We start from the raw sequence: 68,782 nt of genomic DNA, 5'->3' as shown, positions 1-68,782 counted from the left end.
GATGGGGTGGGAAGGGGGTCTGGTTTGCCTGTGAAGCCCCCCCCCTTTTAGTGAAGGTGCTGGTAACCCCCTCCCCAGCCCCATTTCTGCAGCAGGGGTCGAGTCGTGCGAGGGAAATGGAGGCGAGAAGGGGAATAAATCCCGGGTGATGTGGGGCTGGGGGGCCAGGGGGAGCGGAGCTGTTCCCCAGGCATGGGTGTGCGCCCCAAAAACGGGGCCGGAGGCACTGGGCGCCCAGTGCAGAGCCACCCTGAGGGTCACCGGAGGGGATGGGACAGGGACTGCTGTCGCTTTGCAGGACAAAGCAAAGGCCTTTGGTGGGGAGCGGAGGGCGTGGAGGGGGGGCTGGAGCTGGATGAGGTCCTTGGTCAGTGTGGAAGCCCACCTGCGGCGTGCGATTCCTCGTGCGATGTGTGCGTTGGCATGCACAATGTCGCCTTGAGCCGTCACCTTGCTGTGTGCAATCCCTTGTGCAACACGCATGTTGGCGCGTGTGATCCCACGTGCGGTGTGTGCTCCCATGTGCAGTGAGCATGTCGGTGCGTGCAGTCCCATGTGCTGCGTGCGTGCAGTTCCTCGTGCAACATGCATGTGCTGCATGCAGTCCCATGTGCTGCGTGCGTGCAGTTCCTCATGCAACATGCATGTGCTGCATGCAGTCCCATGTGCTGCGTGCGTGCAGTTCCTCGGGCAACATGCATGTTGGTGCATGCAATCCCATGTGCTGCGTGCGTGCAGTTCCTTGTGCAACATGCATGTTGGTGCATGCAATCCCAAGTGCTGCGTGCATGCTTGGTGCATGTAATCCCATGTGCTGCGTGCGTGCAGTTCCTTGTGCAACATGAATGTTGGTGCGTGCAGTCCCTTGTGCTGCGTGCATGCATGCAGTTCCTTGTGCAACATGCATGTTGGTGCGTGCAGTCCCTTGTGCTGCGTGCATGCATGCAGTTCCTTGTGCAACATGCATGTTGGTGTGTGCAATCCCACGCGCAGTGTGCACCTTGGTACATGCGATCCCATGTGCAGCGTGCACTTGGCTATGTTGAATCCCCTGCGCAGCATGGACCTCGGTGCGTGCAATTCCTTGTGCAACATGCATGTTGGTGTGTGCAATCCCATGTGCTGCATGCATGCATGCAGTTCCTTGTGCAACATGCATGTTGGTGCATGCAATCCCATGTGCTGCATGCAGTTCCTTGTGCAACATGCATGTTGGTGTGTGCAATCCCATGTGCTGCGTGCATGCAGTTCCTTGTGCAACATGCATGTTGGTGTGTGCAATCCCATGTGCTGCGTGCATGCAGTTCCTTGTGCAACATGCATGTTGGTGTGTGCAATCCCATGTGCTGCGTGCATGCAGTTTCTTGTGCAACATGCATGTCGGCGCGTGCAATCCCAGGTGCTGCGTGCATGCTCGGTGCATGTAATCCCATGTGCTGCGTGCATGCAGTTCTTTGTGCAACATGCATGTTAGCGTGTGCAACCCCAGGTGCTGTGTGCATGCTTGGTGTGCGTAATCGCATGTGCTGCGTGCATGCAGTTCCTTGCGCAACATGCATGTTGGTGTGTGCAATCCCACGTGCAGTGTGCACCTTGGTACATGCGATCCCACGTGCAGCGTGCACTTGGCTATGTTCAATCCCCTGCGCAGCGTGCACCTCGGTGCGTGCAATTCCTCGTGCAACACGCATGTTGGTGCGTGCAATCCCCTGCGCACATCGGTACGTGCGACTCCATGTGTGTTGGGATCACGCACACCGAGGTGCACGCAATCCCCCGTGCATCTCGTCACGCGTGCATCTTGGCGTGCGCAGTCCTGCATGCAGCGGGCGTGCAGGGCCCTGCGTGCAGCTCTGCGCAGTGCAGTGTGCATCCCAACACTGCCACCCAGCAGCCCGGCCGTGCTTTGCAGTGGGTTGCACGGGTGTTGCAGTTTCTGGAAATCCTTGGCAGGGTGGACAATATGGAGACGAACAAAGCGGCCAAGGGGAGTGAGCGTGGTGGCTTTGCTGCCTGCTCGGGTCCCCACAGAAGAGTCCGTGATCCCCTCCGGGCACGCTGCGTCTCTCCAGGAGCAGATCCCTTGCTCTTGCGCATCGCTTCCAAACGCAAACCAGGATTCTGCAGCAATCCAGCGGCTGGTGCTCCAGGATTTGAGCCCAGGGTGGGAGTGAGCATCGCAGCAAGGGGAACGGGGTGCCCCAGTACTGGCCGACGTGTGCCAGTGAAGCTGGAGGCTCGGTGCCACCGAGGGCAGACTCAACCTCATTGCTCGGGCTGGTTCATCTCGTGCTGTGATTTCACGAAGCGATGGCGTAACCGCTATTCCATCACAGCCCCATCCAGATTGCGATACCCAGCGCGGGGACAAGAGAGGCTGTGGCTCCCCAGACCCTCTGCCCCGCATGATACTCTCAGAATCATCCCTGCTGGTGGGACTGGGGACGGACCTGGCCTCAGCACAGACCCAATCACCAAAGCACGCGGGAAAACTGCACTAGAAAAACACAAACTACCCCAAAGCAGCCCTGGTCATCCCTCGGAGCTCCCTTCATCCCTGGGATGCCATGTACCCCATGGCCCCGCATGCGCCTTCGATGCTGCGGGATGTGACAGAACTTTTCCCCAGTCATTTATCGCTGGGGTGAATCATTTACTGGGGCGGGCAGGCTGCCTACAAAAGCCTTGGAACAGCCGGTGCCAGCTGAGCACGGCCAGGACGGGGGGGGGTCTCGCTCCCCGAGTAAAGCTGTGAGCTCAGGGGTCATCGTCGGTTCCTCTGCCCCATGCGGGGAACCGGTTGCAAAAGGGGAATTTAGGGGACAGGGTGGACAGTCAGCGTGCGGACGAGATCGCTGCCCGCTGGGGCTGCCCATCCAGGGTGGGTTTGTTTAGCCAGGATTTGGGAAAGCTTGGAGCGAGAACCCAGCTGAAATCCCACTGCGGGGGCGATTGCGGGGTTGGCAGTTGTCCTTTTGCTGCTTTGGCTTCCCCGTGAGTGTTTTGGGGTGTTTGCCCCGTTGTGCAGGTTGGGGATGCCACCACCCTGATCCCCTCCCAACCCTGTGGTCGGGAGAAGTCTCTCCGAACCACCGGGCACTGCCATGTCCCTGTGGCGAGGTGACAAGGGAGGTGACGGGGTCACCCTGTGTCCCTGGGGCGATGGAAGAAAACACCTCGTCCTTCCTCACACCCCAGGGCATTGAGTCCCGGGTGAATGCATCATGCGGGGAATCCCTGGCAGGGATGAGCCGAGCCGTGGCGGTGCTGAGCCCCGGTTGTTTCTCAAGGGTTTGTTAAACCACCGCGGGGAGGAGCGGGCGATCAGGCTCCTTCCTGCACGGGGAAATGGAGGCAGAGCTGGGGCTGGAGGAGCTGGCGGGGGGGGGGATCCAGGGATGCCCCATGTCCCGCTCTGGGTATGGCCGGAGAAGGATGGGCCAGCTCGGGGGTCGCCCTTGGAGCCAGCCCGGCACTGGGATGGGACCAGGATCCAGTCGCTGTGCTCGGGATGGGCTGGAGGTCCTTTCTATTCATGATGGGCTCTGTGACGCTTGTCCCATGGGCAGCAAACAAACCCCACCGAACTCCAGGTGCTTCAAGGTGCTCCCAGGTGCATTTACACTGCCGTGCCTCTAGACCAAATTTTTTGGAAAAAGTGAGATTTCGGTGCCTGACCGACTGTGGCACCACTATACCTGACGCCAAGCTTTCCGCTCGCCCCAGGGCGTGCAATTCCCCCTTGGATCTTGTGCGGGACCACGGCAGCATCTCCCCAAACCCACCAAATCCAGCAGCAGCCTTCGGCCAAGCCCGATGCATCGCAGCCGGCACAGGGTGCTTTCGGCACGGCGTTTGCCGAGGCAAAACCGTTCCTCCCTGTCCCCCCCGCCCCGTGCGGAGAGGAAATTGCTGCTGACGGAGCTGTGAGCGCTGCCGGACTGGGGATGACTAAGTTTGGCAGTGCTACCTGCCGGCTGTTTTTCCTTTTATGGAGGATTTGAGCGAGCCACTGGAGCAATTTCCCCAAGAGAACCCAAAAGGGATCCACCCTGACCTTGGGGATGGGCACCGCCGGGTTGGGGACAGGGGTGGCTGGGGACTAGGGTGGGTGGCGAGACACTGGGACAGCGTGCGGCCGGTGGAGGTGGGGATGGACACCCTCCCCCCCCCCCGCCCCCCCCAGTCTCCCCATCCGGACTGGGCACCCGAATGTTTTCGCTTTCTATTTTAAGGAGCTGGACGCTGGCCCCGAGCGGAGGCCTGGCCCATGGTGCCAGCTGGGGTGCGTGGGTGCTGGCACCCTCCGTGCCACCCACCTTTAAGGTTACGTCTCCATCCCACGTCCGTCGCGGCGTGGCTTTCCCGCAGGCTGGGGGTCCTGGGGGCAGAGGGGGGTGAAGGGGACGGGGGCTGTGGGGACACACGTCTCTGCAGGGGGACGCATCGCTGCAAGGGGATGCTGCTGCAGGGGTGGGGGGGCATCATCTGCGCAGGGTCACGTTGCTGCAGTACGATGGCATTGCAGGGGATGCATCACTGCAAAGGGAAACCCGGGGTGGGGGGGCACTGCTCAGCACCCCGGGGCTGCTCCATGGGGCTGAGGTGAAAATGGGGCAAGCCCAGCTTTGGAAAGTCCCCAGCTGGTGAGAAATGCAGAGAAAGAGAAACAAAAATAGCACCTTTCTTTCCAGCAACCGGGGTGACTTATGGGGCCGGGCTCCCCCAGCACCCAGGGTGGCCATCCCCGTAGCCCCCAGCCCACGCCGGGGGGCCAGGACTGGGCTCTTCGTGTTGTGTCCTGCATTCTTGGCATTATTCTCCTTTTTTTTCCTCCTTCTCCACCCCGGGGACGGGCTCTCAAACCTCTCCATTTATGGACAGGAGGTTAGGTCAAGTGGGAGGGTAAGGGGACGCCGGGGTCCCTGGGGAGGGACGAGGGTCCCATGTGGGGGACAGGGGCCGTGACCACCCCTGGGGTGTGTGGGAAGTTGGGGGACACCCAGGCGTTGCCTCTGGGACCCCCATGGTGATGCCCTGTGCCACTGGGACCCCCACCCAGGGTGGTGGTTGGGGTCACCCTCAGCCCCCCCTAGGGTGCTGGAGCACCCTGAGCTGCTGCAAAGAGTTGGGGAGAAAACAGCCCCTGCGGGTGGGGAGGGGTTTTTCCTCTTGTTTTATCATTTTATTTTGAAGCCAAATGCTGCCGGCTTAGGGGTGAGGCTGCAGCAGCCAGTCCCCCCCCCGGGGGGGGAGGGGGAGGCTGGATGTGTCCCCAGCCCCAGGCCACCGAGGAGTCACTGAGGCAGGGTTAGATGACTCCAAAGCAGCTCCGGATGATGAAATGTCCTGATTCATTCGAATCATTAATATTAAAAAAAAAAAAAAAAAAATAAAGAAGTGACTCAGGCAGTGGTACCCTGCCATTTGGTGGTGACGGAGCGGCTGCTTGGGGTTAGGCTTTTGGGGTGGATTTTCCCCCGGCCCATAATAACACCTCAGGGCGTTGCTGAAGGCAATGAGCTGGGGTAGAGGCAAATACCCAAGGAAATGTGCTGCTGGGGACAGTCTTCTTGCTCTGCCGTGCAAGGCAGGGCTGGGGAGCAAGGATGCTTTAAAGGGCAGCACATTCAAGCCCTCCCCCCCCAGCCCTGGGATGTCCCAGGTTGTTTCCCAGCCGGAGAAAGACTCAGCACCTCCTTGGGAAGGGTGAGATGGATGAGGCTTGGCTGTTCTTTGGTGTATTAACCAGCCATGCGGCCCCCTCGGGGCAAAACCTCATCCCTATGGGATGGGGGGCAGAGGGAGGGACCCCAGAGACTCATCCCTGTACCCCGCGGGGGCCCATCGTCCCCTCCCCGGCTCCCGGCTGACTCAGCTGGACGGGATTCCCACAGTTTCCGTCAGGTGCTGCCTGGAGTAAATGGGGAAGAGGTTTCACAAGCCCCAGTAATTAATGCTAATTACAGAGCAGCAACATGGGAATCATTTCTTCCCCAGGTGCCCTTCCAAAAATGGCTTGCTGCAGGTGTGGCACCATCCTTCACTTGTCATTAGGTACTGCTCCGCCTCACAAAAGGTGAAACCTTCGAAGGCTGGGACTGTGGGAACGGTGTGACGAGGGATGGTCCCCACAGCCCTGTGGGCACCCGGCCCGGCTGCTGGGAGCTGGGTTTGGCTGGAGGGCAGGGCTCCCTCAACCCTGGGTCAAGACAACCCATGGGGAAAAAATACCGTCCGACCTCCTTGAGCAGCATGACTGCTCCTGGCAGCTGCCGGCAGAAGAATAAGTTTATGGAGAAGGGGCTCGGAGTCCTTTTTTTTTATGGCTTGGTTCTGCTGTCTGCATTGGAGGGACGATGAGGTCCTCCCAGGACCAAGAGCTCACGCTGAGAGGGGCTGAGCTCCTCTGAGGCTTGAAAAAGATAGGGTGAAGGGGGTTAAAAAGCTTTTTCATCTTTGTTTTTCTTCTCCTCGCTGAGCTGGTCATGCTCAGACCCGCTGCGTGTGAAATATTAGAAATAAGACAGGGTGGAGGTGGGCTGGGACACCTGAGCTCCAGACCCAGCTGCGATGGGCTGGAAAAAGCCTTACTCGCCTTAGAAATGTGCTGAGCATCCCCAGCGCTTGGGCTGCAGGGAACGTCCCCTTCCCCTTATCTGCCTGGAGAAAAAGAAGTTAGAGGGGATACAACTGGGCAAGGTGGGAAGAAAGGGACCGACCACCTTTTCTTCCGTGGCTGCAGTTACCAATGGCAGAAATCCTGGGCTGAACCGTCAGCGGCAGAGATGTGGGCTGGAGGTGAGGAAACCCTTCCCGTGCAGACTGTGGGGTGCCCGTCCTCGGAGCCTGATTTTATGTGATTTTTCTGCAAGATTGAGCAATGGGAAGCGGCTCGGAGGTGACCCAGTGATGCAGGACAACAGCCAACTGCTGGTGGTGGCATCACTTTTAATGGTGAAAATCAACCACCCTGCACAGCGAAGTGCTGGATGGCTGCAGGGATCGGTCACTCTGCTGGTCCCCCGGAGCCCCGTTTTGTTGTTTAAAATTGGGCTTAGAATTACGGGGTTTAGGTCTCTACCCAACAGGGATGCTTGCGTCCTATTTAACTTAAGCCTCCGGACTTCTGTAGCAGAAGGAGATGAAGGGGCTGGTGCCTCCCTATTTGATGAAGAAGAAGAGCGTATCCCATGCTGGAAACATCTCTTATTATTTAGGAGTGGAAAGAATTTCAAAAGACATGGTTGAAGTTCACAGAAGAGGAAATCAGACGGGATTAAATCCACCCAGAGCCAGTTTCCAGGTCGTTTCCATACTTCTTCTCCAGGAGGAAACGCTCCCGGTCCAGGGCCTGTGGGGGCTGCGGCTCCCCGTCCCCAAGCCGGCCGGGGTGGGGACCCTGCAACAGAATGGGGCTGGCGGGCGAAACTCCATCCACACTGGGCTGGCGAGCTCAGAAACTGGTCCTGGCACAGGAGAAACCCATCTCCTCCGCAGGCTCGGTGAGAGCTCTAGGGAGGTGACTGTCTGTGTGGTTTTTAAATAATCGTGACTTTGCTGAGATTATTTCTTTTTGATGTGTGTAGACTTCTCCCTCTGACTTTCCCTTTGCAGATTTTTCCCTTTGCAGATTTTTCCCTCGCAGCAAGGGGAGTTGCTGCGCGTATCCCAACAGACGGGTCTTCTCCCGTCGCTCGGTCCTTGCTCCTGTCTGGAGATGGGGAGGAAAAGGGCAACACCAAAACCAGCGCTCCTGCGTGCAAGCCAATTCCCCCAAGGACGGTTGCTTTAATGAGATGTCACAGCTAACGAGTCTGCTGGCAGAGCGCTCATGGAGAAACGTGCTGGGAAGTGGTAACGCAGCAAGTCTTGGCGTTGGGATCGCGCGGCTTTCCGGGCTGTCTGTCCCATCCCAGAGATGTGAATCCATGGGAGCAGCTGGGCAAAGGACCTTGCTCTCCACCCCAGCATCAGCTGGGAGCAGCTTGCTGACAGCCCACTGCCCGCTTGCTATCAGGATGTGATTACACCAAGTGTAGGAAAGATGCTTATCCAAAAAAAAAAGAAAAAACCGGGATGGCCAATAAACTGGCCAAAGCAAATACTGGGAGCTCCCGACACGCCGGTCACCAGCGCAGGGTTCATTAGGTAGGACTGGGGATTTAGGGGAGGAAATTCATGAGGCTGGTGGGCTTGTCCTGCACTGCGAGACCCCCCTTGCCCACAACCCGATGGAGAACATCAGCCTTGCAGAGGGGCTCAGGCTGCCGGCAGATCGATGGCTCTCCTTTAAGGGCAGCTGGATTTGAGGGGGCACCTCAAAATCCCCCGGGGACGAGTGAGCATCCAAGGTCCTTTCCATCCCAGTACACGGAGACTTTGGGAGCTCAGAAAAAATTTCACTGCTGAGCGTGGAGAGTTATCTATCTTGGAAGCAAGGACAGGCTTCCAGCACTTCAGCAACTCGTGCCCTGGCATCCGCTGGAAGTTAATATGCAAAATATTAACTTATATTATTATTAAACTTTATTTATTATTAACTTATTATTACAAAAAACCAACGGAACGTGTCGGGGCTGGGGGGGTTGTCTGTCATTGCTCCTCGAGCTGATGCACAAGGGAGGGGAAATACAGGGACCTTTTTCCCTTCCCGTGCCTGCCCCAGGTATGGGGTGCAGGATGATCCAGGGCACCCATCCTGCTGGAGGGCACCCCCACCGCTCGGACGGGGCGGAGGAGGGAGGGGATCATTTCTAAGGTGTATTCCTGGTGAATTTAGGGTTTATGAAGCGATGCGGGGAGGGGGGAGCAGTGGGCCTCAGCTCTTCTCTGGTTTTCGGTTTCCACTGCCTCTTTCTCCGCTGGTTACCTAGAGGCAGGGCCAAGTTTTGCAATTTAAGGTTTAAGTCCCCGGGCCGGCGGTTGTGCTGGGAGCTGCTGGGTAGGTCGGTCACTTGGTCACTCTGCGTTCATTAAAACCTGTGCCCAGAGAGGGGTGGGTGCTCACGGGCGAGGAGGGGGGACCCTCGCCATCCCGACCTCCCTCCTTCCCACGTCTTCTCCTTTCACCGACCTCTGCGTCAGAGGGAAAAGCTGAGGGGTCTGGGTTTGGCTGTGGAATGATGCGCCCCCGTGTTGGATGGGCAGGAGAAAAACTTTCCTGGTTCCAGAGCTTGCAAAGTCTGGGCAGGGGGCTCTGGTCCCATGGGGTTGGTGAGCAGCCCCCGCTGCCCATCGAGCCAGCCCCGAGCGAGGGACCCCAAGCAGGGTGATGCCAGGGCAAAGCAGGGACACTCCTGTCCTGCCAGGCTGTTACCAGGATTGAGCCCTGGATGTGCCGGAGCCGGAGCTGCCCTGTGCTCGAGGCTTCCTCATTCCCAGCACCGCAGCTGGAGCGTTCCTCTTGCTTGTCCCTCCCTCCGAGCTCTTGCAAAACAAGAACGAGGGCTCCCGGAGAGTGAAAGGTGCCATGCAGCTATCTCACAGCCCCGCGTAGTGGTATTGGGACCAAGGGGGCTCCTGCAAAGCCCCCGTAGGAAAATCACTCCCTCGTTTTCTGCTCGCTGGCTTGCCTCTTCCTTGGGCCGAGAAGCTGTAGAGACAGCAGCCACCCTTCATGTCTCAGCCCGTTTTCCGTCTGAGCCCCACCGTGGCCCCGGTGGTCCCCGTATCTGCTTGGCTTCCTCTGCTGCCCACGGAGCTCCAGCGATGGAGGAGATCTGGAAGCTACTTCTGCAACCCCGCACGGCTCCGGCTCTGGTGCGGAGAAGGGAAGAGAGCAGGAATAGGGATATCTTAACCCCATTTTTTGTTAGGGGCCAGAAGAAGGAGGGATGTATTCATACACACCTGCACAAGGCAGCACGGGCTCCCCTGGGGGATGCCCGGGCCAGGGCAGGAGGGGGTTCCCCAGGGCAGTGCCATTGCTCTGGTGAGTGCCACCTGCGAGCCCTCGAGGTTTTAATGGGACTTAAGTGCATTTTTCAAATTTTCCCAGAGCCGAAAACACCTCTACCACCCCAGAGGGGCTCAATGCCCGCCCGGGACCCACATGGGACAGCAGAGAGGGCACCCAAGGGTGGCCCAAGGGCACCCTGGTGCCAGGAGAGAGCAGAGGTCTGCCATCCTCTTCCTCGGGAGCAGGACTGACCCGACAACTCACAAAACGACCCAATTCCCATCACACTTCCTCCTTCCAGATCTCCATCCCACGGACCAGCCCGCGATGGGATGAACATCGGGGTGTCCTTGCTGGTCCCAGGTCAGAGCTGGTGAGGAGGGGGCAAGGTACCTTAATGCGTCAGGGGGAGGGACGGCCAGCACATGACACCCACGGGCTTTCGTTTGCCTTTCTCTTGAGATCTTATCTCCTGCCAGCAGGAATGTGTGAAACGAGCCAAACAAAGCACACACGGAAATACTGTCTCGAGTGAGGGATGGAAACTTCGGGGACAATGGGCTGAGAGGGTAATAAAATGCAGTGGGGATCGGTGCCTCTGCACACAGGCTTTGTGGCGGTGGTTTCCTTTCATCCCCAGTTTGTGTGCGGAGTGGTCGCTGGATGATATCGGAGGGATGATATCGTCGTGAGGTCGCCGGCTTGCCCCCGGTTTGCTGCAGATTTCGCTGAAAGCTGGACCGGAGGGGCTGGTTGGGAGCGGCATCACCCCGCTCTTACTCCTGCCATGGGGACCAGAAACAAGCCGGCTCTGCCTGGTACCAGGCGAAAATCTCCCGGTCCTCCTCCCCTGCACCCGCTCCCCCGCAGGGAGCCAAGGTGGGGGGAGATGGGTGGCAGCTGGGTTTCGTTTCTGGGGTCTCTTGTGGGAGGCTGAATCACCCCTGAGGGTTTCTTTTAACCTGGAGGAGCACGGAGAGTGGATGAGGCATTGACAAGAGCAGGTCCCACTCCTCCATCGCCGACTCCCCGCCTGGGGCGAGCCGATTGCGTCAGGGCTCAGCACCGGCTGTGCAAACAGAGCCGGGGGCCAGCCCGGGCAGGGATGGAGCTGGGATGGGGCCCAGAGTGGCTCCAGCGGATGCCTCCACATCCCTCTTTCTAGGAACGGGCAAACCCCGCCTCACCCGTCCGTTCCCCGAGCATCCCTGCGCCCGCCGGCGGAGGAGCTGGGTGCGGGTCTGGGGCTGCCGGAGGGGTGGGGGTCCCCGTCTGCGGGCGCTCAGGGCTGCCCCAGCCACAGCAACGCAGCACGGCTGTCTCAGACCCCTCTCTTCCATTTAACTGCTAAGCCAACGTGATCCCCGTAGCTGGAGATAAAGGGCGATTACACCCCCAGCCCCAAAGCAGAATTGCCTGCAGAGTCAGAAGCGCTTTATATTACCTGGCACGGGTGGGAGAGCCCTCCGGAGCGGGGGCAACGGGCATCCCCACGCTCTGCTCCTCCGTTTCCCACACCGAAAACAAAGGCAGCGCTCTTCCCTCCCTCTCCGAGATGGGACAGGTGACCTCTGCCAAAGGCTTGAAGCCCCCAGATGGAAAGTGCCATTAGCCCAGCAGAGATCAAAGCGAATTTCCCGGCGTGCTTGGGTTGGCCAGGATCTTTTTCATTTCCTAGGTACGGTACGAGCGGAAAACTCCATCCAGCTGCCTCCCTGCTTTTATCAGGAACCGAGAAAAATCAATTCTCAAAGTAATTAAGAAGCAGTTGAAAATACACCGTACAGCTCGGCATAGCACCATGTAACACGTGTGGGAGCCTTTTGCCAGGGCCGGTAACCAAAACGCAGGGAGCATCCTTTGCAGCGAAGTCCCTCCTGGGGCTGCATCGCGGCAGAGGGGTCATTCAGTGGTGTTTGGGAGGTGATGCAGCTGGGGCCAGAGAGTTTACACTTGCAGAGAAAGCCCAGGGACAATCAGCTTTTTCGCTTCCCCTTCTGTTTTTAGCTGGAGGAAATATCCCCCGAAGTTGACGCCGGGCCTGGCTGGAGGGACAGGGCTGCTCCGCTGTTTTCAATCCCTGCGGAGAAATTCTTCGCCCAGGGAAAGAGCCCAGTGTAGGGCTTAGTTTATACCCGTCCCATCGCCGTGAGAGAAGCGGACCCCAAAAGATGCACAGGGTGGCAGGGACGGCTGAAACTGGGAGCCTGTCCGGCATTGCCCCGGGGGGGCTCTGGCTGTGCTGGCATAATCGTGTTGTGCTGCGGAATGACCTTGGGCTAATAACAATTCAACGCTTGGGCCTCACCAGCTCTTGCTGTCAAGGTCAACCAAGACAACACCAGCAGCACGTTTAAGCGGTGGAGGAAGGGAGGGCTTTGCTCTGCTCTGGCCGAGCCAGCTCAGCCCAGGGAGGGTGGGAGGGCAGCAGGGCTGCTGGGGACCAGTATGGAGCTGGGTAGGGGATGTCCAGCCCAGGCACCGGCTGATGGGTGCTTACCTGCAAGGCTGGAACGAAACCCTGGTCTCCTGCCGCCGGCGTGGACTGGGGGACTCTGGGGCCAGCATCACGATCTGGAAATGTTGGTGCGGGGCTCAGCTCAGGGGTACGTAACGAAGGGGCTAGGAAAGGCACGGAGCGATGGGGCTGGAGGCAGCGAGGACAGGCCCAGCTAGGGAAATGGGTGAAGAAAAACCGCTGCTCAGGGCTTCGACCCCTCCAGCAAAGTCTTGTTATCAGGTGCAGCAGGCTGTAAACCAGGCACACGTCCCCTTCTACCACCTCTGCTACCTGGGCAGGGCTGTGCCCTTTCCAACAGCCTCAGCAAAACCTGGCACAGGTTGGCTATCGGTGCCCCGAAGATGGAAAGCGGTGAATTTATACAGTTTTCCAGCGTGATCCAATATAATGATTTACCTTGGGTGTGGATAGATGTGGATGCTCCGTTAGCCCATCCATGCGGATGCAGCAGATTGGGGGAGAATGGTCTCTTGCACATGGAGGTCTGCAGAGGGAAAGGCTTTCATCTCTCTCTGCAAAAGGCACTGATAAATCAGAGAGCTTGAGGATCAATACAAAGGAGCAGGAACGTCGGGGAGGGATGCACGAGAGTGGAGCGTGATGCTTAAAGGGGGAGAGGAGAATCTGCAGCTTGTTGGAGTCAGGTAAATGTCAGGTGCTGTTTTGCTTCAGGTTTTAATGCTGAAGGTGTCCCCGTAAAAAGAGAGGTGGGGGCTGTGGCGAGGCCCCCGATCATCTCCAAAGAGGGAGATGGGCTTGGGGTTCCCACTTAGATTTTACCTCCTGCAAATTCCCATTGCAGCTGCAAGGAGTGAATTGAAAAAGAGGAAGGTTCTGGGATGGTCCCCGTGCCTGCGAAATAGGGGATGTGGCCAGCACCTTTCCCTGTTCCCCTTGGGGAGTGGGAAGGGAGCAGAAAGGCAGCGCTCCGAAAAACGTCCGTGATTTTTGCGGGAGGGTGATTTAAATCAACTGGGCTGGTTTCAGAAGCTTCCACCTCTTCTCATTGTCACGACAGCAGGAGGGAGAGACCCGAGGCCCGAGTGCATGGCGAGGACAGCGATGGAGGAGCCGAAGGGGATGTGCAGAAATTCAAGCCAGCCCCAAAAGCTGCTGGGATTATTTCCCCCCTCTTGACCTTCCTCTCTCCAAATGTGCAGCAGACACCATCCCTGGCTGAGCAAAAGGCTCCTGTTGTAGGGCAAGGGCTGGAAGAAGCGAGTGGAAAGGAGAGCTCACATGTTGTCCCAAAAGCGCAGAAATTCAAGCCTGGCCATATCAGCCAGCGAAGGGCAGGAGAATCCTCCCCCGGATAGTTTTGTCCGGAGCTGGGGCGAGCCAAGCGCCAAGGACAAGCAGGGAGAAGTGAAGCAAAACAGGGAAACTCAGGACCCTGTGATGTTTGCCCAAGGGTAACACGACAGCCGGGGGGACTTCTTGGCTCGGTTCCCTTTTTTCTCCTCTTGGTTTTTGCAACAGCCCGGGAGCGGACGGGAGGAGAGGCCCGAGCCGTGGCCAGCGGAGCCGGCTCGGTCCGTCACAGCGCGCATGGTCTGGGCGGTGAACACGGTGACTGGCTGGTGGCTTTGCTATCAAAGTGTCTTCAGGCTGGGAGGAAGCGGTGGTGCTTGACCGTGTGCTGTGGGCCACATCCTGCCATCCCCACCGAGGCCAAATCCCACTGCCCCCGAAAGCCAGGAGACGCGGGGCCGGTGTTACTGCCCGCCGGATGCTGGTGGATCGATTGCTTTCTGATTCAGTCCAATAATCAAGAGACGCTAATTGCCCAGTAATTCCCCTCCCTGCCTAATGGGCTGTCTCGCATCCCTGGCTCCTCAGCCCCGCTCCACCCAACCGCCTCACCGGAACGCAGCGGAGAGGAGCATCCCGTCCCTCTGTTGCGCTCCCATCCAGCTGACCAAGACCCCCGTGAGTCACAGTGGCCGCCCCACCTGGTCCTGACCTCCCGCTGACGTTCCCCATCCCAAACCCGTCACCCCAGTGCTATCGCGGGACTTTTTCCCACTGCTGTTTCCCGCAGACCCCTTATCAGCGCGTTTGCGGACCACGGTTTACGCCCGCAAGAGCCATCAGCTGTACCCATGCCTTGTGGCTCCCCTTATTTGACGTATAATCTTCTAATTAATAATCAGCCTTTTCAAAGCGGAGCGCAAACATTAATTAATTCCCCGTGAGGTAGGTAATTAACAGCGATGACTCCCATTTTACTGCAAGGGAAGCTGCAATCCAGAGATCTTCCACGATTCACCCGAGGTGGCAGGGAAACGACCGTGGAGGGGACGGCGTGGTCCCAAGGTGGCCTGGCAGGGCAGGTCCATCACCACGGCCACCTCTGCCCTGAGGGATGAGGCAGGGGCCTGGGGTGGCCCAGCAGACCCCCCCAGGGCTCCTGGCTCTCCTCTCCACAGCATCCCCTCCGCAGCACCCATCCGGGAGCAGCCACCGTGCTGGGGTTTGGGGCACCTTCACCCACCTCCCGGACAAGGTGCTCCTGGGGAAGGGGATGCTTTCCTATGGAAAAGGGCTGCTCCTGGGGTTCCCGTCCATGCCCGGTGTCCCAACTCTTCCCATCCCCCTCCACAGCCCCCCCCCCCCCCCCCCCCAGGTAGTTGCAAATCTCCATTTCAGCAGGATTTCGCAGGTTTCTCCTCGCTGTTCTCCTCCTTTGTTTGTCCCGCAGCAGGGAGCAATGCTTGGGGATGGGGGGAGAAATCACGCCTGGGTCCTCCCCTCAGCCAGACCCCACGCTGGGGAGGGCAGCCGGTGGTTTGGGGAGGGACCCCCATCTTCCAGGCCCCATCCTCATCCTCACTGTGGTCTCTGCGGGTCCCCAGTGACAAAGAACTTGCTGGTGTGGGCTGCAAGACCCCGATGGCAGAGCTGGCTCCCCCCACCGTGATGCCGGGCGAGGGGTGTCCCGTGGAGGACAGGCATTTTTAGCATTTTTTTTTTTTGTCTTCCAGGGGATTTTAATTTCCCCCCCCCCCGTCATTGCTGTTTTCAAACCGCAGAGATTAGACATTCGAGGTCCCCACACCGAAGTCTGCGTGCTTCCAACCGGCAACAGATTGCGAGTGGCTGCTGCTACTTTACTTACAGGGCTGCTTAATTAACTTGATTAATCAGCCCGCGTTCCTACAACGCTCTGGAGACGCAAAGCCCTCTCGTCGCCGCTGCCTGCCGCTCCGCGGATGCTGCCCTCGCCTTTATTTCCGACCAATATTTGATCGTAACAGCCAAAGAGGGAATTGCAGAAAAGCAGCCCGGGCAGCAGCAGCCACGTCTCCCTCTCCGGCAAGCTTTAGATCAAAAGAGGACAGAAACAAAATATTGCCCAAATCTGACCCAATCGCTGCTCCGGTGGTCACCCACCGCTAACCCCGGGGCAGGATGGGGAGCAGGAACCGGGACCCCTCGCTCGATTCGGGATCCGAGCGGGAGCCGGTGGAACGTTCCCTTCTCCCAGGTATCCCGACACACGGCCTTTAACGGTGCCCGGAGGCGGCCACGATGTTCCCCGGGTGGGTTCAAGGGCCGAAGGCCCGGCAGGAGCCGTGTGGTGTCACCGCTGCCTGCTGACATCAGCACCGAACTTGGCCCCGCATCCCACTCCAAGCTGGGACACGCTTTGGGGGGGGGGGGGGGTTACTGGTGTTTGCCCCCTGTCTGGGGGCGCAGACCAATGGCCCTCCCCGTGGCCTGGGTGATGGGCAGCACTGGAGGCAGGAGCAGGCAGAAGCCAACCCCCCCCCCCAAAAAAAAAACCCTGGGGGGGGGGGGGGCAGTGGGGTCCTGCAGCACGTTGCCCCCACTGTTACCCCCTTCCCCTGCTGGGGGGGGGGGGGGGGGCTGCAGCTGCCTACCCGGCTCCCAAACAGCCCGGGGACAAACAGGCCGGCTCCCCCCCCTCCTCCTCCTCCAGCAACGGGGCTTTGTGTGAGGCTTGCGGCGGTTCCCCTCCCGGGGAGGGGGGGGGGGCTACCGGACCACCGCGACCCCCGGAGGAATTAGGAGGGGGGGGGCAAGCACAGCGGCAACAGGCCCCCTTGCCCAGCAAAGCAGAGTAAAACTAAGGGGGATCGCACCCACAACACCCGCATCCCATCCCTCCCCGAATTTACTTTGCCCCCCCCTCCCCAATATTTTTTTTTTTTTTTTTTTTTGCAGGGCGGACGGAGTTGGGGGGAGGAGGGGGGGGGGGGCGCTGCCGCGCGCGCGCCGGCCCGGGCGGGGCGGGGCGGGCGCGGCGCTCCTGGGAGGCGTGGCCGGTACGAGGCGGGGAGGCGCGGCGACGTCCAATCAGAGGCTCGCTTTCCGAAAGTTTCCTTTTATGGCGAGGCGGCGGCGGCGGCGGCCCGATAAAAACAGAGCCGGGCAACGGGCGGGAGCCGCTGTGAGCTCTGCCTGCTTCCCGCGCGCGCGCGCCCCGTTCCCGCCACCGCTCTCGCTCCGACCGCGCCAACTCCCCGAAGGTGAGCGGGACCGGGGGAGAGAAATAGGGGAGGGGAGGGAGGGGTGGGGGGCTGTCTTTTCTTCGAGCTCCGCCGTTAAATCGTTGTTATTATCGATATTAGTTTAATGAAGCGTGGTGGAAGATGGCGTGCTCGCTCGCGGCGCTCCCTTTGTTTGCTGGGGGGGAGGGGGGGGGGGTGTCCGCTGTAATTATTTTAAGGGATGTAGAAGGAGATGGCGCTTTAATAATAGTTTGGGGGTGCTGCTTGCGTGGGAGAGGGGGTCGCCCCCCCGCCCCCGCTATCCGTGGGGTTAATCCGCCTCGGTAAGAGGATTGCTGGCGGCCGTGCACGGGGTTGGGGGGAGCGGGCGGTTCGGCTATTGTGTCCCCGGGAGCGACGCGGGGGGGGGGGGGGGGGGGGAATGGGGCGCGGGGCTTTGTCTGCTCCGCGCTGCACCCCCCCGCCCCCAACTGTCGGGGGGGGGACACACACGACGACGACTTGGGGGGGGTCCGCGGTGTCGGGCCTGGGGGCGTTGTCCCCCATTGGGGAGGGGCGCAGCCCCCCCCTCACAGGCACATGCAAAGAGCCCCGGTGGCTTTTTCTTGCAGGGGAATGGGGGGGCGGCACCCCCTCCCGAGGTTGTTGCATGGGAACAAAAGCTTCGCGCAAGGGGGGGGGGGGAAGAAGGGGAAAAGAAAGCCCCCCCCCCTGTGCCCGGGTAGCGGCAGTGCCGTTGTGCAGGCGGGCTGCCCCGGGTAGGGCTGGCACATGTGCCGGCAGCTGCTGCCGTCGTCCCCCCCCCCATCCCCTTCCCCGTCCCCCCCCCCCCGCCATGCTAGCGGATTAAATCGGAGGTGGCGGAGCTGAGCTCGCCCTCCTCGGGGCAGGCGGCAATTGCATAAGACCCTGGCTTTAATCCCACCCGTGCTGCCGCCGGTCGGTGGGACAGAGCCCCTTTCACCTTTGGCTAGCGGATGGAGCGAGGTGGCTACTGCTCCCCCCCCCCCCCCCCGCCCCGAGGCTGCAGGAGCCCCTTTGCAACCAGGGCGAGCACCGGGCACGACCCACGGGTGCTGCGTGGAAGCGCGGAGCCCGGGCGAGGCGTCAAGCCCCGCTGGCTGGGCACACGGCGGGGCGCTGGGGCGTGGCAGCCACGCCCTGCCGGGTGGGGGGGGGGAGAGAGGGGTGTGGCCCCCGGCATACCCCCCCCCCCCCAAAAAAAAAACTGGTGGCGGGCGAGGCCGGCGAGGCGTGGCGCTCTCCATCCATTGCCTTTTATGGTAATAATGCGAGAGGGCGCAGGGACTTCCTTTGTCCCAAATCCGTGCAGCGCCGAAATCTGGTCAGGCGTCGCACCCTCTAGCGGGCGCCGGGTGAAGCGGTGACTCCGGCAGGAAGGAAATGGGTGGGGGGGAAAGAAGGTCCAGGGTGGCATCGCCTTCCCTTCCACGCCCGCCGCGGTGGGGACCGGGCTCGGTGCGTGGTGGGTGACCCGGGGATGCTCACGTCTCTTCTTCTTCCGCAGCCAGCCATGGATGATGATATTGCCGCGCTCGTTGTTGACAACGGTTCCGGTATGTGCAAGGCCGGTTTCGCTGGGGACGATGCCCCCCGTGCTGTCTTCCCATCCATCGTGGGTCGCCCCAGACATCAGGTAGGTGGCTGGAGAGGAGTTCTTGGTGGAAGCGGTTCCCCTAGAGGGCATTGAGCTTCAAGAAGCCCTTTTATTTGGCTTTATCACACGAGAGGCTTCTGTGCTGCAACACAACTGGTGGGGAATACGGCTTCCTGCAGAGCTTTTGTGCAGCGTGTGCTGGAGCGGTTGGCTGAATGCCTTTCTTGATAGGGTGGGGGCAGTAATTGGAGACCCGGTTTTGGGAAAAGCAGGTTGTCCATCCTGTGGGGCTTGCCCTTCAGCTGTACTTACTGCTTATTCTTTGTTGTGCAGGGTGTGATGGTCGGTATGGGCCAGAAAGACAGCTATGTTGGTGACGAAGCCCAGAGCAAAAGAGGTATCCTGACCCTGAAGTACCCCATTGAACACGGTATTGTCACCAACTGGGATGACATGGAGAAGATCTGGCACCACACTTTCTACAACGAGCTGAGAGTAGCCCCTGAGGAGCACCCTGTGCTGCTCACAGAGGCTCCCCTGAACCCCAAAGCCAACAGAGAGAAGATGACACAGGTGTGTAAAGCTCTGGAGCTTGGAGCTACAGCAGATGTTGCTGCAGGCCAGCTCTCCTCTTCTATGTTGTCCTCTCTCCTCCTTCACCACTATTCTCCCTTTTTGCCATCTTTACAGGGTTTTCCTTTCCTGACCTGAGTCTCCTCTTTGCTGGACCTTGACAGGTTTTGTTTGCTCTTCTAAGCTGGCTTTCTCTGAGACTGAACTAGCAACTTGTCTAACTGCTGTTTCTGACTAGACACACTAATCCATTTACCAGCCTTGAGTGACTGTACTGTAGTTTACTTGGCATTTGTTTCGTTCCTTGCTGTGACACGCGGATGGGTCTGTTGCGGTGGTGTCCCTGCTCAGGCTCTGAGCTGGCAGGTGTGGGTGGAGACCAGGCAAGTTGAGAGCATGGACTTCAAGGGGGAGTGGAGAGAAGTCTTATCTAGGGACAAAAGTAAAACCGCTTGCATGGACTTGGTGTAGACCTGTAGTGAGAACCCTGTTTTTTGCCGTTGACTCAACCCCTCCTTTTCTCTCCCTAGATCATGTTCGAGACCTTCAACACCCCAGCCATGTATGTAGCCATCCAGGCTGTGTTGTCCCTGTATGCCTCTGGTCGTACCACTGGTATTGTGATGGACTCTGGTGATGGTGTTACCCACACTGTGCCCATCTACGAAGGTTATGCCCTTCCCCATGCCATTCTCCGTCTGGATCTGGCTGGCCGTGACCTGACGGACTACCTCATGAAGATCCTGACAGAGAGAGGCTACAGCTTCACCACCACAGCTGAGAGAGAAATTGTGCGTGACATCAAGGAGAAGCTGTGCTATGTCGCCCTGGATTTTGAGCAGGAGATGGCCACAGCTGCCTCTAGCTCTTCCCTGGAGAAGAGCTATGAACTCCCTGATGGTCAGGTCATCACCATTGGCAATGAGAGGTTCAGGTGCCCTGAGGCTCTCTTCCAGCCATCTTTCTTGGGTAAGTCCAACTCTTCTAGGATACCCTGTGCCCCTCAATGTTCCTTTCTGTAAAGGGTGGCCTGGAGACCATGGCAGCCGGTTACTGTATTATTGCTGGTCCGTAGCAAGTTCTGTGCTGTCCCACCAGTTAGTCTCGCTTTCCACACAGCCTGAAGCTGTTTGTTTGAGGGACTTGGGACAGTAGAACAGGAGGTTGAGCCTGTCAGAGCTGTGGCTGTGTAGTGCCTTCCCACTGAAGGGGCTGCTGGTTTTTTTTCTTGGTTGCCCATAGTAGCTCCTCAGGCCTCCTTGGCTGTGTCTGAGCCCTTGCTGACTGGAGACTTCCTTCTTCCTTCACAGGTATGGAGTCCTGTGGTATCCACGAAACTACCTTCAATTCCATCATGAAGTGCGACGTGGATATCCGTAAGGACCTGTATGCCAACACAGTGCTGTCTGGTGGTACCACAATGTACCCTGGCATTGCTGACAGGATGCAGAAGGAGATCACAGCCCTGGCACCCAGCACAATGAAAATCAAGGTAGGATGGAGTCAGGGTAACCTCTTGGCACCCCTGTTAATGGTGAAATGCAGAGTGGGTGGAGGGGGGTAAGCTAAACTTCTGCTAAAAAAGATAGAAACCACACTTCTGTGTCTGGTGTGGCCTTAAGGGCCTTGCTCTGGACAAGGTGGCATCTACCGAACCATAGGAATAATGGGATTAGTGTAAATACTGGCTGCAAAGGTGGGAGGAGGGAGGTGGATGTGTGAGGTGTCTTAAGCCTGTTTGGACTTCAGGGTATCTTGGCCAAGGCTAGATAAGGGAATTGGGCAGCTCTGTCTTGCAGGGCCATGCATGGGCAGTGAGTGTAGTATGACACTGTGCATCTGACCGATTCCTCCTCTTCCCTGCAGATCATTGCCCCACCTGAGCGCAAGTACTCTGTCTGGATCGGAGGCTCCATCCTGGCCTCCCTGTCCACCTTCCAGCAGATGTGGATCAGCAAGCAGGAGTACGATGAATCCGGACCCTCCATTGTCCACCGCAAATGCTTCTAAACCGGACTGTTACCAACACCCACACCCTTGTGATGAAATGAAACCCATAAATGCGCATAAAACAAGATGAGATTGGCATGGCTTTATTTGTTTTTTTTTTGGCGCTTGACTCAGGATTAAAAAACTGGAATGGTGAAGGTGTCAGCAGCAGTCTTAAAATGAAACATGTTGGAGCGAACGCCCCCAAAGTTCTACAATGCATCTGAGGACTTTGATTGTACATTTGTTTCTTTTTTTAATAGTCATTCCAAATATTGTTATAATGCATTGTTACAGGAAGTTACTCGCCTCTGTGAAGGCAGCAGCTGAGCTCGGAGGGAGCCCATGCCAGTTACTGGTGTTAGGTTATAATTGCTTGTCTGTAAATTATGTAACCCAACAAGTGTCTTTTTGTATCTTTCCGCCTTAAAAACAAAACACACTTGATCCTTTTTCTCTTCGATTTGTCAAGCAAGCAGGCTGTGTTCCCCAGTGATAGATGTGAATGAAGGCTTTACAGTCCCCCGCAGGGTCTAGGAGAAGTGGTGCCAGTATGTGGGGGAGGGAGGGGCTACCTGTACACTGACTTAAGACCAGTTCAAATAAAAGTGCACACCATAGAGGCTTGACTGGTGTTGATTGTTCATTTTCTTTCTTCTGTGCCACTTCTTGACAGTTACTACATGCTCTGATCTAGCCTTACCAGGCTGCCCAGGTCAGCTATCTGACTGGGGGTGGATGCTGGCGCTGCAGGCGGTCTGCTGTGCGAGCCAGCTGGCTCATGGTGATAGAATGGGGAAGAACTCAGCCTGCCAAACCTGCACAGGTCTCCACAGCTGCCCTGGCTGGAGCTCTCCAGATACTGCTGGTGCGTGCCATAGGGAGCTGCTGGAGGAGCCAACTGCACCTTCTGAAATGCTGCCTTGTGTGTCTCCGTAGCAGGGCAGCGTCACTAGCTTTGGTTTGAAAGCAAGTGGGAGGGTGCTGGTGGTGCCATAAACATTGTTGTGCAAAGCAGCTGGTTTTTCCCTTAGCTAAGGGTCCTTTGGCTAGTCTGCAGACCCTGCTGTGGGGCAGCGTCCCCTCTTCTCCCTGCACCAGGTGCCTGGAGGTTTTTTTTTGTTCTGGTTTTCCCTGGGAGGGAGTCCTGTGTTCAGGCTGGGAGACTAATGCTGTCTGGCATGCTGCTTGCTGGGTGGAGCAGCTTTCAGGTGAAAGCAAGAGAAAGTATCTTGTGAAGTGGAAAAAAATGACTTCAGAGAGCAGAGCCACTGGGCTGTTACACATGGCTGGGCAGGGCTGGGAAAAGGGTGTGGGGAGGGAGGAAGCTCTTGCATGGTGAGTGACCATTACAGCTCCAGGACTTGCTGTGGGCAGTGCAGATACCTGCCCCTAGCCCAGCCTCTGCCAGAAGGCAGGTTTGCACGGCTTCTTGGCTCTGTCCCGATCCTCTGGGCTTTCAAATCTTCACTGAAGCTTCAGCCTTGTTTGATGGACCAAATTCTCCACTTTCATGAAAAGGAGCAGCCACGGTGGGGACTCTCACAAAGCCGTGCAGGGAGCTGAGACCCTGTTGGGCACAGCAAAGCCCACGAGCCCCAGGAGCTGGAGCCGCTGCTGTGGAAGGAAGGAGACAGAGAGGACCAAGGCTGCCAGGTCAGGGACCAGGGAGAGCAAAGCCGGGTGACGCCGTGCTTTGCCAACTCGGGCAGACCAGACCTTGGAGCCTTGCTCACAGGCGTGCTGGCTTCCCAAGGCTCCTCCAACCTGCCTGTCTTTGAAGAGCTAATGGCTGTGATTGTGTCATGCTCACAGCAGATGAAAGGCAGGGAACAGGCTCCATTGGCTCTTTAATCCTCCGTCTGGCCTGATCCTGCTCCCGCATCATGCTGTGTTCAGGGTGGACCTGCTGGTTTCTGCCCTTCATCATCTCCCCAGCCTCCCTCCTGGCTGCCCCGGGTGCAGTAGGAGCCTGGCAGGGCTGTAGGTGCAGACACTGGGCTGTGAGCAGACGAGTTACTGGAAGCACCAGTTTGCAACAGGGGAGGTGAAACAGGTTGGAGCAAGGCCCAAACTGGGCTTATAACCTGAGGTCTTGGGGAAATGGGGTGAGGAGGCAGCAATGGCAGCTCCTGGGGAGGGAGCTGGTGGGAGCAGGGCGGGAAAAAGGCCAGGAGGCAAGAAAAGATGATGACAAGAAAGAAATGGGGTGCCTTTCTTCAGCCCTCCCTGAAATGGTCACTGATCGCTGTGGAAGAATGTGTTGGGACGCAAAGAACAGAAGAGATGATGGTGGCGGTGAGGGAAAAACCACAGAGCAGCAAAATGCCAGGGGCCGAGAGCAGCTCAGGCAGGCAGAGGTGTGGGCACAGGGAGAGGGTGAGCAATGGGCTGGTGCAGAGCCGCTGGGCGCAAGGGAGCCGGGCTCATTTTCACGCTCCAGAGCGCAGCAGGCGAGGCTTTCTGTTAGTTAACACTTTGCAGGGTGTTTTCTCTCCTTTCTTGCTATGTCACTTGCTGTTTCAGGCAACCAGCCCCCAAATAAAATGAGGCTGAGCCTTTCACAGCCCTTCCTGATGCCTCTCCGGCGGGAGGCTGCAGCGTGCACGGCTACTCTGCAGGCTGCTCCAGCAAGGCTCAGTTTATTCCTCCTCTGGGCCATTACATGCTGGAGAAAAGAATGTGGCGTCAGGCAGGGAAGCCTGTGAGCATTACTCACTGCTCCCGACTCCGACAAGCAGGGGGGAGCCCAGGGTGGTTTCCTCTCAGGAACACCAGGCGCTGGAAGAGGGGGGATTTTTTTTTTTTTTTAACTGCAGTTTCTCCATCATTGTGTTTTGCAGGACTTGGTTCACCCCTTGCTGTTTCACAGAGGTGGGGAAATGCCGAGGGGCCTGTCACAGGAAGGGCGGTAGAGGAGTTGGTGTAGCCATGTCCTGGTGCTTGAAGCCACCAGCCATGGGCAAGACTCAAAGGAGAAGAAGTGTAGGGAATAATCAGTCCCCTGGCTACCTCCTCCTCCTCCTCTCCAGCACACAAGTAGCTGGGGTTGTGGGGGGACCAGGAGGTTTAAAACAGCCATCCACGGGCCAGGCAGAGTGCATCCCAGTCTGGCTCAGTGGTGGTGATGTACTGGGATTTCTCAGGCCGCAGAGACGGCAGGACTTAGCTGTAGATCCTTGTAAGCCACCCAGCCCTTTCTCGCCTCCCTTTAGCTGCCTGCGGGGAGCTGGCTCAGCTCAAGGGAGCTGAGCAAACACATTTTACTCCCTTTCTTTCCCCAGAGCTCCCAACTTTCGCTCCTGCTGGAGACAGTCACTGGCACTTCACCTGCAATTAGCTGGTGACCTGGAAAGTCACCTCGCTGAGCTGCTTATGGAATCAAGCCACCGCCAGGAATTAGTGCTGTCCTTGGCAAAGGAGACAGTTGCAGCTCTCGGGATTTAGCCCTGAAGGGTCTCATTGTCTCTTAGCTGTGTCAGGGAGTGGTGACTAGAAATGGTCCCTGGCTGGGGGGGTCCCATTCTCTCGTTAGCGAGCGTGTGCTGCTTCAGGAGAGGAGCCAGCTGGCTGCGTGCAAAAGTCCCAGGAAATCCCAGAGCATTCAAACAAAACTGGCCTCCTCACAGAAGTCCCCTCCGAGGGAGCAAAGCATCAGCTTCAGAAAATGGGCTTTCCGAGGTATCGGTTCAGGGATGGGACTGTGGGTATTGGCTGTGCTTGGGGCAGGAGGAGTCCTGGTCTTTGAAGCTGGTCTTTGCAGAGGGATTGCTGACCTGGAGTCTGCCCTGACTTGTATTATACCCATCTGTAAGCTACTTTAGGAGGCCTTACAGTATTAAACTGTATCAAGTATTGAAAATCATTTACAACAGTGGAGCTAGCAGTTCACCCATGCATACCAAGAGCTCTGGCCACTGTAGTCCGGCTGGGCTTTAGTCATGCTGACAAAAAGATGAGATGTCCAGACCATATCAGTCTTAAGAAGAATCAGAGGAGAGAAATGACCCAAGACTTTCCAGAGGGAAAACTATAAAATCCCCAGGCTAGTCTGGCCTTGAAGAGTTAAGGCATTTTTGTCTTATACAGAACAAAATATCTTGATACTAGCATTAATTTGTTTGTTTGCCCTCCTGGACTGGGACAGCATGGTATGTGCCTGCCTTCTTTGGGCTAAGAAAACTGTGTATTACTCATAAGATGAACAAAGTCTGCCCTGAGATGGCCCAGCCCCGAACTGAACCCATCTTCACAGAAGGCTCCCAAGGGCCCACACTGAGAAGAGTGTTCCTGAAGTGAGGTACAGCAGAGACGGTTTCTCCTCTCACTGGCTGGCCACCTCCCAGTGACCATCATGTGAAATGCCAGAGTTTGGTGTAGCTGCTCGTTTCCTTTCTCCTTCACTGCCCATCTGATGCCCTGGCGCTGCCTTGTGTTTAACCTCCGTGTCTTATCTATACCACCACATTGCTCTTTTATTTGGTGGATCATGAGTCCAAGTGCAGCTCCTCTTACGAACTGCTGGGAGCCTGGTTTCTCCTTGGGAGGTTCTTATACCTATCTCTGTTCCCAGTTCTTATTTGGGGTTGTCAACTGCTGTCTGGTCCATGTACGCCCCAGGGCTGGAGGGAACCTGTGGCTAGCCCTAATGCAGGCTGCTCCAGCCGATCTGGCTCTCTGGGCAGGGCTTTTACTTTGCTTATGGGCCTTGCTGATGATTTTATTTAACATTTGCATTGGAAATGCAGGTCTCCTCCACCCCGGTCTCTGCTTTCTCTGCTGACTGCAAATATGGTAGGTTGGTATTTTTCCCAGATGTCAAACAAGTTGGTCTTGACTGAAGAGCCTCCGGATTTAATTTGTCATTACCTTCTATTTAAGTGAAACACATGACAAACAAAGCAGGTACAGATTCTCTAACCGAGGCTCTCCCTCATCTGAGGACTGAGGGGTTTTCCTCTTCAACTCCAGAGCCTTCTCACAGGCCTAGAAGCAAAATAGGTAATGAAGACTTGAGGCACTTGCTATTTCTAAGTGAAACCCCCAACCTACCCCTAATCTAATTCCTGGCCTTAAATGGCAACAATCAAGCAGGAAGAAACCAGCAACCTATTCATCTTCCTTTGTGGGTCATCTTTAAAACAGATTTTCTATGAACAAAATTCCCGAAGCATACACGTAACTGGAAATTCCAGCGCTCTGGTCCTGTCTGTACTTGAGATTTGGGATGAGGAGCTACTAGTAACAGTGCTGAGCCAACTGCTCCCCTTGGACGTTGCTGTGTGCAATGGCTGCGCGCACAGCAGCCCTGGATGACTTTTGCACGGCCCTCTCCGCATCGGTGAAGCGGAGGATCGTATCTCAAGCCCACAGCCCAAGTTAGAATATTTAGCCTGCTTAGAGCCCAGATTGATGATCATCGCACACATGACCAGCGAACCTGAAACCGACAGGTTTATATTTAGGGTTTTCCTGGGAGGAAGAGACTGGTACCTGCAGCCCCCTTGTTAGCACCAAGCCGTTCAGGCTCATGGGTATCCCGTCTTCCGCACCCTGGCTGCTTCCAACCCACAGCATGAACCAGGAGAGGGTTCTTCTCACAAATGCCCCGCCACCTCCCCAGAAAACCAGGGTGCTAACACAGCCAGCGCCCCGGGGGCCGCACAACAGCCCGGGGTGGGGATGTCCCACCAAACCGGTGGGGCTCCCTCTGCTCCCCGCTGAGTCACTGCTGTGCCCCGTGGCTCCTTGCAGGGCAGATTTACATTTTCAGAGCCGACTCAGGGCTTTGTGGAGCTCGGACCTGACATGAATCAGCTGCCGGGGTGGCAGAGGGCCCGTGGCTGGGAGCTGCTGCTGCTGCTGCTGAGGGGGGAGGAGGCCGAGCGGGCGCTCGCCTGGCTCCTGCCGTCCCCGATGCCTCAGCACCGGTGTCCTTGGGGCAGAGGCGAGGCAGCCAGGCTGCTGCCCGCTGAACAATTCGGATTTCGCCTCCGCAGAGACCTGCCGCCCTCAAGATGAGGGCGTCCTCAGAGACAACCGAGGCGAGCGTCCCAACATGGACCCGCCACTCCCATCATGGCGGCGGCGGCGCCGCTCTCAAGATGGCGCCGAACACCGGCTGGTACCGCCCCTCCTTCCCGCCGCACGCCAGGCCACGCTCAAGATGGCGGCGCCGGGCGGCCGAGGGGACGGCGGGGGTGTGGCGAGCCGCGGAAGCCGGGTCATGGCAGCGCCGGAAGAACCGTGCGGCGGCCGGGCCGGCGGGGAGCCAGGCCGGGACGCGGCCGGTTTGAGCGGTGCCCGGGGGAGGCGGCGGCGGCGGCGGGACCGCGCGGCCGCCGCCATGTTCCGCTGTGGAGAGGTGAGCCGGGGTGGGAAGGGGCTCTTCTTCCGCCCCGGCCCCTCGGAGGGCCGTTAACCGGGGCGGTAGCGGGGCTCGTCCTCTGCCGCCGTCTCCCTGGGCTGGGGCTGGGGGGGGGGGAGCGGGGCTTCCCCCTCAGGGATGGGGGCGAGGCGAGAGGGGCTGGAGCCGGCCCCGCGGGCCGTGAAGGGGCTCAAATGGCGGCGGTGGTGCCGGCGGCCCCTCTCCCCGCGGGGCCCGGCCCGGGCTGCCCGGCGGGGTGGGGAGGCCCCGGGGAGCCGGTTCCTGAGGCGGCCTGCCGCCGTCTAACGGGGCTGGGTACGGGCGCCGAAATCGCCCTCCCCCGGGGTGCTTCTGTGGGGGTTTTACAGGGGCTGTGATGTGGGACCAGCTCCCTCCTTCCCTTCAGGGGATGCCGTGGCATTAATGACAACTCGAGCTTTATGAAAGGTGGTGCTAAAGTCCCAGCCGCCCCCCAAAACCACCGTCATGGCGGTGGGGTGGGTCCCTGCACTGGGCAAGGCCGTGTGTGCCCTGTTGCCTTCTTGTCAGGAGGTCCTGGTGGGTTTGGGGTGCCCCTTGTCACCCCAGTGTCGAAGGAAGGGAGCGTGGGGTGGAGGAGCAAAGGGGTTCTCGTGTCCCCTTTGGAGCCCAGCTGTCAGTTGTGTGGTTTCATGTGGTTAAGGTGTAAGCATGTTGCACGAGAGCTATAGGTGATCCGGTACTGGACTGCAGTTTCCTTTGTGTGTGTTTATCTATGTATCTCGCTTCCTCTTTATGGTTATATAACTCTTAAGGTTATTGCAATGGATGGCACTTAGAGGAAAGATGTAGAAAGACACTGGTGTGTTATATTTAGAAAGAATCAGGGACAGTCACTTTTCCCATTGCAAAGTAAGGCGCAAAAGTGGAATGAACATAAGCATTTTTTTTCCTCATTCTAAAGCGGCCAACAGTGAAAGAGCAAGTGAAGGTACTGGGGCTTTGTGTGAAGTTTTGCACTACCTCCATGTTGTCTTCTAAGGGAAAGCTTTTGGTTTCTTCATGCAGATGGAAGTACTTAAAGATCCGAGCATTTCTGTTTTGTCTCGCTTTGTAAATCCTTATGAGACTGAGTGTATGTGTTTTCTCACAAGCTTTGCTGAAGTTTCTGAGCTCGTAGCTTTTCTTTTTTCTTTTTTTCTTCTTTCTTTTTTTTGTTACTCTCAGGAGATCATAAGTGGGGAGAGCGAGGAGGAAACTAATGGTGTCAACTTGATGGAGTTCTCAGATGAGATCCTTTTGCACATCCTCAGCTATGTCCCTTGCACAGACCTTGTCCTGAACGTCAGGAGAACCTGCAGGAAACTCGCAACGCTTTGCCTTGACAAAAGTCTAACCCATACAGTTATACTTCAGAAAGACTATAAGGTGGGGAGAGTAGCTTGTTTCTTCTGTTGTCTGTGAAGACAAATCTGGCTTCTGAAAAAATGCCAAGAAGTAGAACTTTCCAATGTGTCTGCTTAAATGAAATGCTCTTGAACTCTGAAATCAAATAAACAATAAACTGTTTTATAAAAGCATTTGTTTTCCAGAATGCTTTGTTAGAACAGCCCTGTGCTCCCTTAGTTATATAAAATACGTTCAGTGAAAACTATCTTCTCTGTGTTTCTGGAAGCTAAAATTAAAGTAAATGTGACTTTCCATTTGTAGCTGTTGTTGTGTACAGTTATCATTTTCTCAAAATACATTTTCCGTGTTGTTGTGCAAAAAAATCTTGTGCATACTGCTGTCAGGCATGCAGTCAGCTAAGCCAGAAATTGTGTATATGTTACAACAAAAATAAAGCTTGGGAATGAAGGGTGATACGTTTTATGAGGACTGTATCACCAAGTGCAGGCAAGGGGAAGCCTCTCACTCATTTCCAAAAGAGGAAACTGGATTAAGGAGAATGGAAACATTCTTCTTTCAGTTTGAGTTTCCGTAGATAGCTAGTTCTGCTGAAATAGCCTTGCTTTTAGAAAATGGAGGTGGTCCTCCATTCCACTACCAGTTGCTGAACCGATTTGGCCTCACAGTCAGTAATGCAGAACTGCCCAGACTGAGAAGCTAAAGGAGGTGTAATCTTAAGAGTCCAAAGCATGGCAGACCAAGCCAGCGACCAGCAGTATGATAATTCTTAGACTGTGCTAGCATCCTGAGACCTTTGGATGAGACACGTAATCTAAGTGCTAACCACTGTTATCCCCATCATCAGATGGGAAACTGAGTCAGTACACACCATTGCTGCATATCTCATTGAATCTGGTTTTGTTTGAGTACAGGTAAACAAAGACAAAGTGAAGCAACTGATGAGGGATATCGGAAAAGAGATTTACCAGCTGAACATGGCTGGTTGCTATTGGCTGCCCAGCTCCACTATTGATCATGTAACACGGTGCAAGAACCTGGTAAAACTGAACTTGTCTGGGTGCCACGTCACCTCTCTCCGTCTCTCAAAGATGCTGTCCACGCTCCAGCACCTGCGCTCCCTGGCGATAGATGTAAATCCGGGTTTCGATGCCAGTCAGCTAAGCAGTGAGTGTAAAGCCACTCTTAGCCGTGTCTTGGAATTGAAGCAAACTCTTTACACGCCGTCATATGGTGTCGTTCCATGCTGCACTAGCCTTGAGAAACTGCTGCTTTATTTTGAGATCCTTGATCGCTCACGAGAAGGTTTTATGCTCTCTGGGCAGCTAATGGTAGGTGAGAGCAATGTGCCCCATTACCAGAACCTCCGTGTCTTCTATGCCAGGCTGGCTCCTGGCTACGTTAATCAGGAGGTGGTGAGGCTGTACTTGGCGGTGCTAAGTGATCGGACACCTGAGAACCTTCACGCCTTCCTTATTTCTGCCCCCGGTAGCTTTGCAGAGACGGGAGCCACTAAAAACCTCCTGGACTCTATGGCTCGAAATGTACGTCTGGATGCTTTACAATTGCCCAAAGCCTGGATTAATGGCTCTGGGCTCCTGCAACACTTGAAGTTCAACAACCCTTTCTACTTCAGCTTTAGCCGATGCACCTTATCTGGTGGTCACCTGATCCAGAGGGTTATTAATGGTGGGAAGGATCTTAAAAGCTTGACCAGTTTGAATCTCAGTGGCTGCGTTCACTGTCTGGCTCCGGAGTCCTTGTTTCGAAAAGCGGAAGATGACATTGACAGTAGCATTCTGGAAAGCCTGGTAGTGTCTTGCTGCAACCTGAGACACCTCAACCTCTCTGCAGCTCACCATCACAGCTCAGAAAGCATAGGGAATCACTTGTGCCAGCTTCTGTCCAGGCTAAAGCACCTGCTCTCATTAGCGTTACCGGTTTGCTCCATCACAGATGTTGCTGCAAATGTGGAAAAGCCTCCCACGGCATCTAATTTGGTGCCCCAAACGTTTGGAAGGAAAGTTCGGATTGGGATACAGACTTATCCAAGGAACTTAGCAGACCAGTCAAATCAGAAGATAGAGTCTTCAGTATTCTGGGCTCTGATGGGAAGCCTTCGATTTTTGGAAACCTTGGAAATAATTGGGTCCAGCTTTTCCTCTGCCATGCCCCGCAACGAGCCAGCAATTCGGAACTCGTTGCCTCCTTGTGTCCGGGCACAAAGCGTGGGGGATTCAGAGGTGGCTGCCATTAGCCAATTGACTTACTTGCAGAGCCTCACCTTAGCACAACTGCCAAATATTCTTACTGGCTCTGGGCTTATTAACATTGGATTGCAGTGCCAGCATTTGCGGACTCTTTCGTTGGCCAACCTGGGCATGATGGGGAAGATGGTCTATATGTCTGCTCTCATGGACATGCTGAAACACTGCAAGTGTTTGAGAGATCTCAGGTGAGGGGCTGTTGTTGAACATCTCCATTTTGTTTGCAGATGTCTAGAAATGTAGTGCGTGGTTGGTTGTGGCTAGTCTTAAAACTGTGAGTGTTCCTGTTCCGGTCAAAAGTAGCTGCAGGGACTTGAAAACTGGGTATTTTCCTTCCTGACTTGTGGAGAATGGGAAGGCATCGCATGCTGTCCTTGAGGGCTCAGGATATGCCCTTTAACCAGTGTTTTAAAAGCAAAAAGTCTCTATGCTGCAACTGCCTTCCTTTTAGATAAGGAAGAGTGGATGCTGCATATCTGGGAGCTCGCAGCCTGTCAGGGCCAGGTTAAATAATACATGCCTCTGCTGACTTTTTGGCTTTGCGTACACGCACATCTCTTAAATTTCCAGGAAGGGACTCCTACAATGTCTAGGTAATGTAGCGTTCTCCTCAGATTTCCCAATGAGATATTTTTCTGCCTTTGGTTCGTATTAAAGTCTTGCCTTTTTATTTTTTGTTATTTATTTTTCTTTTCTTGATAATATATTGAAAACATTCCAAATGTAGAGTTTGTCCTGTTGGCGTTCCTCTCCTGGCAGGATTTAAAGGGTCCTACCAAGGATCTGATCCTAAAGGGTGCACAAAGTAGCTTCACAGTAGCCCAAATGTGCTTATGAAGGCAAGGGGCATGAACCATGGTGGTTTCCTTGCGCCAGTCTATATGAACACAAATGTTATTACTTTAGAAAGATGCTTTTTTCCTTCTTTTTTCCCTAAATCAGCTTCTGTTGGTGAAACTGCTAGACCTGTCAGTCCCATTGTCATCCTCTGTTCACAAATGGGTGTAAAATGGCTAACAGTAGTAACAGCGAGGTCACTCCTGTGATCACAAAGACAGTGTGACTAAAATTATTGCTCATCAGCTGAGACGGTGTTTGTGTGCATGTTCCTGATGCATTGCAATAGTGAAGGGAGCCAGGGTGGCTACAACACCTCAGGAGGGTTTTAATTTTCCACCACTTCCCATTTCTAACAGGCAAGGAGCGTGTTGGTCTCTCATCTAAGGGATGGCAGCTTAATGGCTTGGGTCATGTGAATGTATCTTTAACCTTCAGGAGACTAAACAGCCACGGAAGAGCTAAGATCTGGCAAAGGAGGTTTGGGTGTGCAGTGTTGCTTCACTCTGTCTAGGCCCTGTAGTTTGCAGAGACTTTGAAATGGAGGCCAAGAGCAATAAAGATGGGAGGCAGCGTAGAGCCTTGAATAAAGGATGAACAAGGGTGTCTCCTTGTAACAGCCAGGCTTTTCGATGTAAGCTGTCATTGTTCTTTCCTGAGTAGTGTCTGAGGTTTTATATAGGTTTAAGAGGATTTTAATGTTTAGCACTTCCTCCTGATAATGTAGTTTCCTTTTCATTTGGCTAATGCTCTGCTGCTTCTACCCTTTTTTCCCCTCCCCATTTTCCGGGCTGAGAAACTAGTTTAAGGGGATATTCCAAAGCAACATTGTCATCTAGCGAGTGAAAGGCAGTATTGCACGTATGGTTGTCGCATCACAGAGATTAACCTAGAAACCTGCTGTAAGGTTGCAGGAGATTCTGTGCTTTTTGTCCTGAATTTACAGTGCACCAATAACGCAGTTGAAAAACTCAGGAGGCTTCCCATCTCCTTAATATTAATTTTAAGCTATTACCCAACGTGCTTATGGGCTGTTAGGATCTCTTCAGGCAATGCTACCTGACGGGCAGTCACTGGCTGAGTCTCTAAAGCAGAATTTATCAATTAACAGGATTAAGTTGCTGAGATATCCCTGCGTACTACAAAAGCCCATGCAGAGATTATCCAGATCAGGTTGGGACCGACAGCTTGTTATCACCTAATGGATTAACCTTCTTGGAGCTCTTGGCCTTGCTGACCCAATGACTGGGATTCCCAAGTGCTCTGTCTTGTAGTAAATCTGCACTAAGCAGATGTACTCTCCTGGTGACACCAACCCTGAGCAGGTTCTGCTTCCTGCAGTCTGGTTTCTGTGAAGGAGTCATCCAGTTATGCTGCTGATTAAAACATAGACCCCTTGTTGGTCAGGTATGGCTTCACCACGTCGTTTTGTTGTCCTGCTCTGGGCTGTGACCTAAGGTTGCGGATAGCCGTGATAGAGGATCCAGTCTCTCTTCTCTGGGCCAAGTGCTTAAGATAAAGGTTGGATTGATGATGGTTATTCTTCCTGTGGGAGAGCAGTAGCTTTGATCCTTTGCCATCCTCTTACCGGAGAGCGCTGGTTGTGGTCACTCTCTTGGCTCAGAGGCCCAGGTTCTGCATCAGCATGCGTTCATTGTGGATTTCTCATGCCTGCTTCTCTCTAGGCAGTAAACTGAAGATGACTAGTTTGATCAGTGTTTGGTGCACTGGAGCAGTTAAGTCCTTAAATCCACATCAACTGCTCAGTGGATATCAGGTAGCAAAAAGCAGGCTATGCTTGTCATAAGACCAGAATGGATCTGCTGGTCAGACCTAAGGCCCATCTTACCCAACACGCTTTGTGGAAAACTTGCAAAACCAGGGTTACTCCCTGCGGGTGCTGGAATTCTGCAGTTTAGGGCCTTTCTGCCTATTTGTGTCCTTGTCCTTGAGCACACACTGTTCAAGAGTAACTAGCAAGCAAGAGCTCTGAGCTTGCAATGTCGGGTTTGTTATGCCATACCGCTAGCGCAAGCAGGTAGAAGGTTATCGCCTGTGTAAGTGAAACAGACGGTGGGGGACACTGGTTGCTTCATTTGCCAGCCCCCCATGAACGTGTTGTCTTCCCTCTTGTCTGAAAGCGGCCCAAGCGTGAATTGCCCATTGATTTGTTTTTGTTTATTCTTGCAGGCTGGAACAGCCATACTTCTGTGCTGGCGCCCAGTTCTTCCAGGCACTGAGTCATTGCTCCTCTCTCCAGCGGCTTTGCATCGTCTCCCGGAGTGGGACTCTGCAGTCTGACGCAGTGATGTCATTCATGGCCAACTGCCTTGAGGTCATCATGTGCCACATGTTTATGGGAGAATCTCTTACCGTTTGCAAAAATCTCCAGCAGTCTATTGTCCGGAGGTGAGTGCAGAAAGAGGTTGATGTGGGATCTCTGGAGCTGTTGAAGATTTATCTCCATTTCCTTGCTTGCCAAGGTTTATATGGCTTGGAGCACTTGTTCCAAGAAGCTAATAGGTACTGTGTAACTGCTTGGCACATGAACTAGCCTCTTATTTTAATAAGAGTGAATCAGTGAAATATTTGAAGGTATTATATGAATTTTTGATTCCATTCCCACCCATGTTCTCTGCAGTTCCGTTGGCTGAGTTGAAGTTCTGGATGTAAAGCTCCATCATAAATCAAATGACACTTTTTGTGTAAACAAAACATCTGCCGACATTTTAAGTACTGAAAGATTTGACCTTGAAGCTTTCCTCCTTTCCCACAAGTGACTAAGATAATTCTCTGTCCTCTAATCACTTGTAAATGTCACTTACTGATAATCCCCTGGCAGCGCAATTCAAAGCCTTTAAAGGGTTGTTGTGAAGGGTTTTTTCTTTGGGGGGGAGGTGTGGGATTGGGGGGGAGAATTGGTACAAACTGCCTTTGCACGTTTGGCAGTTCTTAAATGCATTTTGCTTGGCCCCTTGCAGTGTTCTGAGGCTCACGTGGTGGGAAACGTTTGTGTGTGAGCCGTGAACTGCATTTGAAAAGAGAGCTTTTAATTATGCTTGGCATTTTGAAATCTTCTAATAGTGGCAGTCATCTTACAAAATATTTCCCATGCAACAGACTTTCCATTATAATTTTTTTTCTATAAGGCTTTTTCTCCGCCTTCAGTCTGTTTTCTTTGTCACCTACTGTTGCTTTGCCCTGTTAAGCTCTAATAAAAATTTCAAATCACACGGCATTATTACTGCATCCTAAAGGGTGCTCCTCCCCCCCAGCCTTTCTCCAGCTTCAAGCTGACTTATTACACTTGGCTTGTTTCCGCAGATCAAATCCAGAAGAGCCTATGACTATATTAGCTACCTACCAAACTGCACACGAGATTGTTTGTTACTGCCTCTAAAAGGCTCCGTGTCCTTCTGGGATAGTGATTGTTGGAAACATCCAAGTAAATTCCTTGTGATGTGACAAGGATTCTTTGAGTTTGTTTTTCACAGGGCTTCATATCTGTAAAAACATTTCATGGTTGATTTCAGTTGTGCTTTGGGGATCCTTAGAAAGGACCAAAAATCCGCAGTTCCCATTTTTTATTTTGCCCTCCCCTCTGAGATGCCATTGCAGCACTGGCCAAAATTTTAATGTTCACTTACTGAGCAGAAATATGCTGTTCTGCAGTTTTTTCTCCCTCTTTTTCTCTGTTGTGGACAGATTCTCACTACATTCTGTGCCTCTTAATAATTTAAACCCTGGGAACTTTCTAAAGAGCAGCTGATGCCTCGTGGAAATGTTAAAAAATATTTTTATATTTAGCAACAGTTCTGGCTGTCATACTATTTTTCTTCTTTTGTATTTTATTAATAGAGAAGTTTGTATAAAAACAGGATTTTTTGAAGTGCGGGGTTTTTTTTTTTTATTCTCTGAAGAGAGCATCTGCTCCCACTGCAAATTCTACACCTGAAGTCATAATCCTCTGTGACATTGTAATTGGTGGCTCTGGAAATGATTTTGATGTCACGTAAGATTATGACTTCAGGAGGAGGATAAGCAGTGGGAGCAGATGCTCTCCTAAGCAACAAAGATCCCGTTCTCATGCAACTGTCTCTAGTAATAAAATGGAAGGAACAAAATGCAGAAAATGATTTGTAAGCAAAGCCTGGAGTCTTCCATGAGCCATCAGTGGGTCCTTAACCACGTGACTTTTCCAGTGTTCCCATTCTCATCCTTGCACAAATGTGCCTTCAGATGGGGTCAGAAATTGACTTTCTCTTGACTGCATTTTGTCTGCTACTCCAAGGGCAAAGAGATGTGCAGTAAAATCCATGTGTGAGCTAGTTCATTGCTTAAACCTGTGGATAAGGCTCTAATTCACACAGCATGTCTTCCTCTAAAAATGTGCTGCTAGTGTCTCTTTAATCCAAGTTTCAAATTGGAAGAGACCATTGAGTAGCAAGTTTGAAGTTACATATCCTTGTGCCAGAATGAAATACGGTGATTTATCCTTTTTTTTAATTTATTATTTGAGTGTTTGGAACATGTGCAGATGCTGCATGTGCGGGCAAAACATGGAGAGTGGATGGGAAGAAGGAGGCGAGAGAAGGGAAGGCAAGGCTGTGAGCCTTTCTTTGTTTGCTCCCTTTCTTGAGCCGGGGGAATTGTTCCATATTCCTCAGGTCCCATTAAGGGTTAGGGTTCCTGTTTTAGGGCTATGGAGATGCTCTTGTTTAGGCTGAGAGCTGCCAAGTGATTGCTGGTCTTGAACAGGGAGATGGGGCCAAAGTGACTCTCATTGTCCCAATGCTTCTAAAAAGAGAAGAAAAGTGAGTGGGAACTAGAAGGGCCTAGGGCTGGGCATGCAACACTAGCTTGCTGCTGGGAGGGCTTGAAAACGCAATCTAGTCCAGTGCAATCCTTTTTCAGATGTGGATGCACAGGAGGGCTTGGATCACAGAAGAGGCTGGGACCGATTCAGGGAGAACAGACTGGTTTCAGCTGCGCAGTTGTACTGGAAGATGGTGTATATACAGGGTGTGGTGATGGGAGCTTGGGTATTAAATCTCCTGCATCACACTGATGGCTTAAAGCCTGAACTGATTCACAAACTCTTCCCTTTGACTGTAAAATAAGGTTAGTATTATGTATTTGTGTTCTTCTGGCCCGAAAAGGAGAGTTGTTCTCATGTTTGTTAGTCTTGTGACAGCTCTAAACCAGGCCCTGTGGTGTCCATGTTTCTTGTGGGCAGTTTTCTGGTTGAAGTTTGCTGCTGTTTGGGACAAATTAGTTTATGCATTTAAGTCATTAAAAGCCTCTGATTCAGTTCTGCCTCTTTTGCAATGAAACACACTAAGCAGAACAGCACTCATCTTGGAGCCCTCATCAGCAAACAAGAGGCTTGCAAGGGCAAGGTCTCCTCTGAGCTTTAGAGAAGACTGTTTCCCTCTGGGCAGATAAATCATTGCAGTGTTTTTCTTTATTCTTTTTTCTTCTATGTGAATGGGAGGGGTAATCTCCTTTATGGTTCAGGGAGATACTCTGTGCACATAAGAAGGGCCTGGTGGTTAGAGTGGGAGATGTGGCTTGAGTGATCCATATCCACTTCCCTGATCTTCCTCAGATTTCACATGTGACAGTGGTCTAGTCTCAGTTTCTCTGTAAAATGACATTTTTTTTCCTATCACATGGTGCTCAGCTGCTGCCGCTGCCACACTTCAGATAGTAGCGGATCTAACGAACACAATGTTTTCCCTTTTATGCTTGGACCCTAACTTTGCCAAAGTGCTTAGCTCCAAGAACATGTTGTCTTTGTTTAAGTAACTCTTCTGTTAAAACCACTGCGGTGGTAATTCCAGAAACGCTAAAATACCACAATCAAGGACCCACGGTTGTAGGTTCAAGCGTGACCCCAGACGTGTTGCTGTGCAAAGAGGCTTCTTTGCAGAAAAAGGAGATTTGCTTGTGCCTTTTGGGCTGAGTTGCTGTGCTGGGATTCTTTCTAAATGCTTGCAAAAAGCCGTGTATGCAAAGCCCGGTCCGGGGGGACCGGGCTTCGAACAGCTCTCCCCGAGGGTTTCCACGCTGTTATTTTGTGAAATTGTCAGTAGATGGAGCTGTGACCTATGGAAGGTGTCCCACTGCTTACTGACGTGTTGCATGCTAAATAATCGTATTTACACGCCTGTATTTCTCTGCCCCAGAAATCTTGCGGGCAAGGAATTTGGATGACTTCAGGATTGCACAGCTACATAGCATGGTTAGTGGGTACTTCACAAATGTGCAGGAGAAGTTGCTTTCCTGGTGAAGCTTACCAGCAGAAAACAGGCTAGGAGAGGGGATGGGAAATGCTTTGGCAAATATCCCCTTGGCCCCAAAGACGGGTTTTGTTTCCAGTGTGTTCCATTAGAATTTTGTTGGTTTTAGCTTAAGTGTTTAGATAGCTGCTATCATTGTAATGATTTCAAGGACTCTACAACACCAGACAATACAATCCTGTGAAAAGTCCTTGAAAACACACCTTGGAAAAGATTAAGAAAGCAACAATAAAAAAACCCCAAACAAAGCAAAACAAAAAAAAATCTCTGAGAGCACGGTGTCGTTAGGGATTCTTCATACATGGGGGGAAAGTGTCAAGGCATAGAGGCGAGTTGTGATTTATAGAAATGCAATCCAAGTTAAGCCACGGTAGACAGCGTGGTCAGCAAGCAAAAGATCGTGGTGCAGCTGAAGTGTGTTTTGGGGAGGTGGGTGGGTAGCTGGGCTCAGCTGCTCATGTCTCCCAAAAGCATTACTGTAATCTCCTGGGGTCTGATAGCTGCGGGGAGAAGGTGCAGAGAGCTGAGGCTGGCAGGGGTCCTGGTACAGCATCCCCCAAGAGCTGTGGGGTCGGAGTGGGGAATGGGCAGTCCTAGCTCAAGCTCTCTGCCCCTGTTCCCCTAGCCATGCTGGCTACCTGTCTCCAGCAAATGGCTTTGCAAAGCGAGTGTGCTACTTGGGTGACTCTGAGGGTTAACCAGTGCTAGAAAGTGCAGAGAATTTTACAGTTTTAGGACAACCTGCCCGTTCTGGGGATCCAAGACCAGGAGAAAGAGAAACACTAACTTAACCTTCCTTCTTCTGCCTGTGTCAGGTATGAGCACTGCTTGGTTTGAAGTGACATTCACAATAGGACTCCTGCCACTTTCCAGGAATAGCTATTTCAGTCTGCATTAGATCTTACTATTCAAGCTACTGTAGCATTACCTAAATTTTCTGCGGCTTGTTATTGTCCTTTTTTAACATGAAACTCTTGGCTGGATCTTACCTTTTCTTAAACTGCTGATTCCAGTGGCCCTGTGTGGCTGTGAGAGCCATGATGCTCGCTGAAGGGATGAAGCACCCTCCTGGGATTCAGTTGCAGAAATAGGGCTTCCAGGTGGGAGCATGGGGGTGAAACTGAGTATTTGGAAAGGGCTGAGTGAGCCAGTCCCTCTCCTGGCATTTAGCACAGGACTGAACTATCACAAATAAATTTTCGCTCACCTCGGAGCTAAGTGTTCCCCCCCTCCCTCGTTGCTATTGCCCTGGATATCCCTGTAGTATTCCTCTTGCCTGGATTCTCATTGCGGCTTGGCCTCAGAAAAGCCCTTTTGGGTAATCCTTTTTACTGTTAGATTGGGTGAGAGGCGGCTGTTAGGACAGTAAGCGAGTGCAAGATCATCTTTGAATTCAGCAGAGTCCTCCAGCGTCCCTCCTGCACTGCCCACCTGACTGCTGCAATTGTATTGACACTGCAAAAAGCTGGTATTACCACCTAGGGCTTATTTGAGATTTTCAAGCTGTTTTTGCATCCCTTCACCACCTTCTCTTCCTTCTGACCTTGAAAAAGTCCCTCTCAGTACACTGCTGGCTTTCCTGGATCCCAGAGCCAGCACGGTAGCTGCCAATCCCACTCCGCTAGCCTAAGCATGTTGTGGGCTCAGGCCCTGTGTCTGATTGCAGAAGACTTAATGTATCGCTAGGCTGGTGTAGTGAATCATTAGCATCCTGTTCCAGCTTTCATTGTCTGTTTCATTTCCTGCTCTTGGAAACCCCTGAATCATTCTGTCACAGACTGAATAACAAACTGCATCCTTGTCAGCTTGCGTTACCCAAGAATTCCTCGGCGGGCTTGGCAAAGGCTGACTCTGCTTGAGGTGTGGCCCGGACACCTTTGGTCTACCAGGGTTGTTGTTTATGGGTGGGTTCAAATACTTTACAAGCCAGCACGGCTTGTGGGACCATCCCCAGTTTGGCATATTCATGTATCTTCTTTTGGGGGTACTAACATACCCCCTTCTTAAATGCATTCCTGCGGTTGACCCAAATGGCTTGTTCTAACTGCTAGCTCATGTGTTTTGAAGGGAATTCAGTCCTGAAACCTTCCTTAGTGGGTAGATTGGTTTGTGCATGAAATAGGTTTCAAGAAGTGTCCTCCCCTCTTTCTTGGCTGAGAAATAATATTGGAATAGTACTGTCGTGCTTTCTCTTCATGAGGGTGTAAAAGGCTGAACGGAAGCATTAACTGCAGCTTTAAAGCATTTCCATAGTAAAATAAATCTAATTGAGCAGTTATTGCAGTAGCTTTTTAATTTGTGGAAGAGATTAGGAAATAACTTTCAGCTTGCTCTGGCAGAGCACTCCCCTAGGACGTGTCCTGGGCGCTCTGGCATCGCTCTTTGGGTTCTTATTCCCTCCCCCTCTAATTGTCCGGTCACATTTGACTGATGCAGAGTTCAGCTGGCAAACTAATGCAAGAACCTCAATCTGCAAGCGTGTTTGATATAAACCTCAGCTCACAGGAGAAGTAGCGGAGTGTCATTCATGCCTTACAGAGAGAAACCACAGTAGAGAGATGTAATTTGCCTCTACGCGGGATGAGTCTGACATGTATTGCTCCTTCCCCATGACACGATGCAGTGGCAGAGGATGCGGCATTGAAGATAATGGGAGAGTTGGCAGTGTTGTGTGCGAATGACTTCCAGAGTCCCATCTACACCTCTTTGTCTCAGATTGGAGGCTGTAGTGATGGGACTTAAGGTGAGGGGAAATCGCAGGCCTTGGGAGAATTCCCATTTGTCCATGTAGACATGAGGGGATGGAAGACACCCTTAAAGGAAAACACTTTACGGAAGAAATATCTCATTGTGTGGAGTTAAGAGCAACCTGATGAATCACAACAGCTTTCCTCTGGAACTTCTGAAGTCCGTTTCTGAGGTTAGAAAATGAAGTCTGCTCAGCACTGGTACTCTGGCGGGGCTGGAAGTGAGAATGGCACTAAGGAATGGGTCTGCTTTAGAGTCAGTGTGTGGAGGCTTTGGACCCCTCTTGAGAGGCTTCTGAGGGATGACCGGGGGGCAAAGGTCCTCCCTACTCACAGAGGAATGGGCCTGGGGGAAATCCCACCTGCAGTTTCTTTGGCATGGCTGGAAGATGCTCTGGAGAAGCTTCGTTTTACACTATTGGCAGTCACTGTAAGCAAGGAGAGCTTTTGCAGTTCCCTGGTGCTGGGTTCAGGGCACGGCCAGTGGAACAAATTTTAAGTGTATGTCTGGCCTTCCCTTAAAAGATGAGAAAAGTGTGTGTTTGTACGTTGGGTCATGCCACTTGTCAGCTGCTCCAGCTTGTCCTGGCATTTCCTCTGTTCTACCGAGCTATGCTTCAGGGACGGGAGTTTCCAGCCTGGCTCAGGTATGCTGGCTGAAGCTTTCAAGACAGATGCCATATTTGAACTTTCAGATGTGAGCAAGTCTTCCAGTGAAAACAGACTTCTGCCTGTCCCTGGTGGAGGATTAACAGAGTTTTTGTGCATGTGGGCAAAAGAGCTGTGTACATGGCAGAAAGTGACTTGGTCTGAATGCTCTTCTCTTGAGAAACTCGGGCCTCTCCAGAAGCAGCTCACCAGCCTGGGGGGGAACTCTCAGTGGAGGGGGGACAAGGTGTGTAACTGCAGCAGAGACTGAGCTGCTACTGTGAGAGTCATGCAAACCACGGTCTACATCTGCTCTGTTCCCCCAAATCAAGCTTCTCCTGGTTTCCTTCCTTGCTTTTCTTCTTTAGAGCCACTTTTTCCATAAGCTCATCTCAGCTTGTGGAGTTAAAAAACGTGGCCTTGATCCACTCCTGATATGCCGTATTTCCTCATTTTATCTGGTGTGCGCTGCTTTTGTTGCCAGTGCTTAATTATACCACCTCGTGTGCCCTTATTCCCGCTTGCCAGCATTTGTGAAGTGGGATGTGCTGAAATGTCTGAATTTGGCATAGGGCTTTTCTTAGGTTTCTCTGGAAATCTCAAGGGGAAATACATTCTGCAGTCCCAAATACTGCCTTGTCCTTTCCTTTCCCCGTAAGGGAAGGTAAGTCTGAGCAGCACCTAACACAGTGGAGCTGTCATCTTCTGGGGTCTGTGGTGCAGAGAGTTGCAGGGGGGACATAATCCATCACTACAGGCTGGCTGGTGAGGTTCTCCTCTGGCTTTGGGCTGCCCTTTAGCTCTTTCAGCAGGTGGAGTCCTGGGGACTCACTGGCCTCTCTGGAGAGGTATGTCTGAAAACACACACTGAGAGTGTTTGCCAGGAGATAACTGCATTCCAGGGAGTGACTCTTTTGTCTTGCTAAAATCGAGGAAATCTGATCAAAGTGCAGCCTTGCTTTAGACTTTTTCTTTTTGACTTTGTCCCTGACCTACATATTGGATCCTGCCACGCTGGTTGGAAGTAATTGAGACGGTAGTGTTAGGCTATTTACCAAGCTGTTCACTTGAAAATAACCTTACTGCATCCAGTCCACACCTGTTCTGGGATAATTTCAGAGACAAATAACAAAGTGTCATTAACCCTTTCAGTCACATGCAGCCTGTTCAAGGTCTAACTGTAGACTGAGGTTATACCTCTGCTGATGCCAGGAGGAATTTGTGACACAAGGTGTGCTTTGCTGTTTGTTTCCCAGCTCCGTGGATGATTCCGGCCAGCTGTTGAAGTCAGGGCCACTATGTGTCCACATCCAAATGAGGACACTTCGGAGACCTCCTTGTAAAAGTTCCTGCTGGGTGGTTGTTGGTTTGGTGTTGAGTCTGCTGGACCAGAGGCTGTGCTGGAAAATATGTGCGTGTGGGGGTATTTTCTTTGTTATCCCAGTGGTTGTTTCTGATTAAAGGATCTATTTTGAAGGGGCTGCTAGTCAGTTGCCTAGAAAACTTGCTTCCATTTAATTAATCATGATGAGTTTAGTCTGGAGGTTTTGTAGGGGAGAGCAAGCAAGCATATCCTTGGCTTTTCTCCCTTGGAAAAAAAGCAGGGTTTCATGTCTGAAACTGCAGCTCTTTTGTCTCCCCGGGTTGACATCCTTCTCTGTCCTTCGGGTTTTAATTTTACAAGCCATGCGCTTGCAGAGGTAGATCCAGTTTGAAGTCCATCCAGGTGTGGAATGAGGAAAGAACCGTCAAGAAGATTACAGGAGCTATTCTGCAACTCATTAACTCAATCTCTTCCCCTTCTTGTTATCTCCTCCCCATGCCTGGGGCCTTTCAAACTAGTGCTCTAAGTGCTTCTCACTTAATCTAGCCCACCTGGACAGGTGTATGAAGAAAGGAATTGCCTTCCGGGGAAGGACTAAAGGAGCATAGATTGCGGAGGGAGTCTGCTTTTGGGAACTGCTAATCCCAGTTTAACATTATGACAGCTGCTCGTTAAAATCAGGGTGTTTTTTAACAGGCAGTTAAAGGAGAGGCTTTGCACGCACATTTAGCTGAGAATAATAGTGAACCATGTGCATTTGATTTTTTTTTTTCTTAAATCACGCAAATTGTACATGGAAAGAATTCTCCGGCGTCAACTTGCTGGGGTATGGAATTTACAAGGTTTGCAGTAACATACAGTTTCCTGTTGAGGGGGGGAGAAAATTACAAAGCTTTCTTTTTCTTTTTCTCTTTTTCTTTCTCTCTTTTTTTCTTTTTTTCTTTTTTTTAAGGTCAAGTTCAAACCTCTCATATAAATCCAGCCTCTTTGGAAGGTGTACTTACTGTGTTGGGGTTTTTCAGTTGTCTTGGTGGCAGATTGTCATGTAAACCTGTCTAGGTTCTCATTTTTATAGCTACATGTAAAGGCTGCTTATAAACTACAATTTTGTATACGGTGAGAAGGCAGCATGCAGATCTAATTTGGGAGAGTCTATATACAAAGGAAGAAGCAGAGGTTTCTTTGCCTTGGGGAGATGGCTGTTTCTTCCTAGCTGAACTTCAGTAAACTTGGTCTATTAACATGATTTTCTCTGCAGGACTGTAGTGTTGGATAAGAAACACGAAGAGCTGAGGCAGAGGTGGGACTATCAAAGAGACATTTGCTGTATTTTATGTAATTTCACTGCAGACTTTACCAACCGCCTCCCAGATCAGCGGTTATTTGCTGGTTGATTTCTCGTAGGCAGTGCTGTGGAAGTAAGAAACTGCGCAGCTCCTACACAAGCCCCCAGATCCACTCAAGGAGCGGTGTCCTTTTCTGCCAGCCCTTAGGCGTGAGGCATGAAGGGCAGGTCTGTGATGCAGAAAGATATAAAATTGCCCCAGGTAGCTTTGTTGCTGGAAATCCTTACTCCTGCAGCTACTTAGGTTCAGGCAAATTAATTTAACCCACCAGGACTGAGCAACTAGCCTTGGAATGGAGAGTCTCTGCTACAGATTTGCTCTACTCCAAATCATTTGTGGATGGGAATATCCTTTCTGTCTCCCAGGAAATGTCAGTCTCTCATGGCCTTTTCTTCAGCTGGCCGTATTGCTACCTGGGATTTTCATGTGTGTTTCCAGCAGCCAAATCTGCAGCCGTTCCCTTTCTGTTTGACAGAAATCTGGCTGTTTCAGAGCTAGAGATGAGCTGGGAATTTTCCAGACACACGTTTGTTTAAGAGAAGTTTGAGCAGTGAACTCCTCTTTTGACCCAACACAACTTGGTTCAGCCTCAAGGGACTGGTGCTGCCAGTTTGACTCTGCGTCCTTTAGAGAGATAATGAACTGGCCCTTGTCACACAGTTTGGAGAAAGCATCTTGGTGGCATGGGGCTAATAGTCACAAGTCTTTTAATCTTAAGGGTGTAACTCTTAAGCTATAGCATAACTTCCCTTTACCCCCCAGCTTTAAAAGACTGAACTCTTGTTATGCAATGTTATCCCCCATGTTTTCTTACTCACCAGGTTGCTATCATGTAGAGCACTCGCTGACGGGGACCTGAGCTTTTTTTTTTAATGGTTCTTTTTACACTGTATAAATGGCTTTAATTTTTGCTGTTCTCTTCCTCTGCTCTGTAGTTAGAACCCTGCTGCTTCTCTCTCATGTTGTTGTATCAGGCCCCTTGTTTGCAAGGTCTGGGATGTGTACTAGAAGGGAGACCCAGTGGTGTGATGTTGGCAAGAAGACCTGGGAGGGCAGGAGGAGAGTGGCGATTTCTCTGAGAGGGGACCGAAAGGACTCAGGCTGTAGTTTCAGAAACTGGAACCTAAAATTCAAGTGGCAAACAGGGATACTTGCTTGTGTTTCTGTTAGGGCAAATTCCTGTGGTGCCAAGACAGGTTTTCTGCAACTCGGATTAAAAAGGAGGCTGCAGCTCACGCGCACGTGTGTTTGTGTGCGCGCGCACACTTACATGCTTATCTGCAGATCTGAGCTTTCTAAACTTGTCTGTGCTCTAATTGCAGAGTGTAGACTCTGCGCGCAGAACAACCCAGCCTGAAGTGATAATCCCAGGCTCAGCCCCGAGAGAATGCCTGGCACTACTCTGGCCTGATTTTCTTAATGGCTCTGCAACTTGCCACTGGTTTGTAGGTGGTTTAAATTGTTATCTCTGAGCAACTTGCCCAGCTCGGGCAGAGCACTTAGGATCTCCGGTCTTCTAAGAATACCTGTATGTTGTGATTTATTTATTAATTTTTTAAAACTTCTTCCTCCCTCCCCATGTTAGGCCTAATTTGGGCTTGTATCAGCTCAACAGACTCGCTGAAAAGGAGTACAAGCCCAGCCTGCACTCCCTGCTGACACATGGAGAGGGGAGTGGGAGACCTTGACCTCCAGCTGCCCCTCCTGCCTCCTCTGAGCAGCCTTTCCTTGCCCCCACCACTGCATGATCTATATCCCTGCAATCCCCTCCTCTTGCACTGGAGAATTTGTATTTTTCCTCAGCTAATAACCTGTGTCTGATTTAGCTTCCAGGCGGACCGCCCTGCATTAAATGTCGTCATTTTCCCTCTGCTTCATGAGGACTTGACAGAGGTCATCAGAGATGTCCCCATGCGGCACTTGGATGAAATTACCTTGTTTAAAAGCAGAGTGGCCGAGGAACCTCCCAACTTGTGGTGGTGACTGTCACAGCATGGAAAGGACAGTCAGCGTGAGCACACAAATAGCTTCTTGTTGGCCTGGATTCCCCATCTTCAGCTCCTGGCCACCTCACTGGATGCTGTACAATCATTTTAGATAGGTGCAATTGCAAATTAAAAACAGCTGGTCCTCTGCAGTGGGGAAACATCTATTGGATATTGCTTGCATCTGAAAATCCTGTCTCAAAGGCTTCTGGAATCTGATGAGTATTTCCTTGTGGTTAATATGAATTGTTTTGTTATTTTACTGAAGTTAACGGTAAGAGAAACTGACTTAACGATGCTCTTTCCCCTGTGTCGCCTGGTGTATTTCCTAAGGGCCCCTGTGTACTTTGGCAGTGTGCTTTGTGATATTGGTGGAAATCATTCTTTGCTTCTGTCTATTTTTGGCAAAGTAGAAAGCCTAAGCCAGCTAAGAGGCACAAAAATGTGTTGCTCAGTTGAAGTGCATCGCATCTTTTCTATGTTACAAATACTCATTTGTAGTCACACACATGCAATCACAGATATTTAAAGAATTTTTTTTTTTTAATTGAGAAGTACCACAAGGACTCTTTTTTATTTTTGAATAACAAATTAAGGTCATTAGCACCTCGACCATGGTATGTTCTTGCTGATGCTGTTTCCATCAGTCTGGTGGAATAATTTCTCAGCTCTTTTGGAAATCCTTGTCCTAGGGTGGATGGTGCCTATAGTGAATAAGTTGAGGCTCAGATCTGATTTAAATGCAGTCTGTCTTGCAGTGTAGATGGGAATGCAGTGTTCCAGTTCTGTCCTTAGATCCCATGCCTTGAGCTCATGCTAATTTTAGAGATGTTATGAAGTATTTTCACAGTGTGATTTCAGTCAGCTTCTCTGCTCCACAGAACTTCCTCAGGCATCAGTAGTGGTCTGGATCACTTTCATATTGCCTTATTTACTGAGCACTTTTGAAAGCATCAGACAGCTGTACCAAAAGCCAAGTTACAAATTCCTGGAGCTACATTTCTGGGTGGCAGTCGGATTTCCCTTCTGCTGGAGTATTTTGTGGTAGCACACTGGGTCTGTCTTCTGCAAAACAGCTATCAGCCAGGGCTGTCTAACTTCTCCACCTAAACAATCCCTAAAGTGTTGAGCAGTGCTTTTCTGGGGAGGCCCAGTGTTGTCCAAAGATGATGTCCCCATCTCCTTGTTGGCATTTTCTACACAAGATGCTATCTCCCAAACAGTGTTCTGCCATCAGTGCTTCATAGGAAGCCTGGACTGATGGGATGGATTTGAGAGCAAAACGCATCTCTCAGCTTTGGAGGACTTTTCCTCTTTACTTTCCCATCAGTCAGGTGTGAACCTGCCTCGAAATCTGTCTTGCAGGTGTAAATCTTGAGCCAGACTGTGGTAACCCTTGTGCTCCGATAGGTTATGGTGTTAACGGGCAGGTTAATGTTAGCCTTCTACTAGCACAGGTCTGTGCATTGCTAAAACTAACTCCTGCATGTGTTTGCTGTCTGCCCTGAGTTTCTCTCCCTTCCCTGCTCAGGACAGGGTGCCAGCAGCGGTCTCTGGTTTGCGGCTGGTAACAAGGTGGTGAGGCCAGCTCGTGCTCCTGTGGGAATGGCTGCAGCTGATCTTCAATCACCTCTGAAGTATTTGACACTCTGCCTCAGGTTAGACACCGTGCGGGTGAGCGCAAGGAGCTGGTGCCCTGTTCTTGGCATCCTGCCACTGTTTTCTCTCCCACTCTCCCAACGAGGTCGTTCTTTCTACCTCTTGTCATATTACTTGCCTGTTTGAATCCCTCTCTCCCTCTCCAACAGCTTTCTTCTCTCCTTCTCCCTCACTGCAGTGAATCGGATGTACTTTCTGGCAGGAACACGAGCCACTGCTCTGTCCAGTTCTGGCCACTTCAGCTCTGCCTAGTTTTTGTCCGGGTTTCTTTCCTGGAATAAATAGCAAGGGTTAGGCAGCGAGTGTTTGCAAAGCTGCTTTCTCCTCCTTGTGCTTCTAGCCTCAGGGCAGGGTAGAGGGAAGGCTGAGGGTAGGGAGCCAGCTCTCTGATGCCTAAGGGGACCTCTTTGGTCCTGTGGAGGAATCGCAGTGTTTGGTACATCCTACAGGAGCGAGGCCATTGCCATCCTCAGCAGGGATTTCCCCTCCGCATACATGCTGTGGCACTGGCAAGAGTTTGGCAAAACCGCCAGCTCGCCTGTTCCTGTCCTGCTGGAAGACTCAAAAAACGCCTGTTGCTTAATGGTGGTGTTAACCCCTTGGTCTTGGGGGTTAGAGTAACCTGATGAAACATGCTGTACCTTTTGCTTGGCAAAGCGATACCCATCTGCCTCATGTCTTGCTAGATGGGGGCAGGCAATCAGACATGTTTTATAAGGCCATTATTCTGTTGCCTGGAGTATGATGTTTAGACATCTGTATTCATGCGAGCAGGTCAGAAGTCCTGATGCAAACGCTGCCAGTTATAATCGGGGCTAGGAAAAGTCACCTACAGGCAATAAAGATAGCACCACAAATAGTGATAAAGAGCTAAAAACTCCTTCCACCCCCGACTCCCCAACTCTGGGCCAATGCTCGATATCTCTACTACAAATCCTCTTATGGTGAGTGAGAATTTCCGCTGCTTCTGCACTCCAGGCAGGATTCACCAGATGTTAATAATGTGCTTATTTTCTCTAAGTGCTATTTTGGCATCGGTGTTAATTACAATTTATATTCTGCAACATTTACACTGGGAAAAGAACCCACCCTAATAGTCCCCAATTGGCAGAGCCGGGCTATTAAACATAGCACCATATGTTCTGAGCAGAGCAATATATGGGACTCGGAGCCCACTCAGCGCTGAGACTCTGGCGTACAGCGTTAGAGGAGGAGAGGAGAACGGAGAGATGGGTGTTTTGTTCCTAGCTTTTATTTAATATGAGATTCCCCCTCCTTTTCTCTCGTCTCTATCCCCTCCCTCCAGAAATCTCCCTCCCGCTATCTGTGAGCATCTAATGAGGTGATCTCCGAGCCTGCTGATGCCACTGTCCATAGTCTAAAATAAATGAATTCAATTACAGAAGGTGCCCTTCTTGCAGGGAGTGCCTCTGCAGGATTCCCAGTCCCTGCTGGCGTGTTTCTTGCTGCGCTCCAAATCAGACCTCTGATCTTTGGGGACTGCGGAAGAAATCTTGGCTTTGACCACCAACGAAGTGTCTGGGCTTCTTTGGGAGAAGGATAGTCTGGGACAAGTGCCATTAGCCTGTAAAATCAGAAGTTGTTTGCTGCTCTGCTAGTCTTGTTTAGCAAAGTAGCATTTGGTTCCTGCAGGCTGGGAGAGTCTAGACCTGAACAGTGACAGTGGTTTTGGTTGGGGGAATTGGGTAGGGCCAAGTCATCGGTGTTTCGGTAGGTTTCTTAGAAGGACTGTGGGTTAAAGGACTGCTTCCTCAGCCGTTTTACAAAGCTGATTTCATGGTCGCTTTAGAAAACGGGCAGCGTATCCACTGCTCAGTTGGGAAAGGGGGCTGTGTGGCAACTGCCTCTTCCTTCAGGAGAGCTTGGACTGCAGTCGCTCCTCTGTTGGGGAGGTGGTTCGGCAGGAGGAGAAGAGATGGGAGTGAAAGGAGGCAGGGCAGGACCGCGTCACGGAGCTCCAACTGGAAGCCAGACCCACACCGTGAGACTTGGCCTCAATTTCCCCACTTGTGAAAGGGGAGGGCTCACCCGCCTCGTGCGAGGGAGCTTGCAGGGGTGCAAAACGCTTTCCCCTCCAGACGAGGGGGTGCTGCCTTGGGAGGAGAGGGCAGGGCTGGGGTTGCTAATGCGGGCTGACGGGTAGCAGAGCAGCGACCCTGCTCGCTTTAATTCGCATGACTACCTCCTCCTCTGCTGAGGCGTGTGAGACTGCCAGGGGAGCAGAGCAGGATCTGTCCCTTCGCCGCGCTGATCTTCAGAGGCATGAAAGTCCTGGGGCGACGTACTGTGCGTTGTGAGGTGCTGGGTACTTTGTCCCAGCAGCCCTTTTTTAGGATGGGGTATCCCCCCACAGCTGCAGAAATGTGGGACTTTCCCATTTGCAGAGTTAATTGGTGCAGAAGGGTTATTTTGTCTGTTTAAGTGAGATGCGATCCCCCCTTGGCTGGTCCCAGCAGAGAGTGTCCATCCAAAGCTTCTCTTCCCTATCTGCAGGGAGACCTGTGCAGGGAACCACGCGAGCCATGCTGGGTATTGCAGAGGCAAAGCTCCTTCCACTGCAGCTCTCCTGCCTCTTTGATTAGATGCGCAGGCAGCCGGGGTACTCTAGCAGGAGAATCATTTCCATAGAAACCAATTGGGATGTTGTACGGGGAATAATGATTAATAGTGAAGAGATGTTGCCTCGGGCCCTTTTCATTTTTTAGGGGGCAGCGAGGGACAAACCGGAGCACAGGTGGGGGGACAGGCAGGCTCGAAAACTAATGGAAACCATCCCTTCCATTAATTTCCAGGGCAGCGTCCCCTCTTTTCCCCTTACCCTGCCCCCCACTGCTGCTTCCCAGCTTTCGTCAAATTTTCAAAATGGCTAACCTGGTTAGAAATAATCATAATAATAAAAAAGGATGGATGAGGTCTGACTACTAACATTGTTGCTGTTAGCAGCAGGATTTCAGCCATAAAACATGAAGCAAGGGAGGCATTGACCTTTCCGCTGTTTGAAATGAATGGAGACATCAATATCTATTGTTTTGTGGCATTGACCTCTGACGCTCTCGTTTCGCCCTCCCCTTTCTTTTTTTTTAATTTCCCCCTGACACTCGAGGAAAGGGGTCAGTTTGTACCATCTATTGATCCCGATCTTACTTGGTGATAGGGAAATAATTAGAATTTTAAAGATCTCTGCTGCACACTGGCAAAATACATACACAGACGCGCACGCTAAGCCCCCGCTTCCTGCGTTGCGTTCTCCCCCCTTCCTTGCAGAGATTCAAAGCTCTGAGATCTGAAGAAAGACAGATCAATATAGGTTTAATCGTGATGGGGTTTTTATTTCAGTTTTTTAAATGGTAAAGTGTAACGTTTTATGTTAATGTTGTCGGAGTCTGGCTGCCTGGTGCCTTGTTTTATTTATTGTTTTAAGTAGCCCCTTCTTTTGTGAACTTCATCTATGTACAGAGAATGTGAAATCAGGCATTGCTAATTAGCTGTATGACAATTAAGTAATGTAGCACAAAACCATTAGGACACTGGATTTGTTTTTGAAGTTTGTCCTTTGAAGTGGAAGCTGCAACTCCCTGCCCAAGGCTGCTGGGGAAAATGTTTTTCTATCAAAACTTTCTTTGAAAATGAAATGTCAGTGTAAGAGTCCCTATTTCTGTCGTCTCTCCCTATAAACAGCGGGTGGAAATTGTTTCTCATTGTAAAAACTGCTGGCATTGATAGAAAGGGGAATTCAGAAAAGCATTAAATGGGCAGTTGGTCTCCAAACACCCTCGGTTCTGGTAGAGATGTTACCAGAACTGCTTGTTTAGCTTGTTTAAAGAGAACGGTGCTGCTTTAGGAGAGAAGACCCAGGTCACAACCAACGCCCTGGAGATGGCAAAGGGAAGTGGCCTTCAGAACTGTGGGTTTGCCTCTGATGCCTCAAGTGCCATCAGGATGCGGCGCAGCCTGGTCGCAAATACCGACAAGCTCCTCGGTTCGGGCTCCTCCATCTGTGCGCTCGTTTGACACTTGTGTTTGCATCTGGCCCTTTGTTCTAGTAGTGAGTCGAATTCAGAATGTGCAACTTTCATGTATGCTGGTGGCATGTAAAACTTCAAATAAAGAGTGAAACTGATTTTGAACCAAGTCTCTCTCGTTGCCTCCTGCCTCTTCCCTTTAAAACCAAAGCCCAAAGCCATCCTCCTAGGAAGCACGCTTTGGTGTCGCATTTTAAATTCAAGCAACGTGAAGGGAGTTGCTGCGGTGAGGTGTGCGTGGGCAGGGCTGTGCCTGGGTGTAGCACCAGTCTGAACTGGGAGCTGTGGAAGTGTCACCCGCTGGGAGTGCTGGGGTGAGTGGTGCTGATGGGGTTTACAGCCTTGTTCCCCCAGGTCTGAGGTTTGTGGATGCTGCTCTGTGCACCTTGGTGCTTGTGGCGGTGGGCTCAGTTGCACGTTAAAGAAGGAGCTAGTTTGTGTTTAGGAAATGCTTTTCCTCCATGGATCTCCGAGCACTCAACTGCTGAGCTGGTTTGCTGTGGGACAAAACAACCGTTATCCCTGGGTAAGTGAACCAAAGTGACTTGCAGAAGGTCCGTTACTCTGAGAAACTCCAGGCTACAACCTACACCTTGCTCCGACCACTCCAACCCTCGGGCAGCAGTCTGGACCTGCGCTGCTTCTTTGCGTGAAGCCAAGAGCTGAAATCAAGGATCCGGTTAAATGTGAACTGGGGTGGCCAAAGTCCCATTAATGCCACCATGACTGCATGGACGTAGTTGAGTTGGGATGGCTGAGGCTGTGGGAAGGGGAAGCCGGTGTGGTGGAAGTGATGATGGAAACTGCAGGCATTAACCTACCCTGGCAGCAGCAGTTCTGCCCTTGCACCCCCTGGATCCTGGGGGCCTGCAGTGGTGGCTGAAAGTGTTATTGCCACCAAATACTGAAGAGGTGGGAGTGGGATGGATGTGCTGGACCACAGCCCTGTGCACGATACAGCTGGGGTAGTGCCAGCCTCTGGGCTTGCCTGCGCAGAAAGGCTGGTCAATGCTAAAGAAAATATACATCCTATTGAGCTGTCTCTTGTGTTGCTGTTTCTAGGGTACAGGATAGCGATACATGGGGAAACCTGGCTTCAGGTACTTGCAGCACCTACTTTGGATTAAAAAAATCCACAAAGCAAACGTGCAGGAGGTGCAGCTTGGTGGAAAATGGTGCAGCTCATGTACCCACATGCTTAAACGAACTCACCCCAGATAGACGAAGCAGTAGGACATCACTCAAAATTGATGTGTGATCAGTTTTTAAAGGTGAGTGCATCCGTGCAGGACTTGTGGTGGGACTGCAGGAGAGCATGTGTGCTGTGGTCTCTCCCCACAGTGATCCAAGGTACTGCACCAGGATTTATTTCCAAGGGGATCATGGGCTCTCTCCTCTGTTGTTTTTCTGTTCTGGCAGGTCTGCTCACCAGGGCATGGAGCGGAGACCCTCCCTTCACCCCTCCTGCACTTGTGTTTTAAGTTATGGATTTTATTGTTCCAATAACTTTTATCTAAATGTGTTTTTTGGGGGAGGGAGGAAAGAGATAAGGAGGGAGGAGGCTGAGGAAAGAATGTGCTTTTGGACTCTGCTAAGCCTCCAACTTATCTCCGGGGCTTGCCACGGGGTTTCAGCATTAACAATCCCAGAGGAGGACTTAAGGGGGAAATGGCTGAAAGGGTCGTGGTTGATACGATACCTTGGTGGGAGGAAACCCGGGGAAGGCCCGTGCAGAGCAACCCTCTCCCCTTTTGGTACTGATCTTGTGCCCTCTGCCAACTTGGCAGGGAGAGACATGACTCAGTTTCCAGAAGGGGGAACTGGAGCGGAGGTGTGAAAACTCTGAGGGCTGAAGAGCTCGGCTTGGTAGGGGGAGAGATCTGTGACTGCTTGGATGTCTCGATACGTTTCTGGGTTTGCCCTCACCTATACAGCCATTATTTGGGCAAATGGGGTATTGATCTCTGCGAGGGAGAGTCAGCAAGAGGCAATTCTGCTTGCTGTGGGTAAGGAGGAGGCTGGGCAAGTGCCTCAGACTAGATCATGGCAATCCAGGATGTGTTTAAAGAGAAGAAAAAAAAAAATTGGGAAGGCTACTGGCTTGTTCTGTGGGTTTTCTCTCTCCTTTCCTCCTTGTCTCCCAATGGGGATGGGTGACCACGGGGCTGGAGCCCTGCACCTCCAGAGATGCTCGATAGCCCCTGGGCTGTCAGAGACCTTTGGGCTCGTGGCAGTGTGTGGATGTGCAGAAGACAGTTCCCAGATCCTTGTCGTCCTCCAGACCCAGCTGTGTGAAGAGGGTGGGGTGGGACCTGCTGGTGGAGAACAAGGCTGTGCCTGCTTTTGCTTGCCGTGTGAATGGGAAAGGAGACCTTATACATGCAGGTCTGGGTCGTTAATTATTTCCCCCACCTGCCAAAGTGCCACGCAGTGGGGCAGTGGCTCTGCTCCCTTTTCCCACCTCTCTGCCTCTGTTTTCTGCCCAGCTGGCTTTTTGCTGCCTGGTTTAACTGGGCTTGCTGGGCAGCAAGTACCAGCCTGCTGGGAAAGCAGCAGGCTACCACTGACACCGCAGCTCTGCAGCCTGCGCGCGTTGGGCAGAGGAGGGTCGGCGTTGGGGGGGGGGTGATGCACTAAGGGTGTGAAGAAGGGCTGGGGATTCAGCGAGGAGGCAGGGGAGAAGCATCTTTAACAGTTATCTCTAGCTGTGGAAAGAAGCTGGCTGGTAATTTTAGTTTTAAGGGTTTGGGGAGGACATTTAAATGGACCAGATGATCCAGTTCTCTTCTGCCTGGAGATCTGGTCCTCCTCACTTTGCAGAGTCTCTTGCTGCTGGGTACCTGAGCACTGCAGGTCAAAATGGGAAGCGTGGATGAGCACTAATGCTGCTCTCTGGGCTGGTCCAGCTGATCTATTTTTCATAGCCCTTATCTCCCACCAGCTGCTCTTCAGCATTTGATGCGTCTTGGGTGACAGCACCTCGGGGGGGCTGGTCTGCAGGGTGCTGGCTGAAACACCTCCCAGCCCCTCACTCTCAGCCTACAGCAGTGAACGCTTGTTTTTCCATCTGCTGGGACCTTGTCCGGGAGGTCTCTAGGCCTGAGATGGGAGGAGGAGATGTCCTTTGGGTCTGTGCTCTGAGTGTGACTTCTCACTCCCTGGATCAATTTGGGAGCGGCTTGTGCATCGCTGGCTCCAGGATGGAGGCAAGGGAGAAGGGAGCATGGAGGAGAAAAGCCAAATAGCTCCATCTCCCAGAGGCTTTGTCTGTGGCCTCAGGATGCAGCTGACAATTTCCAAGGTGCTAATTTTGTGCTTGCTACTTCCCAAACCCTAGAGACAGCCTTTCCCCAGGGGCTGACAGGTGAGGCAGAGGTGGAGGACGCGTGCACGAGTGAGAACCTGCTTGTGAGCAACGTTCTGACCACAGGGATAGGTGGAAAATCTTGGGAGAGACCTGAAGGAGCGGAGAAATGGTGTTGTCAGGGCATGGACAAGCTGTAACCCTGGTTCAGTCCCCGTGATCCAGCCTTTTCTGTGCTGTCCCCGTGGGACACGTGACGGTTCTCGTGGTGGTGTGGACTGTCCCATCAAGCAGAGATTTGGAATGGGGTGGTCCTGTAGTGCTATCCTTCGGTGCTGGGGCTTTCTGGTTGGCATCAGAGTGGACTCCAGTGTCCCATTCCCATTTCACCGTGCTTGAATTTGCTTTCTGGTGTGGCGGTGAAGGCTTGCACGGAGAGGGAGAGCCACAGCGAGTGGAGAAGAGGAGGAAAAGGATGAGCTTTCTCTCTCCTATAAAGCACAAACGGATGGAGAAGTATTTCTGAACAAACAAGTCTCTCATCCCCGTCTCCTGGAAGCTGCATTATCAGAGTACCATCGCTGTCCTCTCTTCTCCTCCCCCCCGATGAATGGGAATTAAAAATACAACTAATAAAACCCTTCTACTTTCTCCAGGAGGAGGAAAAAAAAAAGCAAAAAAAAGCCTTGAAAATGCTAAAGGACATAAAGGGCATTCATGAAAGGGTTGGATGGTGGTTATTGCAGCAGGGGGAAAAACAACATTATTTCACTGTGCAGATAAAAGGAAGTGGAAAAGCAGCATATTTATAGCTAGGGAGCCTGGATTCCTTGTTAAGCCGCTATTATCAAATTAATGTCAAAATGCATCAAACAGGCACGAGTGTTCTGGGCCCCTTATGCAAAGTGCTTGCAAATTGGTTACAAATACATTTGTTTACAGGGTACGAGGCAGGAGCGAGCTAATTAGTCATTGTAGCAGGGTTGTTTTGTGTCTTTTTTTTTTTTTTAATTTTTTTGGCAATTACACAAACAAGCTGTTTTGAAGTATAAATACGCGCTGCGTTACAGCCCCTTTAAAAGGGAATCAAATAGAAATCGTGGGACGTGGAGGGCTTGACGTGAGCGGTGTGGAGCATCGTTGCCTCTCCTCCCTGGCCTCCGTGCGGACACAGCAGCCCTTGCTGGGAGCACGGCTCCGGGAAGCGGTGTGAAAACCCATCCGAGAGCATCGGGAGGAAAATATGTGGATGGAAGGGGAACGGCTGGTGGTTTTGGGTCCTCTGGGAGGGCTGATAGCTGCCCCTCGTGTGGGGCACGGTGCTGGGATGGGGATGGCTGTAGATGCTCCAACTTGTTGAGTACTTTGGATGCCACGAGGTTGCAGCCAACCTCGTGGCATCCAAAGTACTCAACTAGTTGGTGGTACCAGCACGGTTTCGAGGGATGCTTGGACTTAGAGAGCATCCTCTGGATGGGTGATGGCATCCACTTTGCATGAAGAAAGGAGTCCGGCGTGAGCTCCCCCAAGTGAACGTTGTCTTTGGGGCTTTAACCAAAGCACGGGCGGTGCCTCCCAAACCATGTGAAGCAGGAAAGCTTCTCTGATCCTCAGCGGTGGGAATGGCTGGGGAGGGGAAATTGGTTGAGGGGCCAACGGAAACTTCCCGCTGCCCCACATCTTAATGTGTCCCATTCTGGGAGTAAATCACACCTCTGCCACTCAGGGAAACTGCTAATCGAATCTGCTCTGGTGGGGAAGGATAAAGCTGTGGGGAGTTTACTACCATTATTATTATTTTTAATTTACTAGGAAAAAGAAAGGAGAGAGGAAGAAACGAGTTATTGCCCCTCTCGTGCTGGAGGACCTAGCGTTTCTTGGCAGAAGGTGTGCAAACAGCCCCGCGGCTGCTTCTCTGTTTGGATTCATTTCTGGTAAAACTGCCCTTCAGGCTGGAATAACCCTTCCGAGCAGGTCCTGCAATACCAGAGGTGCTGGGAACATTGAGTTTAATGCCGTCATAAAACCCTGCTGTGGTTTCCATTCCCTTGAGGGGGGCAGTGACCGTGCAGGACAGCTGTGCTCAGCACGGCTTTCATACCAGCGCTTCCCAGCCAGCAAAGCCCGGGGTGCATCAGCTCTTGCCACGGTGTGGATGGAGCTGGATGGCTTCCTGAGGTCCCTTCTGGGACTGGAGCTTTCTTCTCAGAAGCCCATGGGCTTAGTGCAGCTGAAGGGACACGAGCCCGGTTGAGCTCCACAAACCCCGTTTATGATGGTAGTTGATAGTCCCGAGTGTGGTGAAGAAGTATTTTGTGTCTCCAGCCTCCCAGCTCTTCCATGGTTTGCAGATGTTGGGTGCAGCACATCACCGAGCTCGTCTGGGTGGGAAGTGAGGACCACCGAGAGCAGTGGGAGAGGGCAGGGCTTTCACCAGCCTCCTGCAGAAGCTGTGATGTTTGCACCAGGTTTTATTCTTTTAAAACTCAGGGTAACGTTTCTCTGCACCTAGGACCTGCTTTTTTAGTGGTACCTTCAAACTCCAAATCTCTCATTACCGTTTTGTTTCTTGTCCCGTTGACTTTTGCAGGCTCATTTGCCATGGGGAGGGTGACCAACTCCGTCAGGATCAGGGTGTATGATTTTGAGGAATGTTCCTATTTCCAGCGTAATCCTACCCCTGCCCTACAAGCTCTGCAGGAGCACGGCTCAGCTGGTCAACAAATGTGTGAGCAGCCTATTGCAATCAGCCTTTAACTAAGCGCCCAGTTGTTTTAATCAGAATGTGTCGCTCTTCATTTATAGCAAGGTTAAGGCTCCGATTTGACTGTCATCTCCTGTTATTGTTGGTGACCATGTCAGGGGAAGGGATCCTGCTCTATTTTGAGCAGTTGGGTGTTTCACGCCTGCTTTTCTCATGCAGGGTTGTGCCAGCATCTTCTTGCTCTGACGGTCAGGAGCAGACCTCAAATTCCCACCTTCTTTAAGTTACGCTGGTTTGTACCCTTCCTCTTGGATCAGTGCTGACCTTCAGCTGGTTGAGGTCTGCTGTCCTTCTCAATATTTTACTCCCCTTGAAATATTTGCCTTTCAAATGAAGTTCCCCCAGTGCCTGGTCTAATGGCCCTGGTATTCCTCTGCCTTTACTGAAAACGCTTCTCAAATTTAAAATTGGATTTGCCTTTTCACCCATCGGTGGCTCTCAATCACCTCCTGATGTCCCAACACACCTGGGTCCATTCTTGCCTCACTACTTTCCATACAGGCTGCCTTCTTATACCCAAAATTTGTCCTTGCTGTATGCATCACCTTCCCCACGGTGCTGCCAGTGGGAACCTCCCTTCCATCGCGCTGCTCCTCAGGGCCACCCAGTTCCCAGGGGAAACCAGCTCCTCCCCGAGCCGCTGCGACAGGCGTTTCTTTTGCGCCAGGATTAGTTGTGATCCCAGGACTGATCTTCCCGTCTCAAAAAAGTCAGGTGATGCTGAGGAAATCCAATATGATCTTACTCTCTTTAGGTGTAGGTGACAAAATGTTGGTCCCACATATATTTTTGCTTTTCGCAACATCTCTCTAAATGGCTTTTAGAGCCTCAATTTACTGCTGATGTTGGCCTAGCGGTTTTTCATTTCTCCCTTGAGTTGCTTTCCCCTTTCCTAATGATGGGGACACCGTTTGCCCTCTTCCTGTGCTGGGACACCGCTCACATCTTGCTAACGCCGGCTATCCAAATCCTACGGTTCCTTGAACTGCCTCCTTTGACGTTCTGCGCTGGCGGTGGAGGTGGTTGGATCTTCTGCACATGTCCCTTACCAACCTTCTGGGTCCTTATCGCCTTCCCTGGGCTGCAAGATGCACGTAGTAAGGGCCAGCTCCTCCTGATGACCAACATGCAACTTGCAGCTCATCCCAGTGAGTGATGTGGAGATGGTGGTCACCAGATAACTCAGTGGAGCTGTGTTCGCTGGTGTGCTTACTACACGGACCCTGTGCTGGGTTAACCACAGGAATCCAGCTCCATTTACAGTCTTGGATTAAAAAAAGAAATCATCAAAGGACTTGAAGAGAGTTTTAAGGGTATGCAACTCGAAGGGCTTATAAGTTACAGCAGACCGGAGCGAAGGTGGCGTGGGCAGCCCTCCTCCCCTCTCGGCAGTAGGACGCAATTTCTCCTTGCATTGCCAGGAGCCGCTACTTTTTTAAGAAGACCAAGATGCTCAGGGTCTCCCCACTGCACTGGTCCTCTGGGAATGCCACGCGACTCCCAGTTTGCATTCTTTTGCCCTGCCTGCAGCCCTGCCGATGCCAGCATCGCCCAGTGCCTGGATCAGGCCAACTCAAGAACGATGAAGAGCCATGCGGTGGTGAGCCTGGTGTACTGGTGCTGGCTGGGGCAGCATGGAGAGCTGGGCTGGAGGGTTGTGCTGCGGTGCGTGGGGTGTCGCTTGGTCTCCTGGGTGCCGCGCTGCGCAGGTTTGGGCATTTACAAATGCGCTGTGGTGATGCTGATGGTGACGTTTCTTTGGTGACGAAGAGCATAAACCGCCTTGGGATCACAGACCACGGCCAAGTCAGTGCCTTCTGCTTTCAGGGCAAGACGCCGCCTTTGATGCGAACACCTCGCAAAACCTTGATTTACACTGAAATGAGCCAGTGGCTTTAACCTGGGGCTTCTGCGTTGGCATGTCGAAGGGTGCGTGTACACGCATGCAGGCGCTTTCCTGCCTCTGGGCAAGGATGAGAGAGCAAACGTGACAGATGTTAGTCACTGCTGGCGGTGGGGATGCTGCGGCGATGAGCACGCCAGGAGGACCTGAGCAGAATAGCAGCCGGGTAATGAGTGCAGGAGGAAGGATGGGAGTGGAGACAAGGGGAGAGCTTTTCAGAACGGATGAATTTTTGTTGCTTTCTGGTGAAACCTGCGGATTCCTTGGGATGGGGAAGGCTGGGAAGCGGCTCCAGGCAGCTGGCACCGCAGAGTGTGATGGTTTTGCCTTGGTGGGATGGGACGATGGGGCAGGGCACAGACCTGTGCTCGATTTTTCTTCTGCGCTGTTAATTAACGTAGCAAAGGTGAAGGCTTTCTCGGAGATACAGGCGCTGGCATTGTGTGAGAACAGATCAGTGTGGCAGTGACTTCCAGGCTGCCTCGTGAACTGAAAGCCTTCAGTTTCCAAACGTGCCCAAAATACACAAGGACCATACTTGGTGTGTCCTTGGATGTGTTCCTCGATGGCCTCCTCTCCCATGTCCGGAGGGGATGGCAGCGCTGCCCTTCGGTTCTCGCTCCTGTACCCACTGGAGAGCAGCAGGTTCCCGTAGGATTGAGTTGCCCAAGGTTTCTTAAACTCTTGCCACAAAGAGGGAAACATTACAGATGTCCAGTCCTTGTGCTTGTTGAGCAAATGGTCAAAGGATGAAGAGGTTTCCTCTAGGCTGAGGGCCTGGGCTTGGGTCCTGGCTGCTGTCTGCCCAAAAGTGGCAGGAAAGGTGTGGACATACGGAGACAGACACAACGCCGGGGCTGGGGGACAGCACGGGCACACGGAGGGCTTGAGGACATGCCGAGGGTTTGCTCGGCTCCGTTCACGGCCCGGAGCTGGTGGTTCCCGTATGGGGGCCACGGAGACGGCGATTACCCCGAACGTGGGAGCGATTGTCGGGTGGCGCGAAGCTCGGCCGATGCAGGGTGCCTGCTGCCTGTCTGATAAGGCTGCGAGCGCTGCTGGCAGTTAATATTAACCGAGCATCCTCTTCCTCTCCCCGGGGAGATTTGGGAGGGCTGGGGGGACCCACGTGGCCTCACGAGGGCTGAGCCGGGCTGGGGCAGCGGTGTGGCCTCTCCCGATAAGCCGCTCCGGTTTCTGCTCGTGCAGATTTACAGCCGGGGAGCGGGGCGGTGGGTGCCGCGCTTTTCGGTGCGGTGATTTATAGCGGCTCAGGGCGGCAGCTGCTTTCCTCTCCGGCAAGGTCTTGGCAATTGCACTGGGTTTTATGGCTGCTGTGACTAAGCCGTGGGCGAGTTAAAGGCTCAGCCAAGGTCACTGTGTGGTGGGACACAGGTGGGAGCAGGTCCCTTTCAGCTGTGGCTTGGAGAATATCCCCATCTCAGCCTGGGGAGGGCTGGGGCCGTTAACATCCCCATGGAGGGGGCTGCCTCGGCTCTGCCGCTGTGAAGGGCTGGTTTCACGGCAGCGGGGGTGATTTCAGCCCTCTGATCCCTGACCTTGCGTGCTGGAGCCTGCCGAAGGCACAAGTGAGATGAGTTTGAGGTTCTCAGCTCCCAGACCCATGTGGGAGGTGAGACCCCCACCACGAGCATCACTGGCCCCACTAAGCAATGCCTGCGCTGCCCAGTTGCTTTTCCGTGCGTCCCTTTGACGCAGACCGAGCAATGCCGGCAGGGATGAGCCGCAGCGTGCGAGGAGAGGGAGGATGATGAGGAAGGAAAGGTCAGATGCTATCGCTGTGCTCCCTCCCATGCGCCAGCTCCTGCTCGGGTGAGCTTCCCAGCTCTTCTGTTTTGTTTTAGAGGCAGCACGGGGGCCCCAGAGCCCTGGAAACTCTTTGCGCTCGGGGTTTTATTGGCATGTGGAAATAGTTTTGTCTGGTTTCAGATCTGGCTGATCACTAACCTTCCCGCTGCCCTCCCCCAGAAAAGGGCTGACAACCACGGGCGACTCAACTGTGCTCATCTTCCTCCCTCTTTCTTTTTTCTCCCCACATTGTTCTCCGAAATCCCAGCTGCTGTTTTTCTGCTCCCTCCCTTTCCTATCTTTGCACATCAGCTGGGATGGAAGTATCTGGTTTTTGTATAAAAGCTCTTTTTTTTTCATTTGTACTTCTCCCCCCATCCTGAGGGTCTTGGCCTCCACCCTGGGGTTGTGCAGGGACAGGAGCAAGAAGGCAGCTCTGGGCTCCCTTGCTGTCACCCCTGGGCTGGCAGTGGCAGAGGGGGAGCCTTGGCAGGGGCAAGGGCACCAGCATCCCCAGAGCCCTCTTTATTCCTTTCCAATGGAGAAGACTGGCAGATCCCGGCAACCAGAGCTGCCTCATTCCTCCCTTATTTATCGCTGGCAAAGCGCTGATGTGGGGCATTTCTGGCAAGCCGTCTCTCACGGGACGGGACGGGATGGGATGGGATGGAATGGGATGGGGCAGGTCTCCTCGTGGCCGTGGGTTGCTCTGTGATACACCGCGGGGTCCTTCCAGGACCGTGTATTTGTGTGCCAGTGCCTGGCTGCAGCTCCCGCGCTCAGCAGAAGAGCAGCCGGGTACCGGATCCCTCGGGACCCCCCGGCATCGATGGAAGCCTCCACCCTGGAGGGGTCTGCAGGGGGTACCCCAGCCCTGGGAAAGGGCTGAGCTGGGCTGCCCCCGGTTTAGGTGGTGAGGTGGTGGGGTGGATGCCAAGGTTGCTTCTGTGGTTGCTTTGGGTCTCGTCCTCAACCCTCTCCCCAGGCAGATGTCCCCACTACCGCAGCTTGTGACACGGCCTTGTCCTCGCTCCCGGGCAGCCTTCCCGGCGGCCAGCGTCCTTCGCAGAGCCAGCACCAGAGCAAAACAACCAACTCTGCAGGAGGGGTTCAGGTGAAGATGTTCAGACCCTGGGCTCTGTCTCCCCAGGTTGGTGTTGCAGCCCCGGTGCGTGCCAGGAACCTCTGCAGGTGCCATGGGAGCCTTGCAGGGAGGAAGAGGAGGAACGGTAGTTTTGGAGGAAAAGAGGTGGATCACATTTGGGTAGTGGAGGAAGGAAGAGTTGGTTCAGTGGGAAGGACCCTGAGCAGGTGTGATCCACGCAAAATGGAGCTAGGAAGAATCTTTGGAAATGTTTATCTGTCATCTTGCTGTTGAGAAAGCCTCCTCCTGCCATCTGCCTGGAAGGTCCTGCCGAGCGCACGGTTTGACCACGTGCTTTGGACTTTCCTGCTTTGTCAGCAGTAGACATGTAGGACACGGAGCTCTGGCCATCCCCCTGGCGTGGTAGGACGTGATCTCAGGAGCTGGTGGCCATCGTACGGGATGACACACCAGGAAAGAGGGAGGCCCCTGATCATCCTGCAATGGGCTCCGGGAAGGAAGACTAGTGAGATAAATCCATGCCGATGCTTTCATCGTCCTCCAAAGAGTACCCTGCAAAAGGGGATGCAGCCCAGACAGTGGACAGCAAGACCGAGCAAGCACTGGAGAGGCATGACCCACTTGATGCGTAAAGAGATGTTCGGTGTGAGCTGCTCAGGGTGTCCCAATGTACCCATCCACCCTTCCTGGCTGCTGGCTCTCCTTCCCATTGCCCAATGGCTTTTTCCACCTCCAGTCTTCCCACCCGGCCCACGAAGACGCCTGGGCAGCCTCAGAAGGGAGGAGGAAACTTTCCCGGACTCCCAACCTCAGCCCCGGGATCGTTCCCTGTGCCCAAGCCTCTGCCCGTGTCTCCCCCCCTGCCAGGGACGCTGCCTGCCGCTCCTGCCTGCTTACTGCCACCCCTGCCAGTTTGCGGTGTGTAATAAATTGCTTCCTCATCAAATTTGGGCAAAATCATGGGGATTAACTCACCAGGACCATCTGTCTGGGCTGTCCCAGCTGAGGTGGAGGTGGCTGCAGGCTGAGGATCGCTTGCCTGAATGTTCTGGGAGCTGACAGGAGCCAGGTGAGGGTGAGGAGCAAGAAGTGGAGGAAGGCAGCGTGTGACACCAGCGAGCAAGTCCCTTCTAGGCAGTGGGGAAAAATCTCCTGTGGACTTCGTTCTCCTTTGGGTGGGCTCTGGCAGCCCAGAAAGCAGCTTAGATTGGTCTGGTACCTCCTTCTTCCCAGTATGCCTCTCCACGGGACTGTGCCTCCGAGTTAGCGTCTCCCTGGGTGATCGCTCTTTTTTTCTTTTTTCAAAAATAATTTTAACTGCATGATGAGCAATTCAAGGGAAAATAGAAGAAATGCTTATTATTGCTGAGGTTCTCAACCCAGCCTGAGGAGACGTGTTCCTTTTGTGCAACGAAACATCCGTCAGGGAAGTCATGCAAATTCTTTTCTCTTTTCTTCTTTTTACCTCTTTCATTGATCTGGAGCCTGTAGCAGTTGGCTCAGGGAAAGAGAGGTTTGTTAATTCAGGAGTCTTGCAAAGCCTTGGTTGGTGGAGGACGCTTGCTAAAGATCCTGGCTCGGGGCGATCCTTTGAGGGGGACGGTGGCAGCGTGGGCTGGGACACCAGCCCTCCGAAGGAACTGGGACACCAGCCCTCCGAAGGAACTGGGAGAGGTGTTTGCTCTGGTCCCTGGGCACCGTGTGGTGCCCGGAGCGGCTCTGGGAAGGCAGGAAAGCCGTCGCCAGCTCTGCCAAAGCTGTTCTCCACCGTAAAAAGGGACAAGGACCCTTGGTCACGCTGCTGGGACAGTCACCACCAGCTCCGCGTTCCTGGGTTGCTAGCCCTGAGGAGCCAGCAAATGTGAGTTAAACCCTTAAAATCACAAGCTGGGCTTAAAAAAATCCAACTATGAGATTGTTTTCATTTTTATTGTTATTATTAGACTCTTCAGGACGTCTGGGTGTTTTCAGGAGTCACCTGACAAGTTTTTCTCTGCAGCTGGGAGTTTTAAGGTCCTGTAGCTTGCAGTGGGGTGGGTTATTGCTGTTTCTTGTTAGAGAGAGGTGACTCCAGCCTGACCACGGCTGTGTCTTGGGGAAGGAGGCAGGCTGCCTTGCGTGGTTTGAGTCTTCTTCACCAGTCTGTTCTTCTGGGAAGAAAAAGTAGACAGAGCTGCCTGGGCAAGAGCCAGAAGCCGGTGCTGTTGCTGCTGTGGAGGATCTTCTGCCCTGGTCAAGGGGAAGAGCCAAACCTCCCCGGGAGCAGGAGCGGGTCCAGCAGCCAGAGCCCGAGGAGCCACAGCATGAGGTTGTTGCTGCTCTCATTCACTGCATCCCTGCGACGCCGCTTCTCTTCTTTTCTGCTGGAAGCATTGCTTTGTCCTTCAAGAAAATTTCTTTTTTGCTTCAGTTGAGTATATTGGGGTTTTTTCCCCCCAAAGCCCGTCTCTCTGTGTCTCTGCAGGCCAGCTCTGGTCTGTGTGCGGCAGGCAGGGAGCAAGCCCTCGGGCTGAAGACTCCGGATGAGTTAAGACAAGTGTGGGTGTCCCCACCACGTGGGCTTGTGTGGCTGTAGAAAAGCCACCGAGCAGTCCTGCTGCTGAGCGAACCAGGGAGACACCTCATTAAAACAATTTTGAAGATATTCATCCAAACAGAAATGTGAATTTATGTTGCTCCAGCTGTCTTTCCCTCGGCGTTCTCTTCTATGAATCTCCCAGCAGATGAATTTGCTGGTAGGAAACAGAAAACCCGGGGATGTCCAGGGGCTCTTGGTTGGAGCTGGGTGGTGGAAACCCAACAATCCGGTGCCTCTTCTGCATCCATCCGCTCGCTTCTGCATCGCCTCCGGCTGCGGGGCCCGTTGCAGCTTTGGGTATTTCTTGCGCTACAAATGCTTAAATAATCATAACAACACCGTGTCTTCCCGAGCCGTGGACTCATCCTGACGATGATTTTTCCTGTCGTTTCAGGTATTGCCTCCTTTCCCCAGGCTTTTCCTCAGCCCAGCAACGACTTGTCTGAATAATTCAACTAAAAATTCAGGATCGCAAATAAATACGGGATAATTGCTAACAGCTCGCAGACAATCCGCTGCCAGAGGAAGGCTAAACTCCTGGTGAATTATTTATCCGCTATGAATTATTCGCTCGGCCCTGTTACGGAAGAAAAGCTCCTTCCCAACCTTTGCCTGCCAAATGGCCTGGCTGGGGGGTGACTCTCCTGGTGCTGACTCAGTTCTTTCCCCACGGCTCCCGGCTCCTGCTGCCTGCGGCTCCCGTTGCCTGCAGCTCCCGTTGCCTGCACCTCTCGGGGCTTGTCGGGATCTGAGCCCTCTTTTTCAGCCGTGCTGGAGCGATGCCGCTTCCCTGTGGTGTGGCCAAGCCCTGGCATGAATCCCATCAGGAGGTGAAGGCATTTTTCTGATGGGGTCTTGCACCCTGTGCAGGCAGGAGTCCCTCTGAAGCAGCTTGCCTGCCGGATCGGTGTTCCCATTACACTCCCTGCCTGCAGACTTTGCCTGCGCCTTAGGGAGAAGGTCTGGAAATTAGCAAGTCCTTGGGGAAAAAGGCAGCTGGGCTCCAGAGCGCTGCAGCCCATGGCTGAGGTGGACCCCGTCCTCCGGTGGTAGCATCAAGGAGGTGCTCATCTCTGTGTCTGGGGTCACATACGGTGCCACTAAGTGTTTTCGGCACGTGGAGAAGCTCTGAGCAAGTTTCTTTCTTTCGGGGGGCAATTTGGGGGTACCCCAAGGCAGCTCCAGCCACACCGCTGGGTGCCTGGGTGTCTCCTAAAGCTCCGGGTCACACTTGCATCCTTCAGGGCAGGTACGAGGGTCGTACTCCCAAACCATCCTCTGGCCGCTGAAATACATCTCTCCACGGCAATCACACGCTGCCTTACGATGGAAGCCTGAGTGGCTCTAGTTGGGGGAGATGGAAAGGGCTCCCTGGGGGCTCTTCCCACCTATGAGCCCTGGAAAGAGGAGCCGGTGCGGGGATGGAGTCGGGGATGGAGTCAGAACAGGGATGTGGGCTGGAGGTTTCCTGCAGGATGCTCGCTCGCTTAAATGCGGTAACACTGTGAAACAGTCCGTGGTGATGCCTCTCAGCCTGCTCCGGAGCAAGTGCCTCCGGGATGAACCAGGCGCCTGGGAGCTCTCTCCTGGCCATGGGTGATGGGCTCTGTGGAGCAGGACTCACGGGCATCCCGCTGCTCATTCCTTCCTCCGGGAACACAGCTAGAAATTGTCCTCAGAGGTGAGGAGCCGCCCACCTGGGCTCATCAATCTCCATTTGCATCCAAAAGAAGAAAAAAAAAAGATTTAAGAGAAAGATCAATATTCAAAGAGCCTTTTTTTTTTTTTTTTACATGCTCCTCTGGGGTTAGGAAACTCGAGGCAGGTACTGGGAATAAATCCTCCTAGCTACCTTGATGTAAATCAGGAGGAGGAAGATGGATTTATGGGAGTCGTGTCTGATTTACGCTCCTGTGTCTGGTCCCTGCAGGTCGGTGCGTGCCCCTGGGAAGGCGAAGATCCGGATGGGGACCGGAGCTGCCGCCGCTCCTTCCACCACCAGTCCCCCGCACCGGCATCCTGCTACAGCCGAGGTGGGACTGGGACCGGTGTGCTGTGTCCGGGTGAATTTTCTTTGCTTTTTAAGCCCAGTTCAGGGAATGGAGGTATTTTTGCTTTGCCTCTTTCTGCTGGTCTTCAGCAAAGCACGTCCGCTCGGGCACCAGTCCCAAAGCGTAGCGATGCCCTGCTGGGGGCTGACTTTCTGACTTGGTGGAGAAAAAGGCTTTCGAGTCTCTCCCAGTGATGCTCTCCCCCTCCATCCCTCCTTCTCTCCCATCCCAAGAGCCGGTGAGGACTTATGCCGGCAGAGTAGGTGTCTCCATGGAAGAAGGGGAGACTCTTCCTTGGGAAAGTTCTTCTCCGAGGAATTTGAAAGGCCCCCGAGGGGGTGGCGATGGGGGGGCTTTATCCAACTCTGGGGCTCCCCTTACCAAACCATCCCGGGTTCCCGGCCGTGGCGGGGCTGGGGAGCTCTTGTTATTCCTCTCATGTAGCAGGAAGGATTTCTGCGAGTGCCATAAACCTGTCACGTGGGCAGAGCCTGGGTGAGCTCTAATTGCTTCTATTTGCATAATGAGGCGAGGCTCAGCATCCTGCTGATATCTGAAAGAAGAAAATCAAAATCAGCTCTAGATAAACAACTCCCCCCCCCTCCTAATTTGCACATTTTCTCCCTTAATGCAGGTTTTTCAGCTCTTTGGTCTTCTCGGGAGCACCGGGACCCCCCCAGGACCCCTCCCCAGAGAGCATGGGTGCTGGGTGCTGGGGTGTGTGTGGGGGGGGTGCTGCCCCTTTTTTCTGGCTGCAGTGGTTTGGGGGCTTTGCCTGGGGCTGGCGGTGGGGGACGTGGTATGGAGGTGTCTGAATGGGAGCTGGAGAGGATTTGGGTGCTCTTGGGGCTGGAAATGTGGAGCCCCGGCTGGAGCTGGGAGCCCCTGGAGTCTGTGCGGGAGTGAGGCTTGCTCATGGCATGGGGCTGTCCGGTGCCGGAGGGTCTGTGACCATCCCAGGGTTGGAGGGTTTCCCCGAGTGGGAGCCCAGCAGATGTCACTGCATCCCAGTGTCACTGCGTCCCAGTGTCACTGCATCCCAGCGTCACTCCGTCCCAGTGTCACTGCATCCCGGTGTCACTGCATCCCGGCGTCACTCCATCCCAGTGTCACTGCATCCCGGTGTCACTGCATCCCGGCATCACAGCATCCCAGTGTCACTGCATCCCGGTGTCACTGCATCCCGGCATCACAGCATCCCAGTGTCACTGCAGCCCCTGCGGGGACCGTCCCACCTAGGGGACACAGACCAGCTGGGGTGCAGCCCTGCTCACACACCC

At 53.0% G+C, this 68,782-nt stretch overlaps 2 protein-coding genes across 5 annotated transcripts; both read left to right on the top strand.

Moving 5' to 3' along the window:
• Window positions 1-16,797: 16,797 nt before the first annotated feature.
• On the top strand, window positions 16,798-21,706 carry ACTB (actin beta). Of its 2 annotated transcripts, none has more exons than XM_049835529.1 (6): window positions 16,798-16,915; window positions 18,426-18,554; window positions 18,849-19,088; window positions 19,619-20,057; window positions 20,399-20,580; window positions 20,955-21,706. In XM_049835529.1, the coding sequence occupies exons 2-6, from the start codon at window positions 18,432-18,434 to the stop codon at window positions 21,096-21,098; spliced, it is 1,128 nt and encodes a 375-aa protein (XP_049691486.1). In that variant the 5' UTR covers window positions 16,798-16,915; window positions 18,426-18,431; the 3' UTR covers window positions 21,099-21,706. The 2 variants fall into 2 exon arrangements, with proteins under 2 accessions (XP_049691486.1, XP_049691487.1); XM_049835530.1 differs by having other exon boundaries at window positions 16,817-16,915; window positions 18,430-18,554.
• Window positions 21,707-27,321: 5,615 nt separating this feature from the next.
• On the top strand, window positions 27,322-67,444 carry FBXL18 (F-box and leucine rich repeat protein 18). Of its 3 annotated transcripts, XR_007504539.1 has the most exons (6): window positions 27,322-27,441; window positions 28,651-28,851; window positions 29,745-31,285; window positions 34,125-34,343; window positions 65,846-65,991; window positions 67,382-67,444. XR_007504539.1 is itself a non-coding variant. In XM_049791292.1 (5 exons), exons 1-5 carry the CDS (start codon window positions 27,424-27,426, stop codon window positions 65,895-65,897), a joined length of 2,031 nt encoding a protein of 676 aa, XP_049647249.1. In that variant the 5' UTR covers window positions 27,322-27,423; the 3' UTR covers window positions 65,898-66,039. The 3 variants fall into 3 exon arrangements, 2 of the variants coding, with proteins under 2 accessions (XP_049647249.1, XP_049647248.1); XM_049791292.1 differs by lacking the exon at window positions 67,382-67,444 and having other exon boundaries at window positions 65,846-66,039; XM_049791291.1 differs by lacking the exons at window positions 65,846-65,991; window positions 67,382-67,444 and adding an exon at window positions 46,128-52,093.
• Window positions 67,445-68,782: the final 1,338 nt, after the last annotated feature.

Source organism: Accipiter gentilis, chromosome 33, assembly GCF_929443795.1.
Source record: "Accipiter gentilis chromosome 33, bAccGen1.1, whole genome shotgun sequence".
Taxonomy (NCBI): Eukaryota; Metazoa; Chordata; class Aves; order Accipitriformes; family Accipitridae; genus Astur; species Astur gentilis.
Note: the sequence above shows the minus strand (reverse complement) of the source record. Positions and strands in the feature narration are given on the sequence as shown.

What these genes read in the sequence shown, in the direction of transcription:
- ACTB (XM_049835529.1), top strand. Translation starts at nt 18,432, where the DNA reads ATGGATGATGATATTGCCGCGCTCGTTGTTGACAACGGTTCCGGTATG. An exon ending in TGGGTCGCCCCAGACATCAG is followed by an intron (nt 18,555 to 18,848) that starts GTAGGTGGCTGG and finishes TTTGTTGTGCAG; the next exon opens with GGTGTGATGGTCGGTATGGG. An exon ending in CTTCCAGCCATCTTTCTTGG is followed by an intron (nt 20,058 to 20,398) that starts GTAAGTCCAACT and finishes CTTCCTTCACAG; the next exon opens with GTATGGAGTCCTGTGGTATC.
- FBXL18 (XM_049791291.1), top strand. An exon ending in AAGTGTTTGAGAGATCTCAG is followed by an intron (nt 31,286 to 34,124) that starts GTGAGGGGCTGT and finishes TTATTCTTGCAG; the next exon opens with GCTGGAACAGCCATACTTCT. An exon ending in CAGCAGTCTATTGTCCGGAG is followed by an intron (nt 34,344 to 46,127) that starts GTGAGTGCAGAA and finishes TGTCTGATTTAG; the next exon opens with CTTCCAGGCGGACCGCCCTG.